Below are 72089 nucleotides of genomic sequence, written 5' to 3' on the forward strand. Positions count from 1 at the left end.
GTTCAGTTTTCCCTTTATGGAAACAAATTAAATTGCAATATTTGTTACAATCTGGCACTTGGTATGCTATCTAATTCCTCCAGTTTGGACAAACAGAATTGATACATGAATTACAGTCATTGAGTCAGACAGCAAGTTTAAACCATTATGAGATAATTGGAGGAATAATTAACCTGAATACTTATTTACTTCTTTCCCTATTTAAGTGGAATACATTGTTAGCATGCAATAGGTTCAGTATTTCCAAATAAACAAGTGGAGTTTACTTTTTGACCAACGTTATACTATGCATTAAAATTCTATAGGAAGTTCTCTTGTACACTGGGACTGACATACTTCACTCTTCCCTTTCCTGATTAATTTAAGGAAAAGGTAGCGCTCCCAACCATATGATCCTAGTAGGTATGATTTTTCTATTTTTGCCAATTAACTGGACAGTATTTCTGTGTTTTGCAAATTATTCTGTACCCACTGTGTGTTGGCATCATCTCACTCTTTGTTGTGTCCAAAAACCATCAGTTTCCTTCAAGTCCTTCATTATGTAAATAAGAACTATAACTGGTGCAGTCTGCAGCTGTTTGTTCTTCTCTGTGAATGCAGAACTAATCTTGTTTCTTCCATTCACTTGTATGGTTTGTGTACTTGGGAAGTACTGTCTCCCTGGCAGTCTGTGCTATTTCATGGGACTGTGATATGGTTTATTATCCTTCAAAACTCTGCTCAGATGTGACAGGTAGTCAACAGATTAGAGCCATGTTGTCAAGTGAAAAACTTAATGTTGAGTACTTGGGCTGTTGTGTACATGCACTGATTTTATGTATAAAAATGGTTTTTGAATGGAACGGTTGTTAGGATACACGAAGGATGTCCACACTCGATTGATCCTGCTTCAATCTTCCTGCATTGTGTTACTGAGCAGTTTAAATGTTTGCTGTTAAGTTTGCAGTTAGCAAAGGAGAGAGTTTTCAGTTCATGTTTCCTGAAGTGAATGGGAAAGATCTTATTGCTTTGACTGTATCTGTAGGATTCACAGACAAGTGAAACCTCAGCACATTGTCACAGAAGTGCTGTTCTTCAGAGTCAAGGAGGTAAAAGCAATGGTCCTTTAACCTCCGATAGTGCAGTGTCTAACTGGGAGTATCAAGGTGCAGCCTTCAGAGAGTCATACAGTTATGTGGCACAGAAACAGATCCTTTGGTCCAAGCTGTTCATGCAGACCAGAGGTCCTAATCTGACCTAGTCCCATTTAAGTTAAAAGTCTCAACACAAGGTTATAGTACAACAGGTTTACGTGGAAGCAATAGCTTTCAGAGCGATGAAGCAGCAGTTAACTGAAAGCTAGTGCTTCCAAATAAACCTGGTGTACGACAAATTGGTGGTGTGATTCCTAACTTTGTCCACCCCAGTCCAACACTGGCACAACCAGATCATGGCTAGTCACATTTGCCAGCATTTGACACATATCCATCAAAACTGATCCTTCACTTGTAGACATCCAGGTGCCTACATAAGGTTGTAATTGTACCCACCACCTCCACTTCCTCTGGTAGCTCATTCCATACAAGCATCACATAAAAGCATTCCATGTGATAAAGTAACCCCACAGGGCCTTTTAAAATCTTTTTTCCACAATTCAAACCTGTGCCCTCTATTTTTGCACTCACCCACATTCCGAAAATGACCAGGGCTATTCATCCTATCATGCCCCTCATAATTTTCTCAACCTGTACAAAGGTCACACCTCATTCTCTGACAGTCCACGGAACAAAGCAACAGCCTGTTCAGCCTCTCCCTCAAACTCAAAACCTCCAGTCCTGGCAATGGAACATCCTGATGAGAGTAGTGCAGTTGACGTGGTTTACATGGACTGCTGTAAGGCCTTTGTCGGAGCATAACCCCTGACCGGGAGGAAAGATTCAGCAGGCAGCAGTCAGGCAAATGGTAGGTGCTTATTCAAGCACAAATGGGTTAGCGCAGGGAGAGGGCCAAATTATCTTCCCCTGAGACTGGCCTCAGAAGAGAGGTCCATGACACATTTTTTTTTACAATAAAAAGCAATATTGTTTATAAACTTTCTGATATCAATCACATACAACTTGCTTATGAAGTTCCTCCCTCTTACTGTGCATACCCTATTCAATGAGACACCTAATCAATGATGGGCATTTCTATGGACAGCCCCAGGATCCCCTGACCTCTCAGAGTTTAGAAGACACTGTAATCTCCAGGCCTTGGGATCTTTCTATGCATCCTATTCATTCACATTCCAGAGTTATTTTCTATACACCCTCGGGTTTCTCTCAGGACAGCTTGAATGCTATTATTCATTGTATTCCATTTTATCAAGATCAATTGCTCCTCTGATATAATTCGGACAGTGGGGAAATATATGAAGAAAAATAAAAGGAGAGTTTGTTTTGATTTACTTGCCACAGACTTGTAATTTTAATTTTTATTATAAAAACTCAGTTACAAAATTTAGATATCCCAACTATTAGAACTTTGTGATTAATGGGCTGTGAGCAATCTATTGTGTTCTGGGTGTAAGAGAAGTATTACCTAAAGCTAATTAACCTTCACTTCCAGGTTTAAATGCTTCTTTTCACCTTTATGCATTAGTATTATACATTTTTTTTATATGCTGAAAACTACAGTGATGATGCTATGTCTCTTTACGAGAACCTAATTCGAAATATTCTAACAATGACTTTAGCTGTTGCACCCTCAGCTGTTTTAGGGGATTAATGGGCTTTAACTAGCATCTGGCATCTGTTCATTAACTGGAACAATTACTCTTTCGTTTAATGTGGCTGGAGTTACTCATTTACCGGACCTTCGGTCTGTTTGTCAGAACTGTTTCGAATGGCTACAGGCTGGGTCCTTTTTACTGTCCTCGCAGTGGCTCGTTCAATGATATCATTATGCCTTACTGTGTGAGTAGGCTGCTTGGCATAGTTTTTGCCTGCATTTCACATCCTGCTGTTTAATTCTTAAAGGTCAGTTTGTGTTAACAGACACGGGCCACTCTACTCTGGCCAGGTACAGGCCACCTCTACAGCCTTTGACAAAGTCCCATTTAAAAGACTGGTCCAAACTCAACTCTTCGAGTCCCAAGCAAACTGGAGCTGAAATGAGCTTGCAGACAGGATGCAAACTATGATAATGGAGGGTTGTGTTTGTAATTGGAAGCCTGTGACCAATGGTGTACCACAGGGATCAGTGCTGGGACCTTTGCTGCTTGTTACGTACATATTCACAATTGGATGTGAATGTAGAATGTATAATTAGTAAGCCTGCAGATGAAGTTTTCATGCAGAAATATTGTGTTTCAGTGCAGGCTTGGAGTGCAATGGGCCTGTTCCTATGCTGTACTGTTCTTTGCTCTATGACATGAAAGTCGGTGGCGTTGTTGACAGTGAGGGGGATGGCCTCGGACTACAGTATGAGAACATTGGGCACTGCAATGGCAGATGGAATTTAATCCTGATAAATGTGAGGTAATGCATTTTAAAAGGTCTAATAAGGCAAAGAATTACACAATGAAGGATTGGTCCCTCGGCAGTACTGAGGACAAAAGGGGTCTTGGTATACAAGTTTATAGATCACAGAAGGTGGAATGGGACTATTTGGCCCCGGCCGTTTTGGCGCTGAGCTGTTTTGGCACCAATTCAGAATTTTAAAAAAGTCTTGTACAGTCCATAAGAAATTAGTTTTGATTGCATTATAAGAAAGAAATCAAATTCTTTTTTATTCATTATTTTAGCCTATTAATTATAAAAAGGAATTTCTACATTTTACGATATTTATCAAACACATATTAATCATCATGTGAAAATTTTGGTTTGTCTTTTTTGCGTAGAATGTTTTCAGCCATTTCTGGTATGGGCTCCACAAGAAAAATCGAAAGAAAATTGTATTACAGCTTTCCAATGTGAAGACCGAAGGGCTTAAGTACCATCAAGGCAGTAGATGACTATTAACAATTGTTAAATGAGAAAATGATTACAAAACGAGATTTGAATCTACAAGCGGGTCATTACAGCTTTGACTATCAACTCTTGCTAGTTGAGAAAATTACATTGGGTCATTAGTCATCCTTTCTTCTTTCACCAAACAAGACTTTTATTTTTATTCTGAATTGGCGCCAAAACAGCTCAGCGCCAAAGTAATGAGCATCAAAATAGTTTCGAGCCAAAACGGCAGGGCCAAATGATCGGCGCCAAAACGTACCTGACCCCACAGAGGGTGTCAGTGCAGGCAGACAGGCTGCTGAAGAAGGCATACAGAATGCGTTCTTTCAGTACCTGAGCTGTTGAATGTCAGAGCAAGGAAGTCTTATTCCACCTTTATAAAACAGATCAAATACTGTGTTCAGTTCTGATTGCCACACAATTAGAAGGATGGGATTGACTGGAGAGGATGCAGTGGGTTGGAAAGACTCCGTTAAAAGGGGAGACTGTATGAGCTGGGTTTGGTTTCCTCTGAGCAGAGGTGGTTGAGGAAGGATCTGACTGAGATATACAAAAATGTGAAAGATGCAGACGGAGTAGATTGTGAGAATCTTTCTCCCCTTGGCAGATGTGTTTGAGACCAGAGAATACAAGTTGAAGATGCAGGGAAAGCAATTTAGGGGATAGCTAAAGAAAAATATTTTGATCTAGAGGGTGGGTAAAGTTTGGATCGTGCTGCCTGTGTGTGTGGTGGAATACTCTCACAGCATAGAAAGAAGCATCTGGATATGCCCCTTTAAGAAACCAGGACATAGTCAGCTATGGGCCAAGTGCAGGTAAATGGGATGAATGCAGTTTGCTGTTTGTTGGACATCATGGACATGGTGGGCTGAAGGATCTGTTTCTATGCTGTATGACTCCATATCTCTATAACATGCTTGTAAATCTTTTCTGCACCATCTCAAGTTTAACACCATCCTTCCTGGAGAAGGGAGATGAGCATTGCACACAATCTCCTAAAAGTGGCATCACTAATGTCCTGTACAGCTACCAAATGACATCCCAACTCCTACACTCAATGTTCTGACCAATGAAGGCAAGCATGCCAAATGCTTTCTTCACTGCCCTGTCTACCTGTGACTTTACTTTCAAGGAAATATGCAGCTGCACCCAGAGGTCTCTTTGTTCAGCAACACTCACCAAGGCCCCGCCATTAAGTGTATAAGTCCTGCCCTGGTTTGTCTTACCAAAATCTAACACTTCACATGTATCTAAAAGAAACTGAATCTGTCACTTCTTGGCCACTGGCCCACCTGATCAAGGTCATAATGTGTTTATTTTTTCAGTGCACAGTGATATAATTATTTGAAGACTGTTTAAGCAAAGTTGAAGGGGTGGCACGGTGGCTTAGTGGTTACCACTGCTGCCTCACAGAACTAGTGTCCCAGGATCAATTCCAGTCTTGGGCGATTGTCTGTGTGGAGTTTGCACATTCTCTGTGTCTGCGTGCGTTTCCTCTGGGTGGTCCGGTTTCCTCCCACAGTCCAAAGCTCAGGTGAACTGGCCATGCTAGATTGCCCATAGTGTTAGGTGCATTGGTCAGAGGGAAATGGGTCTGGGTGGTTACTCTTCGGAGGGTTGTTGTGGACTGTTTGGGCCAAAGGGCCAGTTTCCAAAATGTAGGGAATCTAATCTAATCAAAAGGTATGTATTAATTACCCTCCACTGTATTGTAATGGTGCTCACCATCATTCAGACACTTGTGTAGCTCGTGAAGAGGAGAAAGAAGGCAGAAGGACTTTGATTTTCTCTCATGCAGTGGTGGAAATTGGAACAGCCAAACTCAATTTTTTTGAAGAATGTAACGTTTGAACTCTTCTCGTAAAAAGATAAATGAGCAGCTTTAGGAATCTATGTTATCTTGGGAGGAGTTACTGAGAGATAGTCACATGTCTGGTAGAAGAAAAAAGGCTAATGGGTTACAGTCAGGGGCTGAAAGGGAACCAGCCGACAGTGCAGGGATCCACTGTGGCCATTCCCCTTAATAACAAGTTTACCATTTTGGATACTGTTAGTAGGGGGGGGTGGGGGAACATACCAGTGGTAAGACACAGGGTACAGGTCTCTGTCCCTGTTGCTCAGAAGGTTGGGGGGGGGGGGGGAAAGAATGCATTCGTCATTGGGTTCCCCATAGTTAAAGGGACATATAGGAGGTTCTGTGGGAACGAGACAGACTCATGGTTGGTGTGTTGCTTCCTAGATGCCAGGGTTCATGATGTCTCACATCGTGTTTTCAGGATCCTTGAAGGGGAAGGGGAGTGATACCAATATCCTCGGGGATGTTTGCTAATGCTCTTCAGGAGGGTTTAAACAAATTCAGTAGGGGCATGGGAATCTAAATTGTAGTTCCCGTGTCCAGAGGTTGAGCGTAGTTAGGTTAGAAATATGGTTTCAGTGTCGCAAGTGTGCACTGGCAAGCAGGAAGATGGTTTGAAGTGTGTCTACCTCAATGCTAGGAGCATCCAGAATAAGTGGGCGAATTTGCAGCATGGGTTGGTACCTGGGATCTTGCTGTTGCGGCCATTTAGGAGACATGGATCGAGCAGGGAAAGGAATGGTTGTCATAGATGTTTCAGTAAGAACAGAGAAGATGGTAAAAAAAAGGGGGAGGTGTGGCATTGGTAGTCAAGGTCAGTATTCTGGTGGCAGAAAGGATGTTTGAGGACTTTTCTAATGAGGTAGCATGGAGGTTAGAAAGAGGAAAGGAGAGGTCACCCTGTTGGGATTACTTACTTAGATTACTTACAGTGTGGAAACAGGCCCTTCGGCCCAACAAGTCCACACTGAACCGCCGAAGAGCACCCACCCAGACCCATTCCCCTACACCTAACACTACAGGCAATTTAGCATGGCCAATTCACCTAAGCTACACATTTTTGGAGTGTAGGAGGAAACCGGACCACCCGGAGGAAACCCACGCAGACACGGGGAAAATGTGCAAACTCCACACAGTCAGTCAGTCGCCTGAGGCGGGAATTGAACCTGGGTCTCTGGCGCTGTGAGGCAGCAGTGCTAACCACTGTGCCACCGTGCCGCCCACAGTTTTCTATATGCCTCAGAATAGTTCCAGAGATGTAGAGGAAAGGATTGGAAAGATGATTCTGGATAGGAGCAGTGTAACAGGGTAGTTGTTATGGGGGACTTTGATTGAAAATTGATTGGAAATATTATACGTTGAGAAGTTCAGATGGGTCAGTTTTTGTCCAACGTGTGCAGAAGGGTTTCCTGATACAGTATGTAGACAGACCAACCAGGGTCGGGGCCATAACGGATTTGGTACTGGGTAATGAACATGGCCAGGTGTTAGATTTGGAGGTAGGTGAGTACTTTGGTGAGAGTGACCATAATTTGGTTATGTTTACTTTATGAAGGAAAGGGAGATCTGTTTGTGCTGCAGGGGCAAGATTTATAACTGGGGGAAAAGGAAATTATGGTGCAATTGGACCAGATTTATGATGCATAGGATAGGGAAGGAAACTGCAGGGGAGAGGCACAATTGAAATGTGGAGCTTATTCAAGGAACAGCTACTACGTGTCCTTGATTGGCATGTACCTGTCAAGCAGGGAGGAAGGGGGTGACTGAGGGAGCCATGGTTTACTAAGAAAGTGGATCTCCTGTCAAGAGGATGGCAGCGGCTTATGTCAGGATGAGACATGAAGGTGCAGTTAGAGCGCTGGAGAGTTACAAGCTAGCCAGGAAAGTCCTAAAGAGAGAATTAAGAAGAAGAGGGGACAAGAGAAGTCTTCGGCAGAAAGGATCAAGGAAAACGATAAAACTGGAAAAAGACAATGTTGTCGAGGATAATACGGAGATACAGGCTACTAGACTAGATGGGATATGGGTTCACAAGGAGGAGGAGTCAGCAATTCTGGAAAATGTGAATACAGATAATCGGCTGGGCGAGATGTGATTTAGGATTAGTGGTGCTGGAAGAGCACAGCAGTTGAGGCAGCATCCAAGTAGCTTCAAAATCGACATTTCGGGCAAAAGCCCTTCATCAGGAATAAAGGCAGTGAGCCTGAAGTGTGGAGAGATAAGCTAAAGGAGGGTGGGTGTGGGGAGAAAGTAGCATAGAGTACAATGGGTGAGTGGGGGTGGGGATGAAGGTGATAGGTCAAGGAGGAGAGGGTGGAGTGGATAGGTGGAAAAGAAGATAGGCAGGTAGGACAAGTCCGGACAAGTCATGGGAACAGTTACTGAGCTGGAAGTTTAGAACGAGGGTGAGGTGGGGGAAGGGGAAATGAGGAAACTGTTGAAGTCCACATTGATGCCCTGGGGTTGAAGTGTTCCAAGGCAGAAGATGAGGCGTTCTTCCTCCAGGCGTCTGGTGGTGAGGGAGCGGCGGTGAAGGAGGCCCAGGACCTCCATGTCCTCGGCAGAGTGGGAGGGGGAGTTGAAATGTTGGGCCACGGGGCGGCGTGGTTGATTGGTGCGGGTGTCCCGGAGATGTTCCCTAAAGCGCTCTACCAGGAGGTGCCCAGTCTCCCCAATGTAGAGGAGACCGCATCGGGAGCAACAGATACAATAAATGATATTAGTGGATGTGCAAGTAAAACTTTGATGGATGTGGAAGGCTCCTTTAGGGCCTTGGATAGAGGTGAGGGAGGAGGTGTGGGCGCAGGTTTTACAGTTCCGGCGGTGGCAGGGGAAAGTGCCAGGATTGGAGGGTGGGTTGTTTGGGGGCGTGGACCTAACCAGGTAGTCGCGGAGGGAACGGTCTTTGCGGAAGGCGGAAAGGGGTGGGGAGGGAAATATATCCCTGGTAGTGGGGTCTGTTTGGAGGTGGCTGAAATGTCGGCGGATGATTTGGTTTGTGCGAAGGTTGGTACGGTGGAAAGTGAGCACGAGGGGCTTTCTGTCCTTGTTACGGTTGGAGGGGTGGGGCCTGAGGGCGGAGGTGCGGGATGTAGACGAGATGCGTTGGAGGGCATTTTTAACCACGTGGGAAGGGAAATTGCGGTCTCTAAAGAAGGAGGCCATCTGGTGTGTTCTGTGGTGGAACTGGTCCTCCTGGGAGCAGATCCGGCGGAGGCAGACGAATTGGGAATACGGGATGGCATTTTTACAAGATCCTAGGATTCTCTGAGAAGCCAGGGAGTAGATTGCAGAGCCTTAGTCTTTGATCATTAGGTCATCATTGTCTACAAGAATAGCACCAGAAGATTGGAAGGTAACAAATGTTGTCCCCTTGGTCAAGAGGGGAGTAGAGATCACCCTGGTAATTAGAGTCATACGAGATGTACAGCACAGAAACAGACCCTTCGGTACAACCCGTCTATGCCGACCAGATATCCCAACCCAATCAAGTCCCACCTGCCAGTACCTGGCCCATATCCTTCCAAACCCTTCCTATTCATATACCCATCCAAATGCCTCTTAAATGTTGCAATTGTACCAGCCTCCACTACATCTTCTGGCAGCTCATTCCATACATGTTCCACACTCTGCGTGAAAAAGTTGCCCCTTAGGTCTCTTTTATATCTTTCCCCTCTCACCCTAAACCTATGCCTCTAGTTCTGGACTCCCCAACCCCAGGGAAAAGACTGTCTATTTATCTTATTCATACCCCTCATAATTTTATAAACCTCTCTAAGGTCACCCCTCAGCCTCTGATACTCCATGGAAAACAGCCCCAGCCTGTTCAGTCTCTCCCTGTAGCTCAGATCCTCAAACCCTGGCAACATCCTTGAAAGGGTTCAGAAAAGATTTATAAGTTTCACTACAGCTTTCTGATAGGAAGGACACCAGAATTGCACGCAATATTCCAACAACGGCCGAACCAATGTCCTGTATAGTTGCAACATGACCTCCCAACTCCTGTACTCAATACTCTGACCAATAAAGGAAAGCATACTAAACGCCTTCTTAACTATCCTATCTACTTGTGACTCCACTTTCAAGGAGCTATGAACTTGCACTCCAAGGTCTCTTTATTCAGCAACACTCCCTAGGACCTTACCATTAAGTGTATAAGTCCTGCTAAGGTTTGCTTTCCCAAAATGCAGCACCTCGCATTTATCTGAATTAAACTCCATCTGCCACTTCTCAGCCCATTGGCCCATATGGTCAAGGTCCTGTTGTAATCTGAGGTAACACTCTTCGCTGTCCACTACACCTCCAATTTTGGTGTCACCTGCAAACTTACTAACTGTACTTCTTATGCTCGCATCCAAATCATTTATGTAAATGACAAAAATTAGAGGGCCCAGCACCGAACCTTGTAGCACCCCACTTGTCACAGGCCTCCAGTCTGAAAAACAATCCTCCACCACCACCCTCTGTCTTCTACCATTGAGCCATTTCTGTATGCAAATGGCTAGTTCTCCCTGTATTCCATGAGATCTAACATTGCTAATCAGTCTCCCATGAGGAACCTTGTCAAACGCCTGACTGAAGTCCATATAGATCACATCTACCACTCTGCCCTCATCAATCTTCTTTGTTATTTCAAAAAAAGTCAATCAAGTTTGTGAGACATAATTTCCCATGCACAAAGCCATGTTGACTATCCCAAATCAGTCCTTGCCTTTCCAAATACATGCACATCCTGTCCCTCAGGATTCCCTCCAACAACTTGCCCACCAACAAGGTCAGGCTCACCAGTCTATTGTTCCCTGGCTTGTCTTTACCGCCCTTCTTAAACAGTGGCACCAAGTTTGCCAACCTCCAGTCTTCCCGCACCTCACCTGTGACTGTGACTATCAGTAATACAAATATCTCAGCAAGAGGCCCAGCAATCACTTCACTAGCTTCCCACAGAGTTCTCGGGTACACCTGATCAGGTCCTGGGGATTTATCTACCTTTAACCATTTCAAGACATCCAGCACTTCCTCCTCTGTAATCTGGACATTTTGCAAGATGTCACCATCTATTTCCCTACAGTCTATATCTTCCATATCCTTTTCCACATTAAATACTGATGCAAAATATTCATTTAGTATCTCCCCCATTTTCTGTGGCTCCACACAAAGACCACCATGCTGATCTTTGAGGGGCCCTATTCTCTCCCTAGTTACCCTTTTGTCCTTAATATATTTGTAAAAACCCTTTGGATTCTCCTCAAGTCTATTTGCCAAAGCTATCTCATGGCCTCCTTTTGACCTCCTGATTTCCCTCTTAAGTATATTCCTACTTTCTTTATACTCTAAGGATTCACTCGATCTATCCTGTCTATACCTGACATATGCTTCCTTCATTTTCTTAAATAAACCCTCAGTTTCTTTAGTCATCCAGCATTCCCTATACCTACCAGCCTTCCCTTTCACCCTGACAGGAATATACTTTCTCTGGATTCTCGTTATCTTATTTCTGAGGGCTTCCCATTTTCCAGCCATCCCTTTACCTGCGAACATCTGCCTCCAATCAGCTTTCGAATGTTCTTGCCTAATACCGTCAAAATTGGCCTTTCTCCAATTTAGAACTTCAACTTTTCGATCTGGTCTATCCTTTTCCATCACTTTTTTAAAACGAATAGAAATATGGTCACTGGCCCCAAAGTGCACCCCCACTGACACCTCAGTCACCTGCCCTGCCTTATTTCCCAAGAGTAGGTCAAGTTTTGCACCTTTTCTAGTACGTACATCTACATACTGAATCAGAAAATTGTCTTGTGCACACTTAAGACATTCATCTCCATCTAACCTTTAACATTATGGCAGTCCCAGTCAATGTTTGGAAAGTTAAAATCCCCTTTCATAACTCCCCTATTATTTTTACAGATAGCTGAGATCTCCTTACAAGTTTGTTTCTCAATTTCCCTCTTACTATTGTGGGGTCTATAATACAATCCCAATAAGGTGATCATCCCTTTCTTATTTCTCAGTTCCATCCAAATAACTTCCCTGGATGTATTTCCGGGAATATCCTCTCTCAGCACAGCTATAAAGCTATCCCTTATCAAAAATGCCACTTCCCCTCCTCTCTTGCCTCCCTTTCTATCCTTCCTGTACCATTTGTATCCTGGAACATTAAGCTGCCAGTCTTGCCCATCCCTGAACCATGTTTCCATAATTGCTATGATATCCTAGTCCCATGTTCCTAACCATGCCCTGAGTTCATCTGCCTTCCCTGTTAGGCCCCTTGCATTGAAATAAATGCAGTTTAATTTATTAGTCCTCCCTAGTCCCGACTGTTTGACTCACTTCTGTTCTCAGCTGTACCCGTCTCAGCTCGATCTCTTTCCTCACTATCTTCCTGGGTCCTCCCACCGCGTGCCCCCACCCCCCACCCCACCTTGGTAATTTAAATCCTCCCAAGCATGTTTTAGCAAATTTCCCTGCCAGTATAGTAGTCCCCTTCCAAATGAGATTCCAAAGATCCAAAAATGTGAATCCTTCTCCCACACACCAGCTCCTCAGACATGCATTCATCTGCTCTATCCTCTATCTCTGCCCTCACTAGTTCATCGCAGCGGGAGTAATCCAGATATTACTACCCTTGAGGACCTGCTTTTTAAATTTCTGCCTTACTCTCTGTAATCTCCCTTCAGAGTCTCAACCGTTTCCCTTCCAATGTTGTTTATTCCAATGTGGACAATGACCTCCTGCTGGCCCCTCTCCCCCATGAGAACATTCTGCACCCTCTCTGAGACATCCTTGATCCTGGCACCAGGGAAACAACACACCATTCTGCTTTTTCTCTGCTGGCCACAGAAACATCTATCTGTACCTCTGAATACAGAATCCCCAACACAATTGATCTCTTGAAAGCCGATGTACCCCTTGTTGCATTAGAGCCAGTCTCAATACTAGAAAATTGGCTGTTCCCCTGAGAATGCATCACCCCCCTACATTTTCCAAAACAGCATACCTGCTTGAAATGGGTACATCCACAAAAGACTCCTGCGCAAGGTGCTGACCTCTCTCACCCTTCCTGGAGTTAACCCATCTATGTGACTGTATCTGAGACTTTCCCCTCTTTCTATAACTGCCATCCATCACATACTGTAGCTGTTGCAAATTCCTCATCGCTTCTATCTGTCTCTCCAACAGATCCACTCGATCCGATAAGATTCACATCTAATAGCATTTATGGCAGTTATAATCCGCAGTAAGCCTTAAACTCTCTATAAACTCCCACATCTGACAAAAGTGCATATCACTGCGAAGGCCATTTTTATAGACCAGTGAGCCTTACTTTGGTTGGGGGTAAAGTGTTGGAAAAGGCGAGAAGAAACAGGAGTTATAATCGTCACGATAGGAATAAGGTGGTTAGGAACAGTCAAAATGGTTTTGTGAAGGGTAGGTTGTGCCTCACAAATCTTATTGAATTCTTTGAGAAGGTGACCAAACGGGTGAATGAGGGGAAAGCAGTTGATGCAGTGTGTATGGATTTCAGTAAAGTATTAGATAAGATGTTTTCAGTAATTTTTCCAATGGTAGGCTACTGCACAAAATATGGAGGCATGGGACTGAGGGCGATCTAGCGATTTGGTTCAGACATTGGCTAGCTGAAAGAAGACATAGTGATTGATAGGAAATTGAGGTGGTGATAGGTTGTTAGGTGGTGATTGATAGGAAATACTAATCCTGAAGTTCAGTTACTAGTGGTGTACCGCAAGGATCTGTTTTGGGTCCACTGTGGTTTATCATTTTTATAAGTGACCTGGATGAGTGTGTAGTAGGACGGGTTAGTAAATTTGAGGATGAAACGGAGGTTGGAGTTGTGGACAGTACCGAAGGATAGTGCAATGCTACTCCTTATCAAAAATGCCGCTCCCCTTCCTTTCTTGCCTCCCTTTCTGTCCTGTAGCATTTACATCCTGGAGCATTAAGCTGCCAATCCTGTCCATTCCTGAGCCATGTTTCTGTAATTGCTATGATATCACAGTCCTATGTTCCGAACCATGCCCTGAATTCATCTGCCCTCACTGTTAGGCCTCTTGAATTTAAATGAATGCAGTTTAATTTATCAGTCCTGCCTTGTTCTCAGCTTTGTCCCTGCCTGCCTTAACTGTTTGACTCGCCTTTGTTCTCAACTGTACCAGTTTCAGATTGATCTCTTTCCTCACCATCTCCCTGGGTCCCACACCCACCTTACTAGTTTAAATCCTCCCGAGCAGTTCTAGCAAATCTCCCTGCCAGTATATTAGTCCCTTTCCAATTTAGGTGCAATCCATCCTTCTTGCACAGCTCTTTTCTTGACTCAAGAGTAATTGAGACGTGAAATATTCTGCCTGCACCTGTTGTAGACTTGCCAACTTTAAGGGCTTTTAAATAGTCATTGGGTAAACATACGGATGAAAATGCAGTACTGTACTGCGCTGTCATATTCTAAGTTCTATTATCTCACTAAATCTTTTGTACTCTTGTTTCAAATTACGATTATGTGATCGCATTGAGGATTTGAGAGAATGGTATTGAGTTTTCTTGCATTTTATATCAGATTTCATAGGAATGCAGGGCTATTTGAAGAAAATGAAAGCTAATTTGAAACAATGGCACATCTTTTTGATGAAGATAAGAGTCATAAAATAAAATCTGTTCCTGCAAGTTGGAGAAATGGAGAATGATGTTGTGCTAAAGGTGGGGGTGGCAGCTCCTCTGCCACCGTGATACATTGATGGAAATGGAATGCTGTCTGAATGGGAGTAGAATTGTTAGCTGGATGTTTCTGACTGCTGCAGACCACAATGACTTCATGAGAGAGTGATATTCATTTCAATTTTCTGTTGCCTGCAGTGTATATGGAACTAAATATCTGTTAATCCTGCTCTGCAGTTATGATATTTGTATTTTGAACTAATTCTCAATTAGTCAGTTGTTGTGTCTGTGTCTGCGTGTGTATGCCTCCAGTAATTATTCTCTATTGTCAGGAATAAAAACAGAAATTCCTGGAGAAACTCAGTTCTAAATAACAGTTACTGGCCCCAAAACATTAACTCTGCTTTCTCTCCACACATGCTGCTAGACATGCTGAGTTTTTTTCAGCACTTTCTCCTTTTGTTTCCAGCTTCCAGCATTTGCAATTATATTTGTCAGGCTTTGGCATAGAATGGGTGTTTGGAATTCACATTATTTAATTGTCATGTGACTATATATGACAACTATTCATTAAAGGGTTAACTCTGTCCTGCCCAAACACGAATAACCTTAACAACACTGCTTCATCTTGTAAATTGGTGACTTTTGTCTGGTTTCCTTCTATCTCTGTATTTAACACACGAGTTATATATGGTTCTTGAAATGATGTTAGTCTGATTTTCTTTTCCACCTTGATTTTAACTTTAAAAATGTCATATTAAATGTAGATTTAATGCCTTTGCTGGGCATCTATTTCAGGTAAGAATTCTGAAAAATGGTGTAAATATCAATGGATTTGACAATATTAGGCAAGAACATTCAAACTTTGATAGGTAGGAGATGCTCGCAGGTAAAGGGACAGCTGGAAAATGGGAAACCTTCAAAAATGAGATAACCAGAGTCCAGAGACAGTCTGTTCCTGTTAGAGTGAACGGCAAGTCTGGAAAGTGTAGGGAATGGTGGATGATGGAGAAATTGAGGTTTTGGTCCAGAGAAAGAAGGAAACATATGTCAAGTATAGACAGCAGAGATCGAGTAAATCCTTAGAAAGGAAAAGGCAGTAGGAGTATACTTAAGAGGGAAACCAGGAGGGCAAAAAGGGGACATGAGGTAACTTTGGCAAACAGGGTTAAGGAAAATGTCAAAGGATTTTATGAATGCATTAAGGACAAAAGAGTAACTAGGGAGAGATTAGAGCCCCTCAAAGATCAGAAGGCGGCCTGTGTGTGGAAGCACAGAGATGGGGGAAGATACAAAAATAATATTTTTCATCACTGTTTACTGTGGAGAAGGACATGGAAGATATAGAATGGGGGAAATAGATGGTGACATCTTGAAAAATGTCCATATTACAGAGGAAGAAGTACTGGATGCCTTGAAACGCATAAAAGTGGATAAATCCCCAGGACCTGATCAGGCATATCCTAGAACTCGGTGGGAAGTTACCGAAGTGATTGCTGTGTCCCTTGCTGTGATATTTTTAATCAGGATAGTCACAGATGAGGCGTTGGAAGACTAGAGGTTGGCTAATGTGGTGCTACTATTTAAGGAAGGTGGTAAGAAAAGGGAATTTAGGCTGGTAAGCCTGCCATCGGTGTTGAGCAAGATGTTGGAGGGAATCCGGAGGTACAGAATTTTACGTATGTTGAAAGGCCAGGACTGATTCAGGACAGTGAATATGGCTTTGTGCGTGGGAAACCATGACTCTCAAACTTGAATGAGTTTTCTGAAGAAGTAACAAAGAGGATTTCCCTATGGGAGATTGGTTAGATCTCATGGAATACAGGGAGAACTCACCATTTGCATACAGAACTGGTTCAAAAGGTAGAAGACAGAGGGTGGTAGTGGAGGGTTGTTTTTCAGACTGGAGGCCCGTGACCAGTGCAGTGCTATAAGGATCGGTGCTGTATCCACTACTTTTCGTTGTTTATAGAAATGATTTGGATGTGAGCAAAGGAGGTACAGTTGGTAAGTTTGCAGATGACACCAAAATTGCAAGTGTAGTGGACAGTGAAGGTGGTTACCTCCGATTACAATGGAATCTTGATCAGATGGGTCAATGGGATGAGGAGTGCCAGATGGAGTTTAATTCCGATAAATGCAAAGTGCTGCATTTTGGGAAAACAGATCTTAGCAGGACTTATACACTTAATGCTAAGGTTCTAGGGAGTGTTGCTGAACTCAGAGACCTTGGAGTGCAGGTGCATATTTCCTTGAAAGTGGAGTCACAGGTAGATAGGATAGTGAAGAAGGCGTTTTGTATGCTTTCCTTTATTGGTCAGAGTATTGAGTACATTTTGCAGCTCTACAGGACATTGGTTCAGTCACTTTTGGAATATTGCGTACAGTGCTGGTCTCCTTCCTATCAGAAGGATGCTGTTCAGAAAAGATTTACAAGGATGTTGCCAGGGTTGGAGGATTTGAGCTAGAAGGAGAAATTGAATAGGCGGGGGCAGTTTTCCCTGGAGCATCGGAAGCTGATGAGTGACCTTATAGATGTTTATAAAACCATGAGGGGCATGGATAGGAGAAATAGACAAGGTATGTCGCCTGGGATATGGGGGGGGGGATCCAGAACAAGAGAGCACACATTTAGGGTGAGATGGAAAAGATATAAAAGAGACCTTAGGGGCAAGGTTTTCATGCAGAGGGTGATAGGTGCATGGAATGAAATGCCAGAGGTAATGGTGGGGGCTAGTACAATTGCAAATTTTAAAAAACATCTGAATTCATATATGAATTGGAAGGGTTTGGAGGGATATGGACTGGATGCTGGCACGTGGACTAGATTGGGTTGGAATAGCTGGTCAGCATGGACAAGTTGGACCAAAGGGTCTGTTTCCATGCTGTATGTCTCTTTGACTCAATGATTGATGAGAATAGAGTGGTGGATGTGATCTATGTGGACTTTTCAGTAAGATGTTTAACAAGTTTCCACATTGTAGACTGGTTAGCAAGTTTAGATCACATGAAAATCGGGGAGAACTAGCAATTTGGACACAGAATTGAACATGGAAGACAGAGGTTACCTTTCAGACTGGAGACCTGTGATCAGTGGTGTGCCACAAGGATCAGTGCTGGGTTCACTGCTTTTCATCACTTACATGAATGATTTGAATGTGAACAAAAAGGTTTGCAGATGGCATGAAAATTGGCATAGTAGTGGACAGCAAAGGAGGTTCCCTCAGAGTACAACAGGATCGTGATCAGATGGGCCACTGGGCTGAGCAGTGGCAGATGAAGTTTCATTCAGATAAATCTGAGGTGCTTCATTTTGGAAAGGCAAATTAAGGCAAATATACACCTAATGGTAAGGTCTTGGGGGGTATTGCTGAGCAAAAAGACCATGGAGTGCAGGTTCCTAGTTCCTTGAAAGTAGAATTGCTGGTCGATAGGATAATGAATAAGGCATTTAGTATGCTGTTCTTTATTGGTCTGAACATAGAATATAGGGGTGCGGATGTCATGTTGCAGCTATACATGTAATTGGTTTGACCACAGTTGGAATATTGTGTGCAATTCTGGTCTCCTTCCTATCGGAAGGACATTGTGAAACATGAAACATTCTGAAGAGATTTACAAGCTTGTTACCAGGGTGCGAGTATTTGAGCAAAAAGGACAGACTGAAGAGGCTGGGTCTGTTTTCCCTGGAGTGTTGGAGGCTGAGGGGTGACCTTACAGAATTTTATTACCTTTATAAAATTCTGACCTTTATAAAATCAGGAGGGTCATGGATAGGCAAAATAGACAAGGTATTTTCCCTGAAGTGGGGGAGTCCAGAACTAGAGGGCACAGGTTTCAGGTGAGAGGGAAAAGATTTAAAAGAGACCTGAGGGGTAACGTTCTTATGCAGAAGGTGGTGTGTGTATGGAATGAGCTGACAGAGGAAGTGGTGGAGGCTGGAACAATTCCAAAATTTGAAAGGCATCTGGTCGCTTACATCAATAGGAATGGTTTAGAGGGAAATGGGTCTAGTGCTGGCAAACGGCACGAGTGCTGCCAGATGGAACAAGATTAGTGTTGGATATCTGGTTGGCATGGATGGGTCAGCCTGAATGGTCTGCTTCAGTGCTGTACATCTTTATAATTCTATGGCTGTGAATTATAACAATTATTGGCAAATGGGGTAATGTACATAAAGAATGGTGAACGAGAAAAAGAATTGCAATTCCTCTGTGATATAATTCCTCTTAATTTGAAAATTTCTTTCTGGAAATTGAGTCAGTGTGTTTAATTCAATCTGCTCTGTAACTACAGAAAGGATGTTCTTCAGTCTGACTGCAGTTACATACCTGCTGTTTGTTAGAAGGAACTGATCACACTTGGCTTTTTACCGAGGACATATTACATTATCTTACATTTTCTCATCACAGAGACAAATAGGGACAGACTGATAACTACACTCATACATTCACACAGCATAAACCGACAGGTGCAGGTTATTAAATACATTTCATACATTTGAAATATATAGGATCAGTCTCTGTGTATTTCTCCAATGTGGATATGCGAGTTTAGTTATATACTTGACAGTTTCTGACCTGCGAATGTGTGTGTTTGCTTACCAATCTGTCCCTAACAGTTTCTGCTGTAGTTAACTACAGTCTGAGTGTAGTTATCAACCTGAACCTGTCAGTTTCTGCTATGAGAATGAGAGTTTCACTATTAGTCTCTACCTGTCAGTTTCTGCTGTATGAATATTAAACGTAGTCATGAATTTGTACCCATCACGTTCTTCTGTGTGAATGTAGATATTGATCTCTACCTGTAAGTTTAAGCTATATTAATATGTGAATGCCATTATCAAACAGTACGGGTCAGATTTTGCTATTTGACACCAGAGTATCATTGGGGTTAAAATCAACTAGGTAAAGACAATGACTGCAGATGCTGGAAACCAGATTCTGGATTATTGGTGCTGGAAGAGCACAGCAGTTCAGGCGGCATCCGAGGAGCAGTAAAATTTACGTTTCAGGCAAAAGGCCTTCATCAGGAAATGCTTATGCCCAAAACGTCAATTTTACTGCTCTTCGGATGCTGCCTGAACTGCTGCGCTCTTCCAGCACCACTAATTCAGGATCTGGTTTCCAGCATCTGCAGTCGTTGTTTTTACCAGAGTATCATTGTAAATATGAGAGTGTAGAGACCAATCTGTCCCTATTGGTTTCTTCCCTGTCAATAGATTAGATTAGATAAGATTCCCTACAGTGTGGAAACAGGCCCTTCGGCCCAACCAGTCCACACCGACCCTCCGAAGAGTAACCCACCCAGACCCATTTCCCCTTTGACTAATGCACCTAACTCTACAGGCAATTTAGCATGACCAATTCACCTAACCTGCACATCTTTGAACTGTGGGAGGAAACCAGAGCACCTGGAGGAAACCCACACAGACACGGGGAGAATATGCAAACTCCACACAGAGAGTCGCCCAAGGCTGGAATCGAACCTGGGATCCTGGTGCTGAGGCAGCAGTGCTAACCCCTGAGCCACCGTGCCACTGTGAATACAGTTATTGATCACATGCTGCTCTGTGAATGTGGGTATATTAATTAAACTGTAGTGGTCGGTTTCAACGATGTGAATGTGGGAGTACAGTTATCATTCTCTACCTGTCAATTTCTTCTTTGTCAAAGTGAGTGTAACTGTCAATCTGTATCTTTCAGACTCTGCCGTGTGAATACATAAATATAGTTGTCAATCTCTAGCTGTCAGTTTCTGCTTGGTGAATATGTTTGTGTAATTGTCAATCCTTCCAGTTTCTACGATGTGAATGTGAGAGCTGAGATTTCACCTGTCGCTATCAGTTTCTGCTTTGTGAATGTGAGAGTTTAGTTATCAATCTTTCCCTGTCGGGCTTTGTAATGTCAGTGTTCAAGTGTTTTTATTAATCTTTTCCTGTCAGTTTGTGTGACTGTTGTTATCAACCTGTACCTCTCAGATTCTGCTCTCGGAGAGTGTAGTTATCCATTTGATTTGATCTGATTAATTATTCTCACACGCACTGAGATACAATGGAAAGTATTGTTTTGTGTGCTTTACAGGCAGATAATATCATACAAACGCATCAGGGTAATAGAACAGAATCCGCAATACAGTATTAAAGGTGCAAAGAGAGAGAGATTAACATTAAAACTTGAGCGAGATTAGATTGGTGCTAGAAAAGCACAGTAGGTCAGGCAGTATTCGAGGAGCAGGAAGAACGACGTTTCAGGCAAAGGCCTTTCCATCAGGAATGTCAGAAACGTCAGTTTTCCTGCTCCTTGGATATTGCCTGTCCTGCTGTGCTTTTCCAGCACCACTCTAATCTTGACTCGAGTCTCCAGCATCAACAGTACCGACTTTCACCTTAAAATTTGAGCAGTCCATTCAAAAGTCTGATAACAGCAGAGAAGCTGTTCTTGAGTTTGTTGGGTGGTGTATTCAAACTTCTGTATTTTCTGGTGGTAGCTAGGAAAATATTAGTGGGTGGAAGGGTGATGAGTAAAAGACAGATGGAGATAGAGTCCAAAGAAAGAAGAACAGTAGGACAGAAAAAAGGAGTGGATAACTGTCAGACTAAGTGGGTGGATTGCATATTAATAGGGCCTGTTAGTGGCTAACAATTGGTGGCGTATAATAGCAGACTATATGTTAACAAGGCCAGATATGTGGGGTTTTGGATAATGACATGGGAGAGCTCAAGCCCTGTAGTTGTTGAACTCAGTATTGAGTCCAGAAGGCTGTTGAGATCCCAAGCAGAAAATGAGGTGCTGTTCTTCCAGCTTGCACTGACCTTCACTGGAGCACTGCAGCAAGTCTGAGACAGAGACCTTGGCCAGGGAACAGGCTGGTGTGTTTAAATGGCAGGCAACTGGAAGCTCAGAGTCTCTTTGTCTGGACAGAATGTAGGCGTCCTGCACAGTGGATACCCAATCTACACTCAGTTTCCCCAACATAGAGGAGACCACATTGTGTGCATTATCTTTGCCACCCTCAGTTCAGAGGACCGGTCACTAGACCTGAAACACTGCCAGACCTGTGAATTTTCCACTAATATTTGTTTTGTTATCAATCTCTACCTGTCAGTTTCTTCTCTGTGAATATGTGAGTGTCATTATCAAAGTGTACATGTCAACTTATGTGACTTGAAATTGGGAGCATAATCAATCTATTCCAGTCCGTTTCTGCTTTATGAATATGAGAGTGTAGTTATCAATCTTTCTCCGAAATTTATTGCCAACTGCATGTAAGAGTTATTTACCAACCTGACCTGTCAGATTCTGCTCTGTGCATCTGAGAGTGCAGTTATTAATTTGTATCTCAGCTTCTTGTTCATAAATTCATTTATCATACTGTACCTGTCAGGGTTCGCTATGCGAATGTGTTAGTCTAGTTATCAACCTTTACCTGTCGTATATGTGTGCATGATTATTTTTCTCTCCCTTTTATTTGCCGCATTGTGAATATGTGAGAGCAGACATCATTCGATGCCTGTCAGTTTTGGTTGTGTCCATACAAGAGTTTAGGACTCGATGTATACATGTCAAATTCTGCTGTGTCCATGTGTGAATTTAGGAATTGGTCTATACATGCCAGCTTTTGCTGTGTGACTGAGAGATTGAAGTTCTCAATGAGTTCCAGTCACTCTCAACTCTTATATATCAAAGGTGCTTAATTCTCTGGCAGCCAATAATATTCTAAGAGTCTAATGATGTCCATAAATCTATTGTTGATTGCCAGAAAAACTCATCTGGTTCAATAATGTTCTTGAATGAAGAAAACTGCCATCCTTCCCTTGTCTGGCCTGCATATGACTCTAGACCCACATCAATGTGGCTGCATGGGTAGTTACGGGTGGGCAATAAAGGCTGGCCTAGTCAGTGATGGACCATCCCATGTATGAATTGGAAAACAGATTGGGCCTTAATCTCTTATGCATTTTCTGACTTGTGACTCAATCACAGAATTGGTACAGACATTCAGCCTGCCATGTCTGCAGTGGGACATTCTATTCTTATTCTGTTCTCCAAAAGAGTTTCCACTAATTGTTGGGATTCTAATCTTCATCCACTCACTGCCAGTCTCATTGTAAATGCCATTTTGAGATTAGTTCTGCAGTTTTCAGCCTTTGAATATGGTGCCAGTTTTGCTCTGTGTGCAACAGTGACAAGTATGAATGCCATTCTCTTTCTATGTTCAGTTGTGTTTTTTCAGCAGGGTGTAGGATAAACATGTTAAATATTTGATAAATCTGTGTGATTGAGGGATTAATGTTGGTTTAATACTTGTCTTTGCCAAGAATCTGAATTTTACTATATTCAATCTCAGTTTTCTTTTTATATTTTGTGTGCGCGGTAGTCTTTGGCAGTTGCTGCTGGGCACTGCAATAATGAAACATCTAATACTAACATATTCTGAAGCGATTAATTATTTGGTCAGTCAATTTATGACTGTCCATATCTAGAAGAACTTGTGGGCCTAAATTACATTTTTTTTTCCCTTTACCATTAACTGGCTGAGTGAGAGTGAGTTTTCTGTTGTGCTGCCAATCTGTACCACTTTGAAGTGTGGTACTGGTCTATATAACACCAACATTATCTATATGTCTCTATGTGATTCCAATTCTACATGACATGACTTTATGAGGTGGGTTTAATGTCTTATCAGTGTTTCATACATTAAAAAAAATGGAAATGCTTCTGCATTACTCAGGCCCTCAACCAGAATGGGAGCGTGCATGAAGTGTGTTTTCATCAACACCAAGCTGAGAGTGAGAATGAAATAGACAGAGACAGATACAGATATACATATGTGAATGAGCCTTAAGCATCCTCTCTAGAAACATCCTCTGTAGATAAGGCTTGACCAAGAGGTTCATTTGAAATTTACATTTTTTGATTATTGTCTTTGTACAGGACAACTATTTATCCAAAGAATAATTTTGTCCTGCTCAGTTACTCAAATGTCCAACTTTTCTTCCACATCTGAAATCAATATCTACTTCATATATATTTATTATAACAATCTAACAGTATGATCAATTTGTACATATCGATTGTAATTTAAAAATACCAAATCTACATATGGATTTAATGCAGCTCATAAAATGTATATTTATTATAAGCATACAGTCTAAACTGCTTCTAATCCTATGAATGATAATTGGCTTTGAATAATAGAATTTACTGTCACTGAGGAGGTATGCACCGAGAACAGGGCAAAATAATATAGATTTATATTTCATCAGTTGTGTTTAACTCTTGGATTGAATGTGTACATCTGGAAATGGAGCTCAATGTGCGTCTGACTCAAAACACAGACAGTAGAAAAGGACCTTCTCTTCTCTGACAGTGGTAACATACCTGCTGGGTGTGAGAAGCAGCTGGTCACTCTTGGATTGATCCATCAAATATTTGCCTGGAGAAAGACGAAAGAGAGCTCCTGTACATCACTAGCAGCCGAGTAGGAAGACATCAAATGATCAATGCAATATTCAGGTCATGATCATTATAATTCTTTGTTTTTGAACAGGGTGAGATGAACAGAGCTGATCCTGGTTCAACTTGAGGCCTGAGCCCCTTCCAGTATTTTTCTGTTTGCCAACTTCTAAAACATTTTACTGAGATAAAAATAAACTAACCAACATATGCACAGCTCCACAAATGTAATGATTCCACAGTTCAATGTCCAGCTCCCAATACACTAACTGTTCAAAAACAAATACTGGGCACAATTTCACATACTTGGAGACAGTTATCCGGTGCCTGCTATATTTATCCTTCATAGGATTAACATTTATTTCTACTGTCCTTTATTTCAATGTCTATTCGCAACAAACAGCGTGAAACAGAAACCAAACAATGAAATCCCATCAGTGTTTAAGCAGGGGTGGGGAACCTGCAGCCTTCTAGGCCATTGTGTGTGGCCCTTTGAATGAATCCAAATTTTGCAGAACAATTTTTTTTAATTAATTTTTGTTCGCCCTTTATTATTTTTAATCTTAAAATGAATGTATTTAAAATACCAGAGAGTAAAAGAAAATTCAACGAGATAATCCTCACAGACTGACCGCCACAATTAAAAAAAATGTGAATTTTGAAGAATATATAATTGAAGTTTCTTGGATGCAGCCTTATTAGATTACAACTATGCAACATTCCAACATGAAAAGGTTCCCCACCTCTGGGGGGATTGTAAACCACAAGACCAACCCACAGCAGCTTCTTCCCGCTCTGCCTCCCTCAGCAGGCCCACACACAGCCCGAGAAAGGCCTCTCTCTTCCCCCCAGCCCGCTCACTCCAAGTTCCGGGACCAGTTCCTGCTCCGCTCGGCCTCTTACAAACAGCCCCCGGTTCTCCCTGAACTCACCCCGAATCAATCCCGGTCTCGGAGCCCCCTCTGTGTCCCAGGCTCCCATCCCGATGTGCTGCTGGAAGGAGCCTGCTGTTCCCTCCCTTCCCTGGGCGCTGATCTCTCCATTGCGGTCTGTTTCAAACAAACCTCTTGTACTCACTGAGTAAATGCTCCTCAATGGCAGCGCTGGGGGTGGGCCTCACGCATGCGCTCCACTGGACAGGAACAATCATCATTGGAGGAGGGACGGCATCACGCATGCGCTGTTTTCCCAATGATTCCCAGAAACAAACATCAATTGGTCATTTCCCCCAATTCCCTTTTCTCCCAGTTTGACCAAAGGAACTGGGACTGTCGGGGAAAGGGTAGAGAAGGTTTCAAGCTGGGACACTGTCCCTTTATGAAGCTCCAATGGAGCCCATCCCCGGGTCATGGTAATAACTCCTCCCTCCGGCTCGCTCACAATCTGATCAGGGGTCGGAGGATCTGGCGGCCACTCGGCCCATCCCATGTGCTCCCCCATTCAATAACATCACGTCAGTCGTTCAGGGAGAGGTGGGCGCCGCAGGGAGTGGAGTGCATCATTTCCCCGTCCAACTCTATTTTGATTTAGTCCCTACCCTCCCCTTCACTGTTTTGATCACACAGCATTGCCCTTTGATGTGAAGGGCAGTGCTTGTCACTGGCCACTCGGGTGTTTTCCTATTTTTCTGGTGGTGGCAATTGAATAAAGATTCGTGCACTTTGTGTCTTTCACTGTGTTTCACACCTGCACACACACACTATGCGTGCTGGGGAAAAATAAGCACTACCGCAGTTAGGCGGTAGTGTGGGGGTTAAAAACAAAAAAAAACAAAAGAAAAAAAATAACATCACGTCAGATCGAATGTTAACCGTAGTACTCAATCATGATGACCCTCATCCAAAAATATTAACTCCTTACCCAAAGTAACACACAGAGAGATGGAATAAGTGGAACATTCTTACGAAGGCAGAAAAGTATTGATGGAGAGAGTCTTGAATCACAGTGTCAGAGCTTATTTCTGGGTCAGGAGGGCCGTGAAATACAGACCAGGTGTGCAATAACATCTCTGGGACTCGATTTAGTTTATCGTGGATGACAGATTTTAGTGTCAGGTATGCTGCAGACAGAAACCTTGTGATGTATTGTATGCCACAACGAGAGACCCCAGCTGTTTTTGTTTATTCACTCCTGGAACGTGGATGTCGCTGGCTGAGCCAAGCATTTATTCTCCATCCCTTTGACAGGCGGTATTGTGCAACCTTCTGGATCAGCTGTTGTCCATGTGCTGCCCACAATGCCATGAACACGGAGTTCCAGGTCTTGAACAGCGAAAGAAAGCGGTTTTATTTCCAAGTCAGCATGGTGAGTGTCTTGGGAGGGGAACTTGTCCAATTTCAAGACGTTGTTCCCTGACATCAGCTGCCTTTATCCTTTTAGATGGAAGTAGTCGCGATTTGGAAGGTCCTCCTTATTACAAATTACAAAACTCAAATCTCTTTGTCAGCAGCACAGACAGACGTCTCTCCGGCCGACACCGAGAAATCAGAATTGTCTCCCTGGTAACAGGATCAAGGAGAGAGTGCACGACATTCACAAAGGGATTACACAATTCTGGTCTCTCTCACAAAGGGATTACACATTGGAACTAACTACACAGGAAGAGAAAGGGATGAGACTTAGAAGGAAAAATAAGGAAGAGAGGCAAGAATTTAGAAAGGAGGACAACTCCAGCAGGAATATCTGGATTACTCCCGCTGCTTCGAGCGAGTGAGGGAAGGAATAGAATGGTAGAGCAGGGGAATGCCCAACTCAGGAGCTGGTGCAGGGGAGAGGTGTTCCCAATTTTGGATCATTGGAATCTCTTCTGGGGAAGAAATAACCAGTATAAAAAGGAGGAATTGCACCTGAACTGGAAGGGATCTAATATAGTGGCAGGGACATTTCCTTGAGCTGCTAGGGAGGGGTTAAACAGTAAGGTTTGGAGGTGGGGGAGGTCAGTGGGAACCAGGGAGATAGTGAACAAAGAGATTAATCAGAGACTGGTATTCGGTAAGTCAAACACCAAGGCCAGACAGGAACATAGTAGAAAATGAGGTAGGATTGATTCCTTAAACTGCATTTATTTCAGTGCAAGAGGCCTAACAGGGAAGGAGGATGAACTCAGGACATGGTTAGGAAAATGGGATTGGAATTGGGATATCATAGCAATTACAGAGACATGGTTTGGGGATGACACAACTGGCAGCTTAATTTTCCAGGAATCAAATGTTATAGGAAAGACGAGGGGAGGGGTCAGCAAGAGAAAATGGGGAGTGACATGTTTGGTAAGAGATAAGATCACACCTTTACTTAGGGATGATATTCCTGGGCTTCTATCCATGGAAATTATTTGGGTGGAAGTGAGAAATAAGAAAGGGTTTATTCACCTTATTGGGATTGGACTGCAGACATCCCCAACAGTCAGCAGGAACTTGAGAAACAATTTATCAGGAGATCGTAGATCTGCAGGAATAATGGTGTGATTATGGTGAGGCATTTTAATATTCCAAACATAGATTAGGGCTGGAAGGAGGAAAGTGGGGACTGCAGATGCTGGAGATCAGAGCTGAAAATGTGTTGCAGCAAGTCAGGCAGCATCCAAGGAGCAGGAGAGTCGACGTTTCGGGCATGAGCCCTTCTTCAGGAAACCTGTTGGACTATACTCTGGTGGTGTTATTTTTAACTTTGCACACCCCAGTCCAACACCGGCACCTCTACATTATTATGAATGATTTAGATGTGAGGTTGCAGGTAAGTTAGTAAGTTTGCAGATTGGACAAAAAATTTAGATGTCGTGGACAGCAAAGAAGGCTACCTCGGAATACAGCAAGAGCTGGATTAGATGGGCCACTGGACCCAGGAGTTCAATTTAAATCAATATGAGATGCTGCAATTTGGATAGGTAAATCAGAGCAGGACATACACACTTAATAGTAAGGTCCTGTGGAGTGTTACTGAACAAAGAGACCTTGGAATGTGGTTCATTGTTCCTTGAAAGTGGAGTTACGGTTAGATAGATGAGCAAAGAAGGCATTTGATATGTTTTACTTTACTGGTCACAGCTTTGAGTATGTGACTTAGGAGAGAATGATGTGGGTGTACAGAACATTGGTTATGCCACTTTTGTAATATTATGTGCAATTCTGGTCTCTCTCCTATAAAAAGGATGTTGTGAAACTTGAAACGGCTATTCCAGATAGTTTTTGGTCCAAACAAAAGGCCTATAATTTGGGAAGAAATATAATGTGACGGGAAGGCTGCAAACAGATCAAAATTCAGCAAATGACAATGAAAAGGGATTTAACTAACAAAGAACAAATGAAGAAAAGAGTAATGTTGCAGAAGCCATTTTTAAAAACTACTAAAACATGTGTAAAGAAAGAAGTGCTGAAAATTTGTTGCTGGAAAAGCGCAGCAGGTCAGACAGCATCTAAGGAGCAGAAGAATCAATATTTCGGGCATGAGCCCTTCTTCAGGAATGAGGAAAGTGTGCCAAGCAGGCTAAGGTAAAAGGTAGGGAGGAGGGTTTTGGGGGAAGGGCGTTGGAAATGTGATAGGTGGAAGGAGGTTAAGGTGAGGGTGATAGGCCGGAGTGGGGTGGGTGCAGAGAGATCAGGAAGAAGATTGCAGGTTAGGACGGTGGTGCTGAGTTCGAGGTTTGGGACTGAGACAAGGTGGGAGGAGGGGAAATGAGGAAACTGGAGAAATCTGAGTTCATCCCTTGTGGTTGGAGGGTTTCTAGGTGGAAGATGAGGCGGTCTTCTTCCAGCCATCGTGTTGCTATGGTCTGGCGATGGAGGAGTCCAAGGACCTGCATGATGGAGTGGGAGGGGAGTTGAAGTGTTGAGCCATGGGTGGTTGGGTTGGTTGGTCCGGGTGTCCCAGAGGTGTTCTCTGAAACGTTCTACAACTAGGCAGCCTGTCTCCCCAATATAGAGGAGGCCACATCGGGTGCAGCGGATGCAGTAAATGATGTGTGTGCAGGTGCAGGTGAATTTGTGGCAGATATGGAAGGATCCCTTGGGGCCTTGGAGGGGAGAGGTCTAGGAATGGGAGAAAGGAATCTGAGATGTTCCAGGTAAATTTGAGGTTGGGGTGGAAGGTGTTGGTAAAGTGGATGAATTGTTCAACCTCCTCGTGGGAGCATGAGGCAGTGCTGATACTGTCATCTGCAATCCTCACTTTCTCCTAAAGAGAGAAGTGAACATAAATAGGTTGGTAAAGAGGACCTCCTGTCACTTACAACATTAAAGAGGGGACTTCAAAGTGGGGAACAAAAAATCTTAAAAATCACTATTATACTGTTGTTCTGTGTTCACAAATATTAACTCAACTAACACTGTAGTAATGTTGGGGGTTTAGTGAGAGGGAAAAACTGAACCAAGTCAGTATTATTTGGGAAATGATGTTGGGACAATGGATTGAATTGAAGGTTGTGAAATACCAGGCCTTGATCATCTCTGTCCCAGAGTATTTAATGAAGTGGACTGAGTAATAGCGGTTGCAGTGGTGGTCATGTTCCAAGATTTTATCGCCTCTACAATAAATTACACAGATTAGGGCCTTTCCTGAAGAAGGGCTCATGCCCGAAAGGTCGATTCTCCTGCTGTTTGGATGCTGCCTGACCTGCTGCGCTTTTCCAGCAACACATTTTCAGCCCTAGCTAGTGTAAGCAATCCAATGGAAAAGGGAGGTAGGTATAAAACTGGGAACTATAGACTCGTCAGCCTTCAGGGAAAAATCAAAATGAAAGCTTCAGTTGAGAAGCATTTGACAAAACAGGATTCAGGATCTGCTCGACTCAGCGTGGAATTGAAGGGCCTGTTTCAGTGCATACTGTTCTGTCTTCTAAGCTTGACAAACCATCTTTGAAGGTGTAAACAGGAGAGCTGATGAGAGTGTGACAGTTACTGAGGAGGAAAAAAAAACTAACTACCTCCCTGAACAACGCAGCAAAAGCTGAAAGGAGGAGAAAGTCTATCCTTCCACACTTACATTTGGTGATACTTCTGGCGTGTGACTGTGTGAGTGTGAATATTGTGTCAGAGAGACTAGGAAAAGGGCGGATGGTTAGTCGAACGTAATTTGTGTGTCCGCTAATATTATGATATTTCCAGGTTTCTCTGATGTAACTCAATTTTTTGAATTCAAATTATCGCCCTGCACCCCTTCTAAACCCCAAAGGTAGATTGAAGGCAACATATTTGTTAGTTTCAAGATTTTGGTCTAAAAGTAGCGACAATGTCACCGTTCAGCTCAGAGAGCGCCATCAGTGCAGCAGCAAAATGCGTTTAACTCGACAACGGAGTGAAAACTTTTCGGCCGTAAAGCTTCCCCTGTCAGGGTGAGGAGCGATCGTACCTGGCTCTCTGGAGATGCGGAATTTCAGAAGAATCGGAGAGTTTAGGCTGTTAGAGAAACACAGAGAGGCAGCAGGAACAGGGAGCTGACGGCAGGTTGTCCCTGCGCCGTCCGCTCGCTGCCTTGAAGTTGCTCAGTGCCGCCGCCAGCAGCTTCATTGCTGACCCAGTTCAGACTGACTCAGAGAGAGATTCAGCGCAGAGTTCTCAACATGAGCGACAGTGCAGCCGCCGAAACGGCTCCTCCAGCCTCCGCTCCCACCAAAGTCAAGGCTCCCAAGAAGAAGGCGGCCGCTCCCAGGAAAAAAACACCCGGTCCCGGGTTGGGAGAGCTGGTTCTGAAGGTTGTCGGGGATATCAAGGATCGCAAAGGGACGTCTCTGTCCGCTATAAAGAAGGGGCTGGAGAGAAGCGGGATCGATGTGGGAAAGCGAAATGCACAGATCAAGATGAGTGTCAGGAGGTGCCTGGCGAACGGCTCCCTTGTTCTGGTCAAGGGTCAGGGCGTCTCCGGCTCCTTCAAACTCCCAAAGAATCCAGTCAAGGCAAAAGCGGGAAAGAAGGCGGGAACATCAGCGGCCGCCAAGAAACCGGCCGTGAAGAAATCACCGGCCAAGAAGGTGACAGCAAAGAAATCCCCAGCCAAGAAAGCGACAGTCAAGAAATCACCAGCCAAGAAAGCGAGCGGCAAGAAGACGGCACCGCCAAAGAAAGCGGTGAGCAAAGCAGCGCCAAAGAAACGGACTCTCGAGAAGAAGGTGAAAAAGGCCAAGGGCCCTAAAGCCCCCAAACCCCTCAGCAAACCGGCTAAAGGCAAGGCCAAGCTCAAAGCGAAAGTGACCAAGACAGCAGCAAAGAAATGAACCAGTCGGTGTAATATATAACCATCTGAACCCAAAGGCTCTTATCAGAGCCACCCACATCTCTCAGGAAAGAGCTGATTCCGAATCCAATGTTCCCCGTCCCGGCGCCGAGCGCAGACCTACCTTAGACATTAATTGAACTGAAGAAATCAAATACACACTCATGCCATAGTTTACGAAAGTGGAGACCTGTGAATGGGGAAGGTATCACATAGGAAAGGTTTATAGATCTCCACTTGGTTATTTCACTTCGCGACTTATAACCCTACCGAGTCACGAATGTGACATATTGTAGTCTTTGTATTTCACTGACCCGTTCAGGAATGTTACTTTGTTCAGTTCTGATTCTGGGACGCTGCGGATGTTTTCATGGCACGTTCCTTCCATCTGCCTGTTACAGACAGTTCAGGCAGCAATTCCACATTGTCTTCGGGCTAATTACAAACTGAGGGTAATAAAAAATAACAGATCAAGTGAGATTCTGTCCTTTTATCGGTATACACTGTATTAGCTTTTAAACTGTTTAAATTGGCGGGGTTGTTTAGGCCGGTACAAGTTCGGTTGTTCAGTTTGTCTGGGCTGTTTTAAACCCAGCCTATCCTCCTGCCTGTTACAGACAGATCAGGCAATGATCCCGCCTCTGTCCGAGATGACAGTTAACTAGGTTTTAAAGAATTACTATAAAATATTAAATTTTATCTTAGTTACAGACGGATGGCGTTTTGCTTTTTAATGGTTAATTTAATTTCAGGGTTTGTGAGGGTGAATTCGGCGGGCATTTTCAAACTGACCAACTGTCATTTCACGTTACCCAATCAGACTCCAACAATTCTTTTCCTGCCTTTTCTGTCCCTTCCGGAGCTGTTTCTCTGTGGGTCGAGGGACAGGGCTGTATCCAATCCCAGCTCTAGGGCGGGCTCTCCATTCCCTTAAACAGGCAGCACCGCAGCAGCCTCAGCATTGACAGCAGCAGCCTGTGTGTGTGTTACAGAGAGTTGGAGAGAATGGCCCGAACCAAGCAGACAGCGCGCAAATCCACCGGAGGGAAAGCTCCCCGCAAGCAGCTGGCGACCAAAGCGGCCCGCAAGAGCGCTCCGGCCACGGGCGGAGTGAAGAAGCCTCATCGCTACAGGCCCGGTACGGTGGCTCTGCGGGAGATCCGCCGCTACCAGAAATCCACCGAGCTGCTGATCCGCAAACTGCCCTTCCAGCGGCTGGTGCGAGAGATCGCTCAGGACTTCAAGACCGACCTGCGCTTCCAGAGCTCGGCGGTGATGGCCCTGCAGGAGGCCAGCGAGGCTTACCTGGTGGGACTGTTTGAGGACACCAACCTGTGCGCCATCCACGCCAAGCGGGTCACCATCATGCCCAAAGACATCCAGCTGGCCCGCCGGATCCGCGGGGAGCGCGCCTAAACGGAGCCTGGCCGGCCCTGCACATTCACCCCGAGAGAGAGAGAGAAACACAACGGCTCTTTTCAGAGCCACTAAACCGTCCAGAGAGAGCGATAGGGGACCTGAGAACATGACAGTAATTTGCTCTTGCCGCACTAAGTCAATTCTGTTGTTATTAAATATACTTTGAATTTAGTCTGGCCAGGGGCAGTAGTCGGAAAACATGGCTTTCCGCGGCAGTGAACGTTATGTAATTTTTACACAATATATTAGGCAGGGGAGTATTGCTGCCGGATGAAATCTCCTCTCTCTTCCGCTCCCGCCTCCTTGTCTCCCTGGGTGTTCCCACCAGCTGTAACTATATGATTATTTTTGAGAAAGCAGGCGGGAAAACATGGCGCTAAATCATCAACCGTTTTCTTTCAAATTTAAAAATCCTGCCGAAATGTAGATCAGAGAAGGCAGTCTTACGGAAAACACTGCATTCGTACTTGTTAGTTTGCTTTTTGTTTACAAAATACAATTCACACAATCTTTCTTTACGGTAATGAGTCCAGAAGCTATTTAAAGGATTCGAGATTGTCTTCGGAGGGAAGGATCGGACACGATGGGCCGAATGCCCTCATTCAGTCTTGTAAGGATTTCATGACCATTCTTGGCCGTGAGCCCATTAATATCAAGATCTCATTAATATGGGCCGTGAGCCCATTAATAATATAGATATTATTTTAATAGCGTGCCCCCTTAATGCAAAAGCTCCACATGAACAATTCCAGTTCGACAAATGTTCTGGTTTGATTTCGGTTCATTTTGAAAGCTTCTAACCGACAGCAGAAAGCCTCATTTACATCATTCAATCATCATTCCCACCCAACAGAACCCGCGCGGAGTTTTGGAAATTGAAAAGAAAAATCAGTGTGTAATGTGTCTACCCGTGGGTCTGAAAGGAAAGGGGCACTTCTCTTGTTTCCCAGTGGTGACACTCAGAGCTCACATCCCAACCGGGGCTTGCAGCTCCTGGAATAATCAAATATTAGAGAGTAACTTGAGCAAATAGCAGCAAAGAAGGAAAAAAAGAATCGCTGGTGTTTAATATGATCCCTGGAGGCAGGGACAAGAGAGGGCACGTTCTCTTGAAGCCAGCGCCAAATCATCAACAACTTTCCCATTTGAAAAGCCCGCCAATTTGCAAGCAACAGAGTATGATTTGCCTTGAAAAAGAGGACGTTATTCAGAGGAGGATCCATCAATACTTGTTCATTCGGGAGAGGCTGAATAGGTTGGGACTTTTTTCCCCTCGAGCATCGGAAGCAGAGGGGTGATTTTTACAGCTGCTTATAAAATCCTGAGGGGTATCCTGAGTGGTGGAGCATAGAGGGTATAGGTTTGGGGGGGGGGGGGCAAAGATTTAAAAAATAACCAGAGGAACATCTTTTTCATACAGAAGGTGATGTGCATATGGAATGAGCTTCCAGAGGAAGTGATGAAGGTGGGAACAATTACAACATTTAAAAGGAGCCCGGAGCGGTAAATGAACAGGAAGGATTTAAAGGGATACGTGCCAATTTTAGAATCCAGAGAAGATACATTCCTGTTCGGGAGAAAGGAAAGGCTGGTAGGTATAGGGAACGCTGGATGACTAAAGATATGGTTAAAAAAAAGGAAGCATATGTAAGGTATAGACAGGCTAGATCGAGTGAATCCTTAGAGTATAAAGGCAGTAGGGGTATACTGAAGAGGGAAATCAGGAGGGGACATGAGATAGCATTGGCAAATAGAATTCAAGAGTATCCAAAGGGTTTTTACAAATACGTTAAAGACAAAGGGGTAACTAGGGAGAGAATAGGGCCCCTCAAAGATCAGCAAGCCAGCCTTTGTGTGGAGCTGCCGAAAATCGAGTATTTTGCATCAATATTTATAATGGAAAAGGACACAGAAGATATAGAATGTAGGGAAATAGATGGTGACAACTTGAAAAATACCCATATTACAGAGGAGGAGGTGCTGGATGTCTCGAAACACAAAGGTGGATAAATCCCCAGGACCTTGTTGAATGTGGGCGGCACGGTGGTTAGCACTACTGCCTCACAGCGCCAGAGACCCGGGTTCAATTCCCGCCTCAGGCGACTGACTGTGTGGAGTTTGCACATTCTCCCCGTGTCAGCGTGGGTTTCCTCCGGGTGCTCCGGTTTCCTCCCACAGTCCAAAGATGTGCGGGCCAGGTGAATTGGCCATGCTAAATTGCCTGTAGTGTTAGGTAAGGGGTAGATGTAGGGGTATGGGTGGGTTACGCTTCGGCGGGGCGGTGTGGACTTGTTGGGCCGAAGGGCCTGTTTCCACACTGTAAGTAATCGTAATCTAAATCTAAATCTAAAAACCTGATCAGGTGTACCCTAGAAATCTGTGGGAAACTAGAGAAGTGATTGCTGGACCTCTTGCTGAGATATTTGTATCATCGATAGTCGGAAGACTGGAGGTTGGCTAACATGGTGTCACTGTTTAAGAAAGGTGGTAAGGACAAGCCAGGGAACTATCGACCAGTGAGCCTGATTGTCGGTGGTGGGCGAGTTACTGGAGGGAATCCTGAGGGGCTGGATTTACATGTATTTGGAAAGGAAGGACTGAATAGGGATAGTCAACATGGCTTTGTGTGTGGAAAATGATATCTTGCAAACTTGATTGAGTTTTTTGAAGAAGTAAGAAAGAGGTTTGATGAAGGCAGAACAGTGGATATGATCAATATGGACTTCAGTAAGGCATTCAACAAGGTTCCCCATGGAATACTGGTTACCAAGGTTAGATCTCTTGGAATACAGGGAGAACTAGCCATTTGGATACAGAACTCGCTCAAATGTAGAAGACAGAGGGTGGTGGTGGTGGAGGGTTGTTTTTCAGACTGGAGGCCTGTGACCAGTGGAGTGCCACAAACATTGGTGCTGGGTCCTCTACTTTTTGTCATTTACATAAATGATTTGGATGTGAGCATAAGATGCACAGTTAGTAAGTTTGCAGATGACACAAAATTGGAGGTGTCGTGGGCAGGAAAGAAGGTTACCTCAGATTACAGTAGAATCTTGACCAGATGGGCCAATGGGCTGAGAAGTGGCAGATGGAGTTTAATTCAAATAAATGCAAGCTGCTGCATTTGGGGAAAGAAAATTTAGCAGGACTTATACACTTAATAGTAATGGCGCTGAACAAAGAGACCTTGGAATGAGTTTCATAGCTCCTTGAAAGTGGAATCGCAGGTAGATAGGATAGTGAAGAAGGCGTTTGGTATGCTTTCTTTTATTGGTCAGGGTATTGAGTACAGGAGTTAGGAGGTCATTTTGTAGCTGTACAGGACATTGGTTAGGCCACTGTTGGAATATTGCATGCAATTCTAGTCTCCTTCCTATCGGAAAGATGTTGTGAAACTTGAAAGGGTTCAGAAAAGATTTACAAGGGTGTTGTCAGGGTTGGAGGATTTGAGCTATAAGGAGAGGCTGAACAGGCTGGGGCTGTTTTCGTTGGAGCGTCAGAGGTTGAGTGTTGACCTTATTGAGGTTTATAAAATCATGAGTGGCATGGAGCATCAGGTAGTCCAGAACTAGAGGGCATAGGTTTAGGTTAAGAGGAGAAAGATATAAAAGAGACTTAAGGGGCAACTTTTTCACACAGAGGGTGGTACGTGTATGGAATGAGCTGCCAGAGGAAGTGGTGGAGGCTGGTATTGCAACATTTAAAAGCCATTTGGATGGGTGTATGAATAGGAAGGGTTTGGAGGGATTTGGGCCGGGTGCTGGCAGGTGTGACTAGATTGGGTTGCGATATCTGGTCTGCATGGACGGGTTGGACTGAAGGGTCTGTTTCCATGCTATACATCTCTATGACTCCATGCTAGCAAATGAGATTTGATTAGTTTAGGGTATCTGTCAGTATGGACTAGTTGGATCAAAGACTGTATGACTGCAACCTGAAAGTTACAGGTTGATTACTAGACTCTCATATATACACAGCAAAAAACTTGACAGGTGGCATATGATAAATGCAATTAAATAGTCATAAATCAGAGACTGACAGATACAAATTAATAACTGCAGCCTGAGATACACAGAGCAAAAGCTGACATGGATATACTCATACAGCACAGAAAAGCCCTTCAGGTATCGTGTCTGCACCCACAATAACTACCACTGAAGGTTTGCTAATTTCCTGCACTTGTCCGATATCCTTAAGTGGTATGACATTTCAAGTGCTCATCCAAATACTTTTTCCAAGTTAAGGTTTCTGGCCTCCACTGTCTTCCCAGGCAGTATCTTCCAGATTTCCACCACTTGCTGAGTGAATAAGATTTTTCTGAAATTCCCTCATACTTACCCCTTACCCTACACCATAGTGAGAGTCCTTACCCTTACCATATCCTAATCCAATCACCACTTGTCATTGATCGCTCAGACAAGTGAAGCAGCTTCTCTTTATTCACCCTGTCCATATGCCTCATAATCTTTTACACCACAATCATGTGGCCCCACCTCAGTTAACTCTGCTCTAGAGAAAGCACTCCATCTTATTTAATCACTCCCTTTATGGAAGTAATATTTCTGCTTTGATCCTAATCCCCCATACTGGGTCTGAGTTTAGCGCTGCTGCTGTCCCTGTCAGTTTAATGGGAATTATTTCTTCCTGCATTCTGAAGCAGCGCTGTCTGTCCCTGACTAGAGGAGCGCATGCGTGAGGCCCTCCCCCAGCGCTGCCATTGAGGAGCATTTACTTAGTGAGTACAAGAGGTTTGTTTGAAACAGACCGCAATGGAGAGATCAGCGCCCAGGGAAGGGAGGGAACAGCAGGCTCCTTCCAGCAGCACATCGGGATGGGAGCCTGGGACACAGAGGGGGCTCCGAGACCGGGATTGATTCGGGGTGAGTTCAGGGAGAACCGGGGGCTGTTTGTAAGAGGCCGAGCGGAGCAGGAACTGGTCCCGGAACTTGGAGTGAGCGGGCTGGGGGGAAGAGAGAGGCCTTTCTCGGGCTGTGTGTGGGCCTGCTGAGGGAGGCAGAGCGGGAAGAAGCTGCTGTGGGATATTCTTGTGGTTTTTAATCCCCTAAACACTGATGGGAATTCATTGTTTGGCTTCTGTTTCACGTTGTTTGTTTATTAAGGGGCGGTGAGTCATGGAAGCACAGACCATAATTTTGTGACAATCCTATCAAGGACACGTATTAAAGTGATCAGATTTGAAGTTTTGAGTAAGACATTAGACATAGCGTCCCTTGTTCTTTCCTTCAACATTTAGTGTATTGACAGCTTGCTATTGATATATGTCAGCATTGCAGCTGTTTCAGGAATTCCCATTCATGTTAGTTCTGGATCTCACCCAATTGTCTCAAAGTTACAAATAAAAGGAAAGGAGACCAGGAGCAACTGATGGAAAGAGTGGAATTGAAACTGGTTGTGTTTGAATTGCTAGGTTTAAAAATACCCTAATGATTATTAACTGACTGCCACACTGATCAGTTTAATCTTGCCTAACTTGGTTTATGTTGATTTACAGCTGAAAAATCTTCTGTCTTCTACCAAGCAAATATTTGAATGACATAGACAATGCCATATTTCCTCAGTACAAAGCCAAGTGAGACCAGCTGCTTCTAACAAACTGCAAGTATGTTACCACTGTCAAAGCAGAGAACATCCTTTCCACAGGTACGGAGCAGATTGGATCAGACTTAGTTTGGGCTCAATTTCCAGAGATATATCCAAACAAGCAAACAGTCAGACTCAACTGTGGAAAGACAATTTTCTTTTTTTCTCTGCATTCTCCATAGACATCTTCCCAGTTTCAATTAATATGATTCATAGGCCCTGAACATTCACAGCATGTTTAAAGCTGATTAACTGCCTACTTTAGGCAACCAGTGTCTAAGTCAAGCTTACATTTTAAAAGGGCATTTTAAATGTCAAAAACCAATTAAACAATGACATCATGCTTTTCCATAGTTTCAACAGCCATATGTGACAAGTAGTGAATAATTCCTGAGCACACACACACATACATAAAGGTCCTGACTGATTCAGACTGAGTCCCCAATACACTCACCATATCAACACACAAGATACAGAGACTAACAACAATGTACACACATTCATACTACAGGAGACAGAAATGAATCTTTATGAAATGTTTATGCAAAAACAACTAATCCCATTCAGCCAGCATTCCATTTCAATGAGTGTGTCATGGCAGCAGAGGAGCTGCCAACCCCACCTTGATCTCAACATCATTCTCAACATATTCACCTTGCAGGGATAGAAATTACATTTTCACACTGCCCAGTATTAATTTATTTTTATTAAAAAATGTGTAACTCGGTCTCCAAATTCACTTTAATCTTCTACAAAGAATCCTAAATGTCCCACCCTATGAAATATTACAAAAAAGCAAGAAAATAGTGTCATATTGTCAATTTAACAATATAATCAAATAATTATCTTTCAATTCAACAAAGGAATTTAGCCAAATCTTGTCATTTGAAAATTCTCATTCTTTTTGCAGGAAGAGTTCAACTCTGTTCAATAAATTTGCCTGAATGGTTTAAATCTTTTCCACTGTATGACAAAAATACAAGTCTTTTCACTTTTCTTATTCCCACTATAGAGCATCAGGAGAGTACTGCTAATGGTTTGCACCGTCACACCACAGAGCAGGATTATGTAATACTCACAATAGAATAATGAAGTGAACTAGCCAATTCTCTTTCCTGTAGCAGGAACATTGTGGTCAGTCCACTACAATACAATTTGTTTGTTCCCCTTTCCTTGCGACACTAACAAAGGAATGTAACACCTGTCCATTTCACAGCATTATTCACAAAATTATTTAGCTACGCACTGAGGAAAAACTGATGACATCCTGAAAAACAGCCCATGGTATCATTCCTCCCAGTTCGAGTCTGCACTATAGGAGTTGGAGAATCCTTTAATTTTCCATTACACAATCCATGACACAAAACAAATGCACTGAGCAGAAACTCACAGGTACAGATTGATCATTGCATTCGCGTATTCACATAGGTAAAATTGACAGGCATTGATTGATAACTAAATTCAGAGTCATAAAACAGAAGCTGGCATGTACAGTTTGATGACTGTACTTATACATTCACAGAACAGTCAGATTAGTAACTATACTCTGATGTTCACATTGCAGAAAAGTGTACGTGCAGATTGCTAACTGCACACTGTAACACATGTAGCAGAAATCGACAAGGAGAAATTGAGAATGATATTTACATATCAGAACTGGCAGGTAACAAATTGGTAAGCACATGCACACATTCACAACACAGAAACTGATAGGGTAACATTGATAACTGCACTCACACATTCACATGGCAGGCACTGACAGTTACAGATTAATAACTGCACACTCAAATACACAGAGCTGAAGCTGATAGGAACAAATTAGTAAATACACCCTGACATTCACATTGTAGTGACTGACAGAGGTAGTTACTGACAGATAAAGTTTGATAACAAATGTATCATATCCACAAAGCAGAAACTGACAGGAACAGATTAATAATAACACTCAGTTTCATACTGCATAAACTGACAATTTTTGATAACTAATCTCCCAGTTTCACACAATAGAATCTGACAAGTATACATCAATAACAATACTCAGTTTGACAAGCAAAAACTGACAACTATACTCTCATTCAATGCATATTCACATGGCAGAAAGAGTTACAGCTTGATATCTACTCACACCCGTTCACATTGCAGTAACTGACTGGGACAGATTAATGATGACACTCACATATTCATATGACAGAAACTAACAGAGGTTCAGCTCGATAACTAAAATCGCATATAGATGTAGGAGACGCTGACAGCGAGAGACTGATAATTATACTCTCATTCACATTGTAGAAACTGAGATTGATAACTGCACCCACATTTTCACAGAAACTGGCAGGTACAGATTTGATAACCACAGTCTATCATATTGCAATAACTGATAGAATATCTCATAGGGAGGGTCAATCTATCCCTAAAAAAAGTAAGAAAACAATATCATTTTTTCAAATTATCAATACAGCTTCCTACAACATCATGGGATATACTTGATCAGGTCCTGGTGTTTGATACACCTTTATGTTTTTTTTAACCATCTCTTGCACCTCCTCTTTTGGCATGTGGACTGTTTTCAAGGTATCAATATTTATTTCCACAGGTTTCCCAGCCTCCACTCCTAGGTCTCCACATATAGAACAATAACTGTACTCACATATTACAAAGAATGGCAGATTCAGATTGATAAATGCATTCATACATTATCAAATCAGAAACTAATGGGGAGAGATTAATAACTAATCAATTTATATTTAATAACTCATCTAGCAGAAACTTTCAGGTATAGTCTTTTAGTTAGAATTAGAATCCATACACTTTTGAAACAGGACCTTCAGCCTTGGCAAGTTCACACCGACCCTCTGAAGATTATCTCAACCAGAACCACTCGCTTATCACTCTACACTTACCCCTGACTAATGCACCTAACCCACACATCCCTGAACACTATGGGCAATTTAGCATGGCCAATTCACCTAACCTCTTTTCTTGAACTGTGAGAGGAAACCGGGGCACCCAGAGGAAACCCACACAGACACTGGGAGAACGTGCAAACTCCAGACAGACAGTTGTATGAGGCTGGAAGCAAATCCAAGTCCCTCGTGCTGTGAGGCAACAGAGCCAGCCACTGTGCCGTATAATGTGCTACATTATACAAGAATATTCACACGCAGAAACTGGTGCAAATTGATCACAACACTCGTATATTCACATTGCAGAAAATGACAGGTATGATTCAATGAATATATTTGCATTTTTACAAGCAGAAATATTCATGGATATATTAATTATTGCATTCATCGATTCACATATCTGAAACTGACAGATACAGATCAAAAACTAAACTCACTTTTTGACATAGCAGAAACTGAGACCCACAGTTTGATACTTGCACTCATACATTCACATAGCAGACACTGACAAGCACAGATGGATAACTACACTCACATATCGGAAACTGACAAGACTTTTCCCATAGCATAACCAAACAGGTAAAGATTTATTACTATAATTTCACGTTCACACTGTCATGTACAATTTAATAATGATACTCAAAAATAACTGGTCAGAATCCCACAGGTACATATTGGGAATTACTCTCTCATTCACCTAGCAGAAATTGACAGATGCAGACTGATAATTACACTGACACAGTCACAGCACAAACTGACAGGAACAGGTGGTCAACTACCCTCATTCGTTCATGTAGCAGAAACTAACAGGTACAGATGATAACCACCACTTACACATTCACAGAACAGAAAGTTACTGTCAAAAATTCATAACTGGACTAATACATTCACATTACAGAAACTGACATACATTTCGATAAAGGCATTCAAACGATATCAAACCAGAAACTTACAGCTATATGTTCATGTCAACACTCTCATAGACAGACAGCAGAAACTCACAGGGGTAGGTTAGGAAGTACACATATACATTCACTAGTGGAAATTGACATGTCCGTATTAATGATTATATTTGGATGTTCACAAAGCAAAGACAGATTGATAACTGCACCAAATTCACAGAGCAGAATCTGAAAGGTATGTACATGTCAGAAACTGACCGGTTTATAAATTGATAACCTCATTCACATATTCACAACACAGATACTGACAAGGAATGATTGATAAATGCACTCATATATTCACCAAGCAGAAACTGACTGTTACAGATTGATAACTAAACTCACATGTTGAAATAACATAAGCTGAATGGTGCAAACCTATAGCAACACTCTCATTCTCATAGCTCATACTGCCAGATATTGGTTGAGATGTACATTCTTATTCACATAGCAAAAACTGGCAGCTATAGTTTAATTACTTCCTCAGATATATGGAGGAGACACTGACAGGGACAGATTGGTAATTACACTCTTCTAGTCACATAACAGAAAATCACGGTTACAATTTGATAACAACACTTCCACTTTCTCTTAACATAAACTCTCAGATACAGTTTGATAAGTACACTCAATTTCACACAGAATCTGACAGGTAGAGATTGAAAACTGCACTCTCATATTGACTTGGCAGAAACAGATAGGCATAGATTCAAACCCGTGCTCACATATTCACATTGATGAAACTGACTGCTAAACTTCCATATATGCAGAGAAAACTTTCTGACAAATATAATTTGATAAAGACAAATATTCATCAGGCAGAATGTATTGGTCACAACACTATCTCACTAAGCAGAAAGTGTCAGGGAAATATTGATAAATACACTCACATATTCACATTGCAGAGACTAACAAGAAGAGTTGCTTCCGAATCTCTCTCATTCTCACAGCGGAATTGGTCGGGGATCGACTGATAATTTCATACATGTATTCAGCCAGAAAAACTGACAGGTATGGATTGGTAACTACTTTACCGATTCACATACATTCTGACAGGGAAAGATCAAAACTAAACTCTCAGAAAAACTCAAAACAGTGATGGATACAGAATGACAAATGCATTTACACATTCACAAAACCAAAAGTGACAGTTACAGATTAATAACTAAACACTCTAATTCAGAGAACAGAAACTAATGAGGAAAGGTTGATCAATTCACTTGTACATTGCAAAGACTGACAGCAATAGATCGATAAATATGCCACAGATATAGAGCAAAAACTGATTGGTACAGATTGACAACTACACACATGTATACCCATAGCAGAAAGTGACATGGACAGATTGATAACTACAGTCACACATTCTCATTGCAACAACTGACAGCGACACATTGATTGACAATCACTTGTTCATAATCACAAAAATGACAGACATATTCACATACCAGAATCTGACAGGTACAAATTGACAACAGCTCTCTCACATTCACATCGACTGAAACTGACAGGTATATGTTGATAAATGCATTCACCTATTAACAAACCAGAAACTGACTGGTACACTTTATAACTAATACTCTCTGATTAATAGAGCAGAAACTGACAGGGAGAGGCTGGTCAATAAGCTCACAGATTCACAGTTTAGAGACTGACAAATACATATTAATAGCTGTATTTTGATTTTTACAAGTAGAGATGGATAATTCTATTCAAATATTTATAAAGAAGAAATTGACAGGCACAAATCGATAGCTACATTTACATATCTACAAAACAGAGACTGAAAGGAATAATTTGAGAAATACATTTAGGTAGCAGAAATAGACAGAGCTCTCAGCTGCAGGGTTATGGGCTGGTGCAGAAAAATGGGATTAGAATGGCCATCTGGGGTCTTTGGGTTGGAATGGGCAAGATTGGTCAAATGGCCCTCTCTTAGTGTAATGTCATTTCAATGGATGTATAGTTCTATATCAATCTGTCCCTTTGAGTCACTGCCATGTAAATACATAAGTAATTTCAGAAAGACTTAGAGGAACAAAATGTGAGAGTGTGGTTGTTATTCACAAAGTAGGAATTGACATGAATAGTTCAATAACCTCATCTCATATTCACAGCCCCACTTGCCTTGGATAGTCCCATTCATGGAGCTATACAGCTATTGGTTACTTTCTGGACCTCACTCAATTGGTATTGAATTAACAAAAAGAAAAGTCGCAGACATGGAGCAAGAGTAGAATCAGATATGTTGTTCTGTTTGAATTCCTGTCTTTGAAAACAGTATCCCAATGTCTAATAACAGAAAGTTGCATTGATCAATGAAAGATTGTCAAACTTGACTGCTGGTGATTTACGGGCGATTTCTCTTCTGTGTTCCTCCAGGCAAATACTCGAAGGATCAAGACAATGTAATATTCCCTCGGTACAGAGCCAAGTGTGACCAGCTGCTTCAAACAAACAGCAGGTTTGTTACTGCTATCAGACTCGAAGAACATCCTTTCCCCAGTCAGAGCAGATTGTGTCAGCTACACGTTGAGCTCAATTTGAGAAAGAGAGATGCTCAAACAACAGAAAATATGTTTGTTTTTTCTCACACAAATGCACATGTATCCAGTTTGAACAAATGTCACCATTCACAGCTCATTGACATTTTGCACAATTTTCAAACTGGAAAGTCTGAATTCTTGTCCAAAATATACACTCAAGAACTGAAACAAATCTGCCTCAAATATCACATAACGAATCACATTCTCACAGAGAATATTAGCGGCTGCCAGAGAGATACATCACTTTGAAAAATAGAAACTGACAAGCATGCATTGATACCTTTTATTCACTCGTTGGCATTGCAGAAACAGGCAAGCAGGCACGGTCATAGATAGATTCATAACACTCAGGTGTTCACATAACAGAAAGTGACACACGCGCTCTTATTTTCATTGCACATACCAACAGGAACAGGTTGATAACTACACTTCCATATTCAGATATCAGAAAGTATCAGGTACAGATGAATAACTGCTCAAATGTTCATCTATCAGAAACTGGTATTACAGATCAATAATCAAATTCAACTACTGTCAGGTAGAAACTGAAGGTGACACTCATTCGCAGAGATAAAAAATAATCATTCAGGTACATTATGATAACTAAAATAACATTCATATATCAGAAACTGACATGGACAGATTGGTAAACGCACTCTCATTTTACACAGTAGTAACTGTCATAGAAAGATTAACAAGTGTAGTCCCATATTCACAATGCAGAAACTGACAGGAACAAATTGATAACACTCTCATTTCACAGAACATTAACTGATAAGTACAGTTTGATAACTGTTCATAGAACAAAATCTGACAGCCATATATTTACACTCACTTTTACACCAAGCAGAAACTGAGATTGATAACTAAACTCACATTCACATACAGAAACTGAGACGGTAGATTTGTAACAACAGTCACATGCTTGAATTGCAATGACAAGGACACATTAATGACAAAATTTACATGTTCATGTGACAAGACTGGACAGGTACAGGTCGATAAATGAATTTTCATATTCACAATGCAGGACGTGAGAGATGAAGACTGTGTGATGAGACTATGGCTTTAATAGGTTTATTTTGTCCTTGAAGTGTAATTTTAAGGCAGAGTCACCGAGCCACTAGACCAAACAGTTTGAGGCCTATTGGGTATCTTTAGAGAAAACTGAAGACTCATCAACAGAAATACTTCATAGAATCATAGAGATGTACAGCATGGAAACAAACCATTTGGTCCAACCCATCCATATCTGGCCCATATCTCTCCAAACCCTTCCTATTCATATACCCATCCAAATGCCTCTTAAATGTTGCAGTTGTACCAGCCTCCACCACATCCTCTGGCAGCTCATTCCATACACGTACCACCCTCTGCATGAAAATGTTGCCCCTTAGGTCTCTTTTATATCTTTCCCCTCTCACCCTAAAGCTATGCCTTCTACTTCTGGACTCTCTGACCCCAGGGAAAAGACTTTGTCTATTTATCCTATCCATGCCCCTCATAATTTTGTAAACCTCTATAAGGTCTCTCCTCAGCCTCCGACGCTCCAGGGAGAACAGCCCCAGGCTGTTCAGCCGCTCCCTGTAGCTCAGATCCTCCAACCCTGGCAACATCCTTGTAAATCTTTTCTGAAGCTTTTCAAGTTTCACAACATCTTTCCGATAGGAAGGATACCAGAATTGTATGCAATATTCCGACAGTGCCCTAACCAATGTCCTGTACAGCCGTGTTTGAGAAGAACACCTTGGGTTTATTGTTTTTGAAGCAATTTAAGAACAAAGATTACAGACTCTTTAGATAAAGCTTATTATCGTAGTCATTCAATTTTCAAATTACATACGTGGCAGGATGAGAGAACCTAATTGCCAAGGTGTTGTCATGACTGATGAGAAAAGATGAAAGTATTTAATAGCAGATAAAGGTGGACTGTCATAGTGAGTGTTTGCATGCTTAAGAGTCAATGAAATGTATATGTATTGTGTACTAATAGTGTAAGGCGAAAGAAGTTTTAAAAATTAGGCCATCCCTGTATATTGATGGGTTCTTTTTAAGAGGGGTGGAAGGTTTGATGATATTGTGGCTTTAAGATATTTACTTTATCCTTTCTTTCTTGTTGAAGAGAGGTTTTATGGCAAAAGTGTCGAGGTCTACCAGAGCCACTAGAGTAAACAGTTTGAGGCTCCTTTTAAAGTTGGAACAATAGAAGCAGCCTGAATGGGTGTGGTCAACCTCTCACAGAATGACATTTTTAGTTTTGGCTTTCAGCAAAACTGTTGGTGTCTTGAAGACAGGGAAGCTAGTTTTCCCTTCTCAGTTATAGTCAGAAGCTGCAGATTTTCTTTCTGCTACTGGAGTCGGATGTGAGATTATCTATTTTATTGAATTTGTCTTTTGCCAAGAATGTTTATGGGATATTACTGTATTGGAACAGTTAATTAAGAAGAGTTACTGTATCCATTATTCTGTTAAGTATTCCAATAGAGTTAAGATATTCCAATTCCTTCTTTATCGTGTTATATGTTAACTATCTGAACACGACAAAATACGTCTTTTAAAGCAACACTATCATTCTAAATGATTGCTGTGCTCATATTCACATAAAAGAAACAGAGTGGTACAGATCAATAACAACACTACTATATTTGCACCACGTTAGGCTCTAATGTACATCAAGTTCCAAGTGATCGATTGTGATTGGGGACTCTGTACTCAGAGGCACAGACAGACATTTCTGCAGCCAGCATTGAAAAATCAGAATGTTGTGTTGCTTCTAATGTGTGCCAGGATAAAGGATATCTCCAGGAGGGTGCAGAATATTCACAAAAGGAAGAGAGACCAGCAGGAAGTGATTGCACACTTCAGAACTAATATCATAGGAAGGGAAAAGGATGAGATTCTGAAGGGAAAATATAGAAAGTTAGGCAGGAATTTAAGAAGGAGGTCCTGAGGGTACTAATATCTGGACTACTTCCGGTGCTCTGAGCTAGTGAGGGTAGGGATTGGAGGATAGAGCAGATGAATGTGTGATTGAGGAGATGGTACAAAGGAGAGGGGTTCACATTTTAGGATCTTTGGAATCTCTTGTGGAATAAAAGTGACCTGTACAAGAAGGACAGATTGCACCTGAATTGGAAAGGGATGAATATAATGACAGGGAGATTTACTAGAGCTGCTTGGAAAGTAACATGGGGGACTCAGGGAAATTGTGAGGAAAGATATCAATGTGAGACTGGTACAGTTGGGAAAAGGAGTGAGCCAAACAGTCAGGGCATGCAGGTACAAAGCAGAGAATAAGTTAGGACTGAAGTGTTCTCCAACTGTCACTTGGCCAACATTGTCTATCTCATACGCTGCAGGCAAGGATGCCTTGAGGCTTGGTACATTGGCGAGACTGAGCAGACGCTACAACGGATTAATGGACATTGCACAACAATCACCAGACAAAGGTCTTCCTTTCCAGTCGGGAAACACTTCAACTGTCCAGGATATTCGACCTAGGACCTTCTGGTGACCCTCCTCCAAGGCGGATTTCTGGACAAGCAACAATGCAAAGTGGCCAAGCAGAGGCTGATAGCACAGTTTGGTAGCCATGAGAATGGACCCAGGCAGGACCTTGGGTTCACGTCACGCTACAGGTGACCCCAATGCACTATACACTCCATCTCACATACACACACTCCTAAATACTCTCAGACTAACATAGACCCTCTCTCATCTGCAAGCTCAATCTCATATGCACACACATACATCCCCCCCACACAAACATGCATGCACCCTCTCATAGGGTTATACCCCATCACACTTACAGACTACTTCACCAAGCTTACTCACCCACTCTTTCTCTCTGTCTGCCTCTCTGTCTCTCTCTTGCAAGCACACACATATAAGTTTATGCAGTGAATCTGCATTTGCAGAATTTTATTTTGTTCAAAAAATGCATAACCTATAGTCAATCCATACAAGATTCTGTAAATCCCACTTTACAAATAGAACCAGTCTGACTACAGATTGGGACACAGACAGACTTTAACCTCACACCTTGAAAACATTGCCTATGTGGAGAGGACACATTTTCTTAGAATACCTGAAGTTATCTTGAGAATGTGACTATGACTTCAAAGGAATTCTGGGGTTTCCACATTAAGTAACCAAAACTAGGAAAGCCATTTTAAAAGATGAAACACTTAATCTAAGATTGGTTAATATTTCTCAGCTGCATGACACTGTAATCCTTTGCTATAAATTCTGTATTTTATGGTCCTGCGTCACAACCACCTGATGAAGAAGAGGCACCATGAAAGCTAGTGCTTCCAAATAAACCTGTTAGACTATAACCTGGTGTTGTGTGAGTTTTAACTCGCGCATTAACTCCATTCACATTGAGTCGGAAACTAACCGTTGACAGTGAGGCTACCATTCCTGCAAAATACCCAATCAGGAACCAGGCTTTCCTCATCCTTCATTAGCATTGTGATGTATCAAAAGCGAACTCCGAGCCCACTTTCCCTTGTTCTGTTTCTGACATTGAGCGGGATATGGCAGAGGAAAAGGAAGCGCAGCGACCCTCCAAGAAAGGCGCTAAGAAAATCATCAAGAAGGTGAGAAGGTGACTAAGGAAGTAGATGAGGGGAAAGCGGTAGATGTGGTATATATGGATTTTAGTAAGGCGTTTGATAAGGTCCCCCATGGTAGGCTACTGCAGAAAATACAGAGATATGGCATTGAGGGTGAGTTGGAGGTTTGGATTAGGAATTGGCTGGCTGGAAGAAGACAGAGGGTAGTAGTTGATGGCAAAGGTTCATCTTGGAGTGCCGTCACTAGCGGTGTTCCGCAAGGATCTGTTTTGGGACCATTGCTGTTTGTCATTTTTATAAATGACCTGGAGGAAGGGTTAGAAGGTTGGGTGAGCAAGTTTGCGGATGATACGAAAGTCGGAGGAGTTGTAGACAGTGAGGAAGGATGTGGCAGGTTACAGCGGGATATAGAGAAGCTGCAGAGCTGGGCAGAAAGGTGGCAAATGGAGTTCAATGTAGCTAAGTGTGAGGTGATTCACTTTGGTAAGAGTAACAAGAAGATGGGGTACTGGACTGATGGTCGGATACTTGGTAGTGTGGAAGAGCAGAGGGATCTTGGTGTCCATGTACACAGATCTCTGAAAGTTGCCACCCAGGTAAATAGTGCAGTGAAGAAGGCATATGGCGTACTGGCTTTTATTGGTAGAGGAATTGAGTTCCGGAGTCCTGAGGTCATGCTGCAGTTGTATAAGACTCTGGTGTGGCCGCATCTGGAATATTGTGTGCAGTTTTGGTCACCATACTATAGGAAGGATGTGGAGGCACTGGAAAGGGTGCAGAGGAAGTTTACCAGGATGTTGCCTGGTATGGTAGGAAGATCCTATGAGGAAAGGCTGAGGCACTTGGGGTTGTTTTCATTGGAGAAAAGAAGGTTTAGGGGTGACTTGATAGAGGTGTACAAGATGATTAGGGGGTTAGATAGGGTTGACAGTGAGAACCTTTTTCCACGTATGGAGTCAGCTATTACAAGGGGGCATAGCTTTAAATTAAGGGGGGGTAGATATAGGACTGATGTTAGGGGTAGGTTCTTCACTCAGCGAGTCGTAAGTTCATGGAATGCCCTGCCAGTAGCAGTGGTGGACTCTCCCTCTTTATGGGTATTTAAGCAGGCATTGGATAGGTATATGGAGGATAGTGGGTTAGTGTAGGTTAGGTGGGCTTGGATCGGCGCAACATCGAGGGCCGAAGGGCCTGTACTGCGCTGTATTCTTCTATGTTCTATGTTCTAAGGCGCCAGTGAAAGGCATTAAGAAGAGGAGATGGTCCAGGAAAGAAAGTTACTCCATTTATATCTACAAAGTGATGAAGCAGGTTCACCCCGACACCGGCATCTCCTCCAAGGCCATGAGCATCATGAACTCATTCGTGAATGATATTTTCGAGCGTATCGCGGGGGAGGCTTCCCGCCTGGCCCATTACAACAAGCGCAGCACCATCAGCTCCCGGGAGATCCAGACCGCCGTGCGGCTGCTGCTGCCCGGGGAGCTGGCCAAGCACGCCGTGTCGGAGGGTACAAAGGCGGTGACCAAGTACACCAGCTCCAAGTGAAGGACCGCACTGAACTGAAACAAGCACACATCCACAACCCAAAGGCTCTTATAAGATCAACTAGGAGAAAGTGAGGACTGCAGATGCTGGAGGCCAGAGTTGGAAAATGTGGTGCTGGAAAAGCGCAGCAGGCATCATCCGAGGAGCAGGAGAATCGACGTTTCGGGCATAAACCGTTCTTCAGGAATGAGGCTGGTGTGCCAAGCGAGCTGAGATAAAAGGTGGTGGTGGTAGGAATTAGATTAGATTACTTTACAGTGTGGAAACTGGCCCTTCGGCCCAACAAATCCACACCGCCCCGCTGAAGCGCAAACCACCCACACCCCTACGTTTACCCCTTACCTAACACTACGGGCAATTTTGCATGACCAATTCACGGGACCTGCACATTTTTGGACTGTGGGAGGAAACCCACGCAGGCACAGGGAGAATGTGCAAACTCCCCACTGTCAGTCGCTTGAGGCGGGAATTGAACCCGGGTCTCTGGCGCTGTGGGGCAGCAGTGCTAACCACTGTGCCGCCCACAAATGTGAAATAAAATGATTCGTTCCGAAGTGCAGAGTTTGGCGCCTTTTTACCTTGCTGCTTGTTTTAATGTTCAGAAAATCCCATTCGAGATCAGAAATGAGCAGATTCAAGTCGGCCAGGGAATGAGGTAAAGGGAGAAAGTGTATACGCTTATTGTAGAAGTAAATTAACTGGAGTATTCGTGCATTCTTCATTACAAAACTACCTCCTTGTCGGTACATATTGGCGGGCTTTTCAAATTGTAAAGAAGACGGTTGATGATTTAGCGCCGGTACTTTCCTCCCTCCTCCCCGTGCCCTCTCCGGATTGGGGAATGAGGCAGATATCTGATTGGGAATTGAAACAACATTAGGAGGGGCTGGACAATGGGACCAATCAGAAACGGCCGCCCCACCATCCCTCCCGAAGGGATAAGAGGCCGCGATGTGGGCGGAGTGTGGTATTCTCTCTGAAAGTACGTGGAATATTGTGACAACGACCGGGCCAGGGCACCCACTCAGTAGGTGGGTTCCGCTGAAGCCACAGCCAAATACCAAGAGACTGGATAGTTAATACATGTAACTGTTAATAGGATAACTGTGAATTCGATTAATTCAATTTGTTCTTTGTAATGTTAAGACATGCAATGTATATAACTATGAACAACATGGAAAAATTGTACAAGTACCAGAGATTTATTTACATGAATAAAGTATATTTTGAAATTAAAAAAAATGACCGGGCCTCGGGGGCCAAGGTAAATCGAGGCAAGAGCGAGGTCATGCTCTTCGGGAACTGGGTCGACCAATCCTCTATCCCCTTCACCGTCAGGACTGACCACCTGAAGGTGCTGGGTATTTGGTTGGGGGTGGCTGGGGCGTGCGCCAAGACCTGGGCGGAGTGGATCAGGAAGATGAGACAGAAACTAGGCAGATGGGGGCAACGGTCGCTCTCCATCGCGGGAAAAAACCTGGTCATCAGGTGTGAGGCACTCTCAGTATTGCTATATGTGGCACAGGTCTGGCCTATCCCCAGGACCTGTGCCGCTGCAGTCACCCGGGCCATCTTCCAATTCATTTGGAGATCAAAGATGGACCGGGTCCGAAGAGACTCAATGTACAAAGACCGGTGCAATGGGGGAAAAACCACGCCCAATGCCACCCTTACCCTGATGGCCACCTTTGTGTGTGGCTGCATCAAGCTGTGCGTGGATCCCCGGTACGCAAACACCAAGTGTCACTACGTACTGAGGTTCTACCTGTCCCCGGTGTTGCGAAGGATGGGCCTGGCCTCGCTGCCGCGGAACGCTCTGAGTAGTTGGACCATTCCATATCACCTGTCCTTCGTGGAGAAATTTATGAGGAAAAACACCTTTGACCACAAGTCCATCAGGAAGTGGTCAGCACGTAGCGTCCTTGAGACCCTTCGGGAAAAGGAGAGGGCGGATCCTGTCGAGCGGTTCCCTGAGCAGACTGTCAAAGCCATTTGGCAGAATGCCTCATCGCCAGAACTTTCCAACAAGCACCAAGACATGGCTTGGCTGGTGGTGAGAAGGGCTCTGCCTGTGAGATCCTTCATGCATGCCCGGACTCTCTGCAGCACTGCACGCTGCCCTCGAAGTGGCTGCGGGGGGGACGAGACTGTCACACACCTCCTTCTGGAATGTGCCTATGCAGAGGAAGTCTGGAGAGGAATGCAGTGGTGCTTGTCGAGGTTCGTCCCGAGCAGCGCCGTGACGCGGGACTCCGTGCTCTACGGCCTGTTCCCCGGGACTCACACCGAGACGAACATTAACTGTGCCTGGAGGATCATCAACTTGGTGAAGGACACTCTCTGGGCGGTCTGAAACCTGTTGATCTTCCAGCTGAAGGAGTTGACCCCGACTGAGTGTTGCAGACTGGCACATTCCAAGGTCCAAGACTACGTGTTGAGGGATGCGCTGAAGCTTGGGGCAGCTGCCGCCAAGGCGCGGTGGGGAAAGACCACCGTGTAAGATCGGCCTGCCTAAAGAAGAACAGGGGGCCCATGCGGACGTTGTTTGGGATCTGCTGATGCCTCAGCCAAATATATGCATAAGATTGAGAAATGCACAGACCTGTATATGACAATGATAAATTCTGAGCTGTGTTTGTAAATGTGGACATATGTATGGCATGACCAAATGTACAGACCATCAAATCATTTTATGAATAAAGTATATTTTTGAAATAAAAAAAAGAAAGAGGAAAGGGCGGTGGGAAAGCCCGCGCCGGGCTGGCCTGCAGTTCCCGGTGGGCCATGTTCACAGGCTCCTGAGAAAGGGTAACTATGCTGAGCGTGTGGGTGCCGGAGCGCTGGTCTATCTGGCTGCGGTGCTGGAGTATCTGACGGCTGAAATCCTGGAGCTGGCCGGCAACGCGGCCCGGGACAACAAGAAGACCCGCATCATCCCCAGGCACCTACAGCTGGCCGTGCGCAACGACGAGGAGCTCAACAAGCTGCTGGGAGGGGTGACCATCGCTCAGGGTGGGGTGCTGCCTAATATCCAGGCCGTGCTGCTGCCCAAGAAAACCGCCGCTGGGGGCGCCACTAAAAAGTGAACAGGCCATTCTTGAATCTGACAACCCAAGTTCATTTTTAAGCGCCACTCACAGCATTTGTGAAAGGAGCTACACCTTCATCTGTGTCGGATTTTTTTTACTTTTAATGTGGAGAAGCCTGAACTTTGAACCTGACATCAGTCAATTACTACCACCTTGTTATGGAATACTTTGAATATCCTGGCAACATCCTTGTACATCTTTTCTGAACCCTTTCAAGTTTCACAAGATCTCTCCGATAGGAAGAAGACCAGAATTGCACACAATATTCCAACAGTGGCCTAACCAATGTCCTGTACAGCCGCAACAAAGTCTCCCAACACCTGTACATAACTCCGACCAATAAACGAAAGCACACCAAACACTGCCTTCACTATCCAATCTACCTGTGACTCCACTTTCAAGGAGCTATGAACCTGCACTCCAAGGTCTTTGTTCAGCAACACTCCCTAGGACCTTACCATTAAGTGTATAAGTCCTGCTAAGATTTGCTTTCCCAAAATGCAGCACCCCTCATTTATTTGAATTAAACTCCATCCGCCACTTGTCAGCCCATTGGCCCATGTGATCCAGATCATGTTGTAATCTGAGGTAACCGTCTTCGCTGTCCACGACATCTCCAATTCTGGTGTCATCTGCAAACTCACTAACTATGTGCTGATGTTGGACTGGTGTGTATAAATTTTTAAAATCACACAACACCAGCTTATAGCCCAACAGGTTTATTTGTATGTACTAGCGTTCAGAGCTTTCATCATGTGCTTGTAGAATGTAACAATCTAAGACACAGAATTTATGGCAAAAGTGTACAGTGTGATTGTAACTGAAACCATATATTAAAAAAGAACTGGATTGTTTGTTAATCTCTAATTTTTTAGAATGACCATGCTGGTTTCAGTTTTTACAAATTTAAATCGCAGAACATCTAAAAGTTACATTATCAAGTGAACTTGAACAACTAATTTCTCATTGGCCCAGATAATGCCTAAGTTGTGAGCTGCCCTGTGTGAGACTGTCTGTGCCACAATAGTCAGACTGATTCTAATCTAAAAAGAATGGACTTACAGAATCTTACGTGGATTCATGCAGTTTTGGAGCAAAGTACACACAGACACTCCTACACACACAGGCACTCACGGAGACCCTCTCTCATAGGCTCACACAAACACTCCCTCACTCAGGCATGCACCCTCTCACAGACGTACCCATGTACCCCTTTATACTCACACATGTACTCATTAGCCCCCCCGCAAGACACACTCCCACATGCACACATATAAGTTTGTGGGGTGAATTTGTACTTACACAATCAATCAGATCCGTGGTTTTGTTCAAATTGCTGGCTTTAAAGAAAAAAACACACATTCTTATAGATATGGAATGACTCTGACATTGATCAGTTCAATATTGCCTCATGTTTTAAGGCTTTCTCATTATACTACCCAGATGCCTTTTTTAGTGTTGTAATTGTACCAGGCTCCACCACTTCTTCATGTGCCTTATGATTTTATAAACTTCTATCAGGTCACTCTTCAGTCTATTCAACCTCTGCCTATAGCTCAAATTCTCCAACCGGGATGAAGCATATTTACATGGAGTTTATCTGTGACGGAGAAGCACAGAATTCATCCTTTACTGAATAGTTGTCACATACAGAGATGACAATTAAATAATGTGAATTTCAAACAGACAATCTATGCAGGTAGCTCATGCATTACTCGCGGCAGGTCTTTACTATAACCCATTGGCATTACAACTTGATAAACTTCTGCCCATTTCTCATCTGCCTGAATGTGATGTTCTCCATTTCCTCATTAAGACATCATTTTTAAGATAATAACAATCAGGGATACATTTGTATTCATTTTGCGTATGCCTTTTGATACAAGTGCTTTAAATTTTCATCTTTTTGCTGTAAGTCAAGTCAATTTTCCTGAGCTAAAGATGTCTGCTTTGTCATCAATCTGTTCCTGGTTTGTCTCAACTATCTGATCAAACAGGGTCTCTGCTAATTTCCCTTCAACTTCCTTATCTGTACTCCTTGATCTTTCCTGTTTCAACTGGTGACTTTGTGACCTTGTTACCACACAGTCAGGAAACATTCTAGGATGTGTATCCAGCAATAGTTCAGTTGCCTGAATTTCCATTGGATTTTCAACCACAATCAGCAGCACTCCTACCAGTGAATCAGCAACATCACCAGCGAGGACAAATTGTATTCCTGGAGCTGAAAGTTTGTCCAGTACTCCTACTATGATTTCTTCCCTCTTCACTAGATACTCTAACATCACTTCTTACAATTGAGCATCTCTTATTTCAATGTGAATTCCCATTACTCGTACCTTTTCTGGCAATCGTCCTTCAGAGGTACATATATCCTCATCTTTTAGCATCACAGATTGAGAGGATCCTTCTCTCTCTGAATATCGTTTCCTCTTTACCTGCTGCTCCTGGCCTATACGAGTAAACTTTACCTTCACAGTGTATGGTTTAAGAAGATCTGGCACTTCCTCCATAAACAATCTCTGACCAGCTTGTACATCCTTGATGCAGCTTTCTAGTCTCCACAGTGCTCTCTGTTACCACTCCAACAAAATTCACTGGCTTATCCCGTTTTCCGACATCTGGCTTCTCAGTGCTTTTCCTAACCCACTAATACTGATTCCATGTGGCCGACTTTATTGAAAATGCCAGAGCTTTTTCACTTCTCTTTCCCCATCAAGGGTTTCCTTTTTACACTGTTGTAAATCTTCCTTATGATCTTCACTGAGATTTACTTTTTACTTTCCAAGTGAGAATTTCTCTTATCCACAATTATTATCCCTCATGGATTGAAATTGATTTTGGCAGCCCAATTTTGATTTACTGATCAACTCAATCATCAGCCATTTCTGATGCCAGTCTTGCTGTTTTAACTCTCTGCTCTTCCACATGAGTTCTCATTACTTCAGGAAGTGAATTTTTGAACTCCTGTCTAAGTGTCAATTACCAAAGTTCAAACTCCCTCTTGCTTCCGTTCCTCTCTCTTCTTTTGTCTCTCTTCTCCCTCTCTTCTGCTTTTAATAGTAATTCAAACAGTTTTGTTTTTGTTGACCTTTCCTTGACATTTGCCTCTAACCAGAGTTGCTTCATTTTCAATTGAATGTTCGCCATCTAAAGGTTCTGATGATGTTTCCAGCAAATTTAAGCATTAAGGTATTGCTGTAATTATCGCCCTTTACCTCATGGAATGAGGCAGGTCAAGCTCCAGCTTGTCTGTTAATTCCAGCAGTTTGGCCTTAATCACTTTTTGCAAAAATCTGAAGTCACTCTTTCCACTCCCAGAAAACTCTTGATGACTCAAAGAGCCATTGCTATCCCAAGCACTACGTCCTGATGAAGGACGTATACCCAAAAGTATGATTCTCCTGCTTCTTAAATTCTACGTGACCTGCTGTGCCTTTCCAGCACCACACTGTCGTCACCGATCTCTAGCATCTGCCGCCCTCACTTTGTCCAAACGCTGTTCAAACCAATTGAATTCAACTCCCGGAACAAAAGACACTAATACTTACCATTTAGTGTCCAGCAACCCGAATCCCAAATCAGAACTATACAATAAATTCTGCAAACATCTCCGAATCTGTTATGGAAAAGGCCAGATCCCCTTCAAAATTTCAAGAAAGTAACCTGGACGCTAACTTTGCTAGTTTCTATTAAGCGGGTGCAACAAAAATATTCTAGGAGGAATGCAGCTGGTCAAACCATGTAGTTTTAAACAAAACAGTATTAATTTACAAAATTACCAAATGATACACAAACAAAAGAGAACAGAATACTGAATAACTTAACAAATCTGAAAACCCAACAGATTATACCAACTTAATGATGGTGTTCCCAACATTTACAGCAATCCCCATAACAGCCCTTGGCACAAAAGGTAGAATCAAACACAGGGTCTTATAGGAGAGATATCAGAACCATCATGGACCCACTTCTTTCGTCTCAGCAGCTTTTTCAATTGCCTGACTGCTTTCAGTCAATAGCCAGACAGCCCAAAACTAAAACAAACTAGAGGAAAGCTGAGTTGGGAAGACTGGGACACTCCCCTTTCATTGTACAAGTGTTCTTCTGAAAAATGTGGAAGCCTCTTGCCTAAAGCATTATCTGTTATCTATAATCAATATGGCCCTAAAACCCATCAACTCAAACTTTTCAGAGCCTGCGACTTTTCCAAGCTTGTGAAACGAGCAGCATCATCACAGCAGACTGGTCCAAAAAGTAAAATCCCATGGGATACAGGTTAATGTGTTGATCTGGATCCAAAGCTGGCTCAGACACAGGAAAGAAAGGGTAATGGTCGATGGCTGCTCTTGTGAATGGAAAGCTGTTACAAGTGGTGTCTACAGTACTAAATACCTGAGCTACCTGATGAAGGAGCAGCTCTCTGAAAGTGTGCACTTCCGAATAAACCTGTTAAACTATAACCTGGCATTGAATGACTTTTAACTAACTAGTGAGAGGGAGACATTAGAATAGACAGGAGGAACCTGTTTCCTTTAGCAGAGAGTTCAAAAACCAAGGATCACATATTCAAGCTAAGTGGCTGTAGAATTAGATGATATATGAGGAAAAATGTTTGTTATGCAGAGAATGTTGGGTATGTGGAATTTGCTGCCTAATTTGGTGGTGCAGGCAGAGACCCTAATATTTTTAAAACAAAAATTCCCTGGTACTGCATTTGGAGTGTTGTAAACTGCAAGGTTATATGTTGTGGCAGGAAAATGGGATGAGCAAGGGCATCTCGATGTGTTTGTGTTGGCATGGACAAGATGGGCTGAATGGCCCCAAAGCTGAATTATTTTTATGATTCTCTAGTTATCGATCAGACTCTGCCAGTCTCTGCTGTGTGAATATGTAAATATATTTACAATATACTGATATTTACAGTTTGATAACTACACCCACACATTCACCAAGCAGGAACTGACAGGTATAAACTCACATATCCACATAGCCACTTGTATCAGGTGGCCCCATTCATGGAACTGTATGGGCATTGTTTAGCTTCTGAATCTTAAGAAAATGGAAATGGAGCAGTTCAGAGCAGGAGTAGAATCAGAGGTGTTTAAATTGCTGGCGTTGAACAAACATTCGTAATGATTAACTGAATGTTATATTGATGTTGCCAATCACAGCTGATGTTGATTTACAGGAGCTATCTCTGAGTACTTGCCTGGAGGAAGGCAAAGGACCAAGACAATGTAATATTCCTTCGGTATAGAGCCAAGTGTGACCAGCTGCTTCGAACAAACAGCAGGTATGTTACTGCTGTCAGAGCGAAGAACATCCTTTCCACAGTCAGAGAGTGGATTGAGTCAGGTTCACATTGAGCTCCGTTTCCAGAAAGATATGTTCAAACCAAGAGTTAAACACCACCAAGGAAATGGAAGTTTATATTTTTTATCTATATTCTCAATGCATGCTACCCAGTTCCAATCAACTTGAATGAATCCTCATCCGAAATATACACTGCATTAAATGGTGCAGCACAGGAAAGTGTCCTTCAGCCCATGAAGTTGTGCCGAACATGACACCAAATGAAATTAATCCTTTCATCCTGCCCTTGGTCCACATCCCTCTATTTCTTGCATATTAATTTGCTTATTTTAAAGTCCCTTCAATAGCTGTATCGTATCTGCCTCCTTCACCACCCCTGGCAGTGCTACTGATACTACTACTCTCTACTTTAAATAAAAACCACACCTTAGGTCTCCTTTGAACTTTCCCCCTCTCACCTTATATGCATGCCTCTTAATTTTAGACGTTTCAACTCTTGGAAAAAGATTCTGACCATAAACCTTAACCATGCATCTCATAATTTGAGAGACTTCTGGGCATAGGTTTGTTTGCTGGATTGGAAGGTTTATTTTTAGATGTTTTGTCACCATACTAGGTAACATGATCAGTATGCCTCCAGATGAAGCACTGTGGTGGTATGGCCTGCTTTCAATTTATGTGTTCAGGTTTCCTGGGGTTGGTGATGTCATTTCCTGTTCATTTTCTCCTGGCGTGGTAAATGGGGTCCAAGTCACTGTGTTTGTTGATGGAGTTCCGGTTGGAATACCATGCTTCTAGGAATTCTCATGCATCTCTCTATTCGGCCTTTCATAGGATGGATGTGTTATCCCAGTCGAAGTGGTGTCCTTTCTCAGGCTCTGCTGCCCAGAAGAAAACTACCCGGGTTTTTCTAACTTCTCTTTATAGCTCAATCCCGCTAGACAACATTCTGGCAAACCTCCTCTGCATCCTCTCTAAATCTTCCACTTCCTTCCTGTAATGTGGTAACCACAATTGAAAAATCACGCAACACCAGATTATAGTCCAACAGGTTCATTTGGAAGTACTAGCTTTCAGAGCGCTGCTCCTTCAACAGGTAGCTGTGAAACAGGATCATGAGACACAGAATTTATAGCAAAATATTACAGTGTCATGCAACTGAAAGGATATATTGAACAAACCTAGGTTGCTATTCCAGTATTTCATCTTTTAGAATGGGTTGCAGGTTTTAGTCCGTTTATATATATATACTAGAACTTCTCTTAAGTCACATTCTCAAGATTACTTCAGGTTCAATTTGAAAAGGATGACATCGCAGCTCAGACAATGTATTAAAGGTGTAAGGTTAGAGTCTGTCTGTATCCCAATCTTGAGTCAGACTGGTTCTATTGCCAAAATAGGAATATATAAAACATTACATCAATTGACTGCCTGTAGATTGTGTTCTTTTTGAGCAAAATAGAATGTATCTGCAAATATAATTCTGTAAATGCAAATTCACCCCAGAGACACGTGTGTATGTGAGAGAGAGAGAGAGAGAGAGAGACAGAAAGCGCATGTGAGTGTGAGTACATATGCGAATGTGTGTGTTTGTGTGTGTGTGTGTATGAGTGTGATGGAGTATAAGCCTGTGAGAGAGTGTGTGGCTGGGTGAATGTGTGTGTGTATGAGGGGAAGCGAGTGGTTTGAAAGAGGGTCTGCTTGAGTGTGTGCGTGTGTGTGAGTGAGTGAGAGAGTATATAGTGTGACAGGAATCCAAGGTCCTGACTAAGACGGTCCTCATGGGTTCTGAACTTTTCACGTTACAACAGAGGTGAACAAACAAACGATGCTGTTAGTTTGAACAACCATATATGAAGTAGATAGTGAGTACAGACATTGAAGGAATCATTTCCACTATCAGTAACTGAGAAGGACAGAATTAATCTTTTGTCACAATATTCTAAACATGATCCAACCAAAGTCTTATAAAGCTGCAATATGACATCTTGACTCTTGTACTCAATTCCCTGACCAATAAGGGAAGCATGCCACATGCCTCCTTTTAGATACCACACTGAATACTTGTATGGCCACATTCAGGGAGCAATAGACTTGAACCCCAAGATCCTCTGTACATCAACATCTTTCAGAGTCCAGCCATTAACTGTATACCTTTCCTTAAAATTTGATCTCCCAAAGTCCAGCCTCTTACACCTTGCCGGATTAAACTCAATCTATCATTTCTAAGCCCATATCAGCAAGTGCTCTATATCTCGCTGTATTCTTTGACAAGCTTCTACACTACCCACAAATCCACCAATGTTTAATTGTCTGCATCTATTAACGATAGTTTTAATGTTACAATCAAGGCGAATAAATAGCTGATGCAATTACTTTGAGCAACCATGTGTAAAGTAGATATAGAGTACAAATTGTTATTGAAGGAAACATTTCAGCTATCAGTAACTTAATGACAAGTAATCTTTTGTCATGCATATAGACACAGCAATCAAATAATATGAATTCCAAGGGAACATTCTATGTCGAAGCCCAACATAGAATGATTCATGTGTAGGTACGTAACCATACGTTTCCCCTCACCCCCTCCCCCAACACACACACACTTTCTCTCTCTCTCTGACTTACAATGACTTTCAAAAACATACACCATCCTGACACATATTACAATGTCTAACAGCCATACTGTTCTATTGCCATTGCAAAATGTTGCATTCAAAATGATTTCTACCCACAAATCCCCAGTCAGAAAGGCCGACAGCACAGAATCAGACCCTAGAAAACATTTGAGTCTGCACGATCAGAAACAACCAGCTAACAATTTTCATCTTGATCATTTGCATAAATGTATCATGGTAGCAGATATTTATCACATATTTATTACATCATCATTCTCCATTTCTTCAAATTGTAGTAGAAGACTTTGTTTTGTCTGGTTCTGTCCAACCAGAAACTCTTTTTGTTTTTAGATAATTATGTACTTCTTTCAAAATTGGTTGCAATTTTCGACAAAGAACTCTGCATTCCTCTTCCCCCTCCCTGGGAGGTATCTCAGAAAAAGCGTGACATCTATCTGCACTCTGTAACAGTTGAATCTGATAACCACCCTTCAAAGCAGCGGAGAAAGGGGAAAAAAAGGCCAAAATTAGTAGGTTTGCAGAACTGCTCATTTTATTTTCAATCAGAGTTGAACAGTGTTGATTGTTCAATAAACTGAATTTGGTAGTTTACATATTCTGCACTGCATAACAAAAAAAACAACTCCTTTTCCTTTCCTCCTTCCTACTATAGAGTAACCAAAGAGTACTGTTAATGGTGCATCATCACACGACAGAGCAGGGTAATGTTCTGTCTACATCAGAAAAAAAGTTAATTAGCCAACTGTCTTTTCTGTACAAGGAACGTGATGGCCAGTCAGCTCCAATGCAATTGAATGGTTTGTCACCCTTTCACTTAGTTGCAAATGGATTCAGTTTACACTGATTGCTAGTTCAGCAGTGTTCAGAAAAGTACATCAATATGCACTGCAACAAAAACTAACGGCATTCTGAAGACGGACATTTTATATCATTACTCTCTATTAGATTCCACACTATACAAGATACAAACGGTCCATTGTGTTTCCTACCTTGACTCTGAAGAACAGCACAGAATCTTCTCTGTTGCAGTGTGTTATGTTTTCACTTGCACATAATTCCTACAGGCACTAACAATGAAAGAACTTTGGCTGTTTCCCATTCACTACAGGAGACATGTGCTGAGATACAGATCGGCAGCACAAGAATAAACTCACTCTCACTCAGCCACTGGATGCTGAAAGGAAAAGAATAAAATTTGGCCTCAATTATTTCCAGAAATGAATTGACTTCTTAACATCACATCACACTTGAGGATATATAGTGCCCAGCAGCGCCTGATAAAGTCTACCATACAGGCATGCACACACAATATAACAATAATCTGAGACTGAAATGCAATACAATTAAGCATCATTGAAAATAGTTCATTTACAGAGTTTATGCTACACTCAGACACAAACACACATTTAAACATAAATTAATGAGATCAAGTAAATCTCCAATGAACCCTCTCCAGAGCTTGAGAATCCTCCTTAAATAAAGTGCCCAGAACTGAACACAAATGTGATTTGACCAATGATCTGTGATTGAGATTGTGGGGAACATATTAAAACTAGCACTATAGTTATTAAAAGTAAGATGACAGCAAAACTGATGTGAAATTTTCCCTTTCCATACAAATGCTGACAATCAGTCGATGAAGTTCACATTCCCAACAATTACTGCAGAACTGATGCATAAGAGAATGTCCCAGTACAGACACAATGGGCTGAATGGTCTGCTTCTGAGCTGTAACATATCAGTGACTCTGATTTTTATGAGAAAGGAGATGACATGCTGTTGTGTTGCATATTAGTCTAAAAAATATCCCACAGAAATGGACTGACATGCAGAATAAAACTCTCTTTCACAAAAAAACCCAACAATGCCTGGGTACAAATTAAAAGTAAATGTCTCAGTGATTCCACAGATCCCAGACTCTCTACCCAAAGCAGAAATGTGTGACCATGATTGAAAATGGTTCTCAGAATAAAGCAGCTTTCCTTCTGCCATCACCCTATCTCCTCTCTCCCCCACCCACCCCGGCAGTCTGACAGTCAACTGAAAAAAAATCACAAAGTGCAGAAAACATTAACATCCAGTCTCAACACCCTGATAACAAATATCACAGAATGTATCACATAGACACAGAGAATATTACTATCTTCCACTTTGATACACAAGCGTAGAAACTGACAAGTACAGGCTGATAACTGCACATTCATTCATGTTGCAGAAACAGACAAATGATGATGACACAGTTAATGTGATGCCAATATGTGACTAACAGTTTCCATCGATCTGTTTCTGTTAACTTAAATCACACATTCGCATTGCAGTAACTCTCAGGGACAGATTAATAGCTACACTCTCATTCACAAAGCTAAAACTGACAGGAACAGAATTATAACACACTCCAAGTTTCACACAACATAATCTGACAAGTACACTCTGACAACGACACGCATATTCACAGAGCAGAATCTCACAGGTACATATTAGTATCTGAAAATATGTTGCTGGAAAAGCGCAGCAGGTCAGGCAGCATCCAAGGAGCAGGAGAGTCGACCCGAAACGTCGACTCTCCTGCTCCTTGGATGCTGCCTGACCTGCTGCGCTTTTCCAGCAACACATTTTCAGCTCTGATCTCCAGCATCTGCAGTCCTCACTTTCTCCCATATTCATATCCTGCAGTGTTCACATTCATTAAAGGGGATCTGACAGTAGAAATCTATATTTAAATTCACATATTTACAAGGCAGAGATTGAGAGGCATAGATGGGTAACAGCATTCACATATTGATATAGGAGAAATTGACAAGTACAGATTAATATTGACAGTCTCAATTCACAGAGCAGGAACATACTGGTAAACACACACACACACATTCACACAGGGGAAACGGACAGGTAGAATGCACATGGAAGGAACTGACAAGTACACATTGATAACTACATTGATCATATCAATGATTCAGAGTTGGTGTTGAGGATGTAATTTCTAAATTTGCAGTTGATACTAACCCAGGGAGATGAGTGATTGGGAGGATGATGCTGAGTGACTTCACAGGGAGATTGGCAAGTTGGCAAAATGAGCAGATGTCTGGCAGATGAATTCCAATGCAGAGAAATGTGGGGTAATGCATTTTGCTACCAGAAACACAGAGCAACAATGCAGGGTCAATGGTACATCTTTGAAGGTACCACTGGAGCAGAGGGACCTCGGGGTTCAAGTTTATCATTTTTTGAAGTTGGCCAGGCAAGCTGAAACCATTGTGAAGAAGGCTGATAGGATCCTTGCCGTTATAAATAGATGACTATAAATCTGAGGAAGTGATGCTCCATCTCTGCAAATCATTGGTCAGATCACAGTTGTGTTCAGTAATGGGCACTTTATTTAAGGAAGGAACTTCAAGCTGTGGAGAACATTCATTGAAGATTTACTAGAATGATAACAGGAATGAAGAATTTTACATACAAGGAAGGATTAGTGATAGCAGGCTTCTTTTCCTTGGAGCAGAGAAGATTAAGAGGGGGACTTTATGGAGGTGGGTGAAATTATGAAGAATTTTGTCAGGGGAAAGTGGAATATTTTGTTACCACTAGCTGGTATGTCAGTAACTAGAGGTCATAACGTCAAGGTTGTCAGCAAGAGAGAGAGGAGTGAGATGAGAAGAAATGTCTTTACTCAGAGTTATTAGGATTTTGGATTGTGCAGCCTGGGATCGTGGTGGAGGTCGATTCCATATGAGGTATGAAAAGAGAGTTGGATATGTATTGACAATGATGAAGTTAGAGGGCAATGAAGATCGGGCTGGAAAACAATCCCACCTTGAATTATTTCCAGCTCACCACAATTTAAACAAAATGTGTAGAGTATGTTCAATTCATTGGCACATCTGCCTCAACACATTCACCAGGAAATCAATGGATGCTCAAGTTAGGAAGGAACAACATCTCAAATCTCTGCTATCAACAGTTAGATTGTGCTACAGTGAGATAAACTGACACACTAAAGGTTGTGGGAGAGACAATTATACAGATGGTTTTTTTAAAGACAAGTCCATCTTTGGAACTGACATCTTGCTGACTGAATTGAGAAAGCCTAGCCTAGTCACAGAAATGTGACATTGCTCTGCCTACTCTTCCTTGTCCTCCTTATTTGCTGGAAGATAGGATTGCTACTGATCGATTTGTGAATGCGGAAGGTTGGCGTAAATGTTTCCCTCTTCTTCTTGACATGCTTCCTCATCCCCTCCTGTATCTGTGTGCCTCAGAGTAGTGTATGTGATGCAGGGTAGTTGCTGCTCTGCTTGGTCAGCCTGAAAACAGGTCAACAGAGAATCAGGAGCAGGACCAAAATTGGTGTCATTGTGGACAGAGAAGATTATCTAAGAATACAATGGAAATTTGATCAACTGGGCCAGTGGGTCAGGGAATGGCAGATGAAGTTTAACTAGAATAAACGGAAGGTGTTGCATTTTTGTAAGGCAAACCAGGGCAGGAATTATACTGTAAATAGAACAAGTCTGGGGAGTGTTGAACTCGGGGTGCAGGTGGATAGTTCCTTGAATGTGGCATTGCAGTGAGACACAGTGATGAAGGCGGTGTTTGGCATGCTTACCTTCACTGGTCAGAGCATTGACAGCAGGAGTTGGGGCATCATGTTACAGCTGTACAGGATGTTGGTGAGGCCATTTTTAGAATCCTGTGTACAATTCTGGTCAACCTGCTGGGGAAAGGATCTGTTTAAGCTAGAAAGGGTACAGAAAAGATTTACAAAGATGTGACCACAAGTACAGAGTTTGAATTATAAGGAGAAACTGCATAAGCTGTGAGCTTTTCTCCCCTGGAACGTTGGAGGCTGAGGGGTGAACTTACACAGGTTATAAAATTACGAGGGGCATAGATAAGGTAAATAGGTATGGTCTTTTTGCCAAGGTAGGAGGATCCAAAACTAGTGGGCATTGGTTTAAGTTGAGAGGGGAAAGATTAAAATTGGACCTCGGAGGCAAACTTATCACACAGAGGGCAGTGTGTATATGGAATGAGCTGCCAGAGGAAGTGGTAGAGGCAGGTACAGTTACAACATTTCAAAGACATTTGGAAAGGTACATGGATAGGAAAGGTTTAAAGAGATATGAGCCAAATGCATACAAATGGGACTAGTTGAGTTTGGGAAACCTTGTCAGCATGGGCAAGTTGGGCAAAAAGGCCTGTTTCCGTGCTGTATGACTCAGTGAAAATGGACGAGAATAACAAACTTTGCCTGAAAGACAATCAGAGTGTACAGGAGGAGATGTGAATATTTGGGGTCATTATACAGACTAATTTCTCTTGGAAAAGCATGTGATTGGGACAAGCCTTAAACTGACCCTGACAAATGTTATTTCTCTGTACTCTGAACAGGATGTGGCCATCTCTGCCAAAGTGGGAAGTGGATGCAATTCCGAAATGTCCTTGAACCAATCGACTTGCTCAGCCAGAAGGCAGTGAAGATTTTGGAAAGGGTTAGGAGTCATGTGCAGAGCAGAGCAGGTAAGGAGTGCAGATTTCATTCTCTGAATGACCATCACAGACAGTAACAGGAGAAGGCCATTCGGCCCCTCGAGCATGCTCAATAGCATCATGACTGATGCCCATTCTTCACGCTCACTCTCCTGCACTTAACATGTGACCCTCAATTCCCTGACTGATCAAGAATCTATCTATCCCAGCCTTAATCCTGCTCCCTGTCCCCACATACAGCTCTCTGTGGCAAGGAATTCAAAACACTCACAACCCTCTGAGAAAAGAAATTCCTCCTCACCTCAGTCTTCAATTTTGAACCAGATGGTTGTTTGTTCCTGACAACAGTCATCATTAGAGTCTTAACTCCAGATCTGTTTTTGTTTAAAATCGAATTCCAAGGTTTGTGAAGGTTTGTCACTCAGGTTGAGGATTAGGGTGTAGGTTTGCTCACTGAGCTGTAGGTTTGATATCCAGACGTTTCATTACCTGGCTAGGTAACATCATCAGTGGTGACTTTCAAGTGAAGCGAAGCTGTTGTCTCCTGCTTTCTATTTATATCTTTCTCCTGGATGGGGTTCCTGGGGTTTGTGGTGATGTCATTTCCTGTTCGTTTTCTGAGGGGTTGATAGATGGCATCTAGATCTATGTGTTTGTTTATGGCGTTATGGTTGGAGTGCCAGGCCTCTAGGAATTCTCTGGCATGTCTTTGCTTAGCCTGCCCCAGGATAGATGTGTTGTCCCAGTCGAAATGGTGTTTCTTTTTTCATCCATGTGTAAGGCTATGAGGGAGAGAGCAGCAGCTAGCCACAAAAACACACTTCATTAATGGAGATGGAGAGGTCCAGGAAGGGGATGGAGGTGTCAGAGTTGGTCCAGGTAAATTTAAAGTCAGGGTGGAATGTGTTGGTGAAGTTGATGAATTGCTCAACCTCCTCGTGGGAGCATGAGGTGGCGCCAATGCAGTCATCAATGTAGCGGAGGAAGAGGTGGGGAGTGGTGCCGGTGTAATTACGAAAGATCAACTGTTATACGTAGCCAACTTAGTAACCAAGACCATAAGATATAGCAACCATTTGGCCTATCAAGTCTGCTCCACTATTCCGTCAGAGCTGATATGTTTCTTAACCCCAATCTCCTGCCTTCTCTTTTTAATGGTTGATCCTCCTACGGATCAATAATCTATCTATCCCTGTCTTAAAGACATAATGACGTCCGTCTGCAGTAATGTTTTCCACAGATTTCCCACTGTCTGACTGATGAAATTCCTCCTCATCTCAGTTCTAAAGGTAGTTCCCTTCACTCTGAGGCTGTGCCTTCAGGTCTTAGTCTCTCCTACTCGTGGAAACATCTTCTCCATGTCCACTCGATCTGGGACTCGCAGAATTCTCCCAGTTTCAATCAGATTCTCCCTCACCCTTCTAAACTCCATTGATTCCAGACTCAGAGTCCTCAACCTCTCCTTACATGACAAGTTCTTCATCCCTGGGATTTTTCTTGTAAACTCCCTCTGAACCTCCTCCAAGTTCAGCACATCCTTCCTCAGATAGGGGGCCCAAAACTGTTCGCAATGTTCCAAATGTGGTCTGACCAGAGCCTTATACAGCCTCAGCAGCACGTCCCTGTTCTTGTGTCCTACACCTCTTCAAATGAATGCTAACACTGCATTTGCCTTCCCAACTGCCAGCTGAACCTGCCCGCTAACCTGAAAAGAATCCTGAACTCGGACTCCCAAGTCACTTTTTGCATCAGATTTCCTAAATCTTTTCCCATTTAGAAAACAGTCTCTGTCTCTATTCTTCCCACTAAAGTACATAACTTCTCACTTTCCCACATTGCATACCATCTGCCATTTTGTAGCACACTCTCCAAGTCTGTCCAAATCCTTCTGCAGCCTCACCCCTTCCTCAACACTACCTGTCCTTCCACCTATCTTTGTGGCATCAAAGAAACACTCAGGACAATGAATGGCAATGTTCCTCATGTGAGTGCTGCTAGACCCAGAGTGAATGGCTCCTTGCCACACAGATCAAGGCCAGAAAGGACCACTTTCACACATTTAGATTCTATACTGGGACAATTAACTGAATGTCGTCCCAGGGTCTAAAATTTAGGCATCCGCTCAAAACAAGATGAAAGATAATGCAATTAGCCATCAGTGTAACATTCCATCTTCCAATTCTATTGTTAATTTAGTTGATATAGACATGTTGCATCTATGATTCTGATGATTGCAAACACTGTTGATTATTAATAAATTCAAATGAGGTAAAAAGATTCAAAAAGTGTGGGCAGACCTTCACTCCATACTATAAGCAAGGGAAACACTCGCAATATTTAAAAGTGGCTGGGTTTTGAAGATTATGGTAAACTAGAGACAATTTCTACTTTCACTGAACCAGAAATGTTATAAAAGTATATATACTATATCCTCTACCAGCATTTCTTGGTTTTGAGATGGTGAAAAATGAGTACACAAACTGCTACCATTTTGATTTGGAGATGCCGATGTTGGACTGGGGTGTATAAAGTTAAAAATCACACAACACCAGGTTATAGTCCAACAGGTGTAATTGGAAGCAAACTAGTTTTCGGAGCGTCGCTCCTCCATCAGGTGGTAGTGGAGGGCTTAATCCTAACACACAGAATTTGTGGCAAAAATTTACAGTGTGATGTAACTGAAATTATACATTGAAAAATTGATTGTCTGTTAAGCCTTTCAGCTGTTAGAATACCGTGATAGTTTCACTTCTTTCATGTGCAAATCACACAACATTTTTTTTAAAAAGTTGCATTTTCGGGTTAGCTGTTAACAATGGTGATAGCTAGACAATATGTTGAAGGTGTTGGCCCCTGTGTTCTCTGTCTCTGCCATGATGTTTAGATTGATTCTTATCTAAAAAGTGACATAACGGAGTTTTACATGAATTCATGCAGTTTTTGAGCTCAGAGTTCGACATGATTGCATGCAGTTTTTGAGCAAAGTACAATGTAACCCTACAAGTACAAATTCACCTCACAAAATATATGTGCGCATGTGAGTCTTTGTCTGTGTGTGTGTCTGTCTGAGTTGGGGGTTGTGAGTGTGAGAAAGTGTATGTGTGTGTAGTGGGTGCAGAGTGTCTTAAGTCTGTGAGGGAGTGCATGTGAGACTCTATGTATGTCTGTAAGGGTGTGTGTTGGTGTCTGTGTACGCGTCCATGTATATGTGTGTCCTTGTGTATAGGAGTGCCTGTGTGTGTGAGAGAGAGTGTGTGTGAGAGAGAGTGTGCGTGTGTAGGAGTATCTGTGTGTGTGTGTATAGTGCAATGGTGGTCACCTGTAATGTGACATGAACTCGAGGTCCCGGTTGAGGCCCTCCCTATGGGTCCCGAACTTAGCTATCAGCCTCTGCTCGGCAACTTTTCTCTGCTGCCTGTCCCGAAGTCCACCTTGGAGGATGGTAACCCGAAGGTCAGAGGCTGAATGTCCTTGACCACTGAAGTGTTCCCCAACTGGGAGGGAACCCTCCTGTCTGTTGATTGTTGAGCGGTGCCCATTCACCCGTTGTCGTAGCCTTTGCTCGGTTTCCCTAATGTACCATGCCTCCGGGCATCCTTTTCCTGCAACATATAAGATAGACAACGTTGGCTGAGTCACATGAGTACCTGCCATGTACAAGGTGGGAGGTATTCCCACGCGTAATGGTGGTATCTATGTCCACACTCTGACACGTCTTGCAGTGCCTACCATGACAGGGTTGTATGGAGTTGTCCTGAGAGCCGGGCAGCTTGCTATGAACAACGATATGTTTGAGGTTTGGCAGTTGTTTAAAAGGCAAGTAGTGGAGATGTGGGGAAGGTCTTGGTGAGGTACTCATCCTCATTGATAATGTGTTGCAGGTCCGAAGAACATGGCGTAATTTTTCAGCTCCTGGAAAATACTGAACAATGAAGGATACCCTGTCGGTTGCAGCATTTGTCTGTGTCCTGAGGAGGTCATTACAGTTCCTTGCTGTGGCACGTTGGAACTGGCGGTCAATGGATTGGGCATTGTACCCCGCTCTTGTGAGGGCATCCCTGAGTACTTCCAGGTGTCTGTCACGTTCCTCCTCATCTGAGCAGATTCAGTGTACGCATAGGGCTTGTCCATAGGGGATGGCTGTTTTAATATGTTTTGGGTGGAAGCTGGAGAAGTGTAGCATTGGGAGGTTGTCTGTGGGTTTGTGGTAGAGTGTGGTGCTGAGGTGTCCATCCTTGATGGAGATGCATGTGTCCAAGAATGAGACTGATAGCCGAGAGTAGTCCATGGTGAGTTTGATGGTGGGATGAAACTTGTTGATGTCACTGTGTAGTTTTATCAGTGACTCCTCGCCATGGTGAGGAAGAATATGGCGCCACTAAAAAGTGAAGGAACCATTCTTGAATTTGACAAACCAAAGGCTCTTTTAAGAGCCACTCACAGCATCTGTGAAAGGAGCTGAACACTCCAGTCTGTCTGGTTGAATTACCTTCCTTTACCTGATATCGTTGTCAGTCCCTGCCTTGTACACTACTGTACTGTTACTGTGTGTGATCTAATATGAAACCTTTCCTCATGGCCGTCAACCGTTTGAGCCGCAGCACAAGGAGCGTGAAAAGTGTATCATGGAATAGTGATACAACGCTATCTTAACAGTGCTCGGAGTACATTATTTTTATTGCTTGTAGATGTCTGTGGTCCGTGTCTTTAATTATCGTCTTATAAATGATTCACTCAGTCCCTGTACTTCCCGCCCACAGGCAGTTTCACGTTATCTTGAATTGTATTTGGGAAGAGCTGAATTGCCCAGTGCCGCGAGTAAGTTTATAATGAGTGGTCGCTGACCCTCCGTGTTTTATTCTCGAATGAGTT

At 42.9% G+C, this 72089-nt stretch overlaps 4 protein-coding genes and 2 long non-coding RNA genes across 9 annotated transcripts; 5 read left to right on the forward strand and 1 right to left on the reverse strand.

Annotated features, from left to right (window-relative positions):
- Positions 1-19887: 19887 nt before the first annotated feature.
- Positions 19888-25055, reverse strand: LOC140470796 (uncharacterized). Its single transcript, XR_011956714.1, has 3 exons — positions 24884-25055; positions 23877-23931; positions 19888-20982 (listed from the first exon to the last, which is right to left on the reverse strand). It is a non-coding gene; the product is annotated as an uncharacterized lncRNA (long non-coding RNA).
- A 5408-nt stretch (positions 25056-30463) lies between these two features.
- On the forward strand, positions 30464-31336 carry LOC140470662 (histone H1-like). Its single transcript, XM_072566699.1, has one exon. It carries the CDS (start codon positions 30505-30507, stop codon positions 31153-31155), a length of 651 nt encoding a protein of 216 aa, XP_072422800.1. The 5' UTR covers positions 30464-30504; the 3' UTR covers positions 31156-31336.
- Positions 31337-32069: 733 nt separating this feature from the next.
- Positions 32070-32633, forward strand: LOC140470715 (histone H3). The gene has a single exon (XM_072566750.1). It carries the CDS (start codon positions 32160-32162, stop codon positions 32568-32570), a length of 411 nt encoding a protein of 136 aa, XP_072422851.1. The 5' UTR covers positions 32070-32159; the 3' UTR covers positions 32571-32633.
- Positions 32634-34053: 1420 nt separating this feature from the next.
- LOC140470768 (uncharacterized) lies at positions 34054-48898 on the forward strand. 4 transcript variants are annotated; one of them, XR_011956666.1, is made up of 4 exons: positions 34054-34164; positions 38083-38231; positions 44398-44479; positions 47921-48898. It is a non-coding gene; the product is annotated as an uncharacterized lncRNA (long non-coding RNA). The 4 variants fall into 4 exon arrangements; XR_011956665.1 differs by lacking the exon at positions 34054-34164 and adding an exon at positions 37249-37305; XR_011956664.1 differs by lacking the exon at positions 34054-34164 and adding an exon at positions 37288-37450.
- A 201-nt stretch (positions 48899-49099) lies between these two features.
- On the forward strand, positions 49100-50686 carry LOC140470604 (histone H2B 5-like). The gene is made up of 2 exons (XM_072566653.1): positions 49100-49162; positions 50369-50686. The coding sequence occupies exons 1-2, from the start codon at positions 49100-49102 to the stop codon at positions 50684-50686; spliced, it is 381 nt and encodes a 126-aa protein (XP_072422754.1).
- A 951-nt stretch (positions 50687-51637) lies between these two features.
- Positions 51638-53772, forward strand: LOC140470605 (histone H2A-like). The gene is made up of 2 exons (XM_072566654.1): positions 51638-51717; positions 53412-53772. Exons 1-2 carry the CDS (start codon positions 51638-51640, stop codon positions 53770-53772), a joined length of 441 nt encoding a protein of 146 aa, XP_072422755.1.
- The last annotated feature ends 18317 nt before the right edge of the window (positions 53773-72089 follow it).

The sequence above is a fragment of the Chiloscyllium punctatum genome, chromosome 52 (assembly GCF_047496795.1).
Source record: "Chiloscyllium punctatum isolate Juve2018m chromosome 52, sChiPun1.3, whole genome shotgun sequence".
Taxonomy (NCBI): Eukaryota; Metazoa; Chordata; class Chondrichthyes; order Orectolobiformes; family Hemiscylliidae; genus Chiloscyllium; species Chiloscyllium punctatum.

What these genes read in the sequence shown, in the direction of transcription:
- LOC140470605 (XM_072566654.1), top strand. Translation starts at nt 51,638, where the DNA reads ATGTGGGCGGAGTGTGGTATTCTCTCTGAAAGTACGTGGAATATTGTG. An exon ending in CCAGGGCACCCACTCAGTAG is followed by an intron (nt 51,718 to 53,411) that starts GTGGGTTCCGCT and finishes AATAAAAAAAAG; the next exon opens with AAAGAGGAAAGGGCGGTGGG.
- LOC140470604 (XM_072566653.1), top strand. Translation starts at nt 49,100, where the DNA reads ATGGCAGAGGAAAAGGAAGCGCAGCGACCCTCCAAGAAAGGCGCTAAG. An exon ending in CTAAGAAAATCATCAAGAAG is followed by an intron (nt 49,163 to 50,368) that starts GTGAGAAGGTGA and finishes CTATGTTCTAAG; the next exon opens with GCGCCAGTGAAAGGCATTAA.
- LOC140470715 (XM_072566750.1), top strand. Translation starts at nt 32,160, where the DNA reads ATGGCCCGAACCAAGCAGACAGCGCGCAAATCCACCGGAGGGAAAGCT.
- LOC140470662 (XM_072566699.1), top strand. Translation starts at nt 30,505, where the DNA reads ATGAGCGACAGTGCAGCCGCCGAAACGGCTCCTCCAGCCTCCGCTCCC.